The 57,310-nt window shown below is 33.1% G+C and overlaps 1 protein-coding gene and 1 long non-coding RNA gene across 2 annotated transcripts; both read right to left on the bottom strand.

The window, feature by feature from the left end:
* Positions 1-19,412: 19,412 nt before the first annotated feature.
* Positions 19,413-23,706, bottom strand: LOC122526637. The gene is made up of 5 exons (XM_043650165.1): positions 23,580-23,706; positions 22,514-23,197; positions 22,157-22,402; positions 20,457-22,066; positions 19,413-20,177 (listed from the first exon to the last, which is right to left on the bottom strand). Exons 1-5 carry the CDS (start codon positions 23,704-23,706, stop codon positions 19,413-19,415), a joined length of 3,432 nt encoding a protein of 1,143 aa, XP_043506100.1.
* A 5,938-nt stretch (positions 23,707-29,644) lies between these two features.
* Positions 29,645-29,841, bottom strand: LOC122526636. The gene is made up of 2 exons (XR_006306130.1): positions 29,788-29,841; positions 29,645-29,711 (listed from the first exon to the last, which is right to left on the bottom strand). It is a non-coding gene; the product is annotated as an uncharacterized LOC122526636 (long non-coding RNA).
* Positions 29,842-57,310: the final 27,469 nt, after the last annotated feature.

Raw genomic sequence — 57,310 nt, 5'->3', positions numbered from 1 at the left:
ACTATAGCGATGCCCGCCCCCACGTCCTCAATGGTCGCTGGCCCAGTAAATCGCGGAGCCCGACGCGCATGATTGAGGTTGACCTGGACACGCTATACATAATGTTTTAGTTAGATGTAATATCTGAACTGCATGAAGGGGCAGGATTTTCCGGCTCAACCTCCATGCAATTGTCACTATTCACACTATTTACGAATTTTTGTTACATACACTCAACCGGCTCCGAGCCCGCACTACCCGGCATCGTCAACACTCAGCGGCGCAACCCGTCTACCATTTGCTTCAAAATCAAATCTTTCCCCCTGGATGGGAGGCACTAATGGGCACCCCCAAGAGCCCGCCCTGGTGAGACCTGAGAGCGCCCCGCCTCCACACAGACCGGACACCTTGGCTTCCCCCCGCACTCGCGCGCCACGTTACACGGCTCACCACATTGGAAGCATACACTAATCCTTGCACCGGGTGCCGGACAAGAGGCCGCTACGTGTCCCTCGCTAGACACCTGTGGCACCTTAGGGGCCTGGGCCTCACAGGTAGTCGCGCACCTTTCCCCATTCCTATTAAAATGTTCCTTTCTCCACAGCTGCCTGAGCAAGAGCCGTCGGGGGCCGCAACTTTTGGGCCTCGTAGCGACCGCTACTGCCCAAGCGAATCTCCCCCATTGTAATCAAATTTGGGGTCAACCATAGTTCTACCCTGCACAACAGCCCACACCTGACCGCCGTCAGGGTGGTTGTGGTAAATCCCCACTAATTTGATGGGGCAGGTTCTCTGAGGTCTTGAAATTTTGGTTTCAGGGAGACCCCCCTCATCGCCTCCGCCACTCTGTCCGCTTTTGTATTCGCGTCCTTGCCGCGCACTTCCCAAATAAACGACCCCGTAAGTCCTCTTCTGTATGATAGACCATTAACACCAATGTCTTCTAGTCTAATATTACTCTCAATTTTTTGTAGGGCCTCCACATAGGAAGCCCCTCCCTCACATGTCAGAGAGACAGCCGCGGTCTCCCTGATCCTTCCTGAGGTTTTCTTCTTCTTTTTCTTCTTTCTTTTGTTCATTTTTTGTTGGCCCTCCATGGGGCTACGTCCCTCCGCGCGAGGACAGCCCAGGGGGGGGAACAACCCTCCCGACACCTGATTGCGTGGGCAAGGGCCCCCCAACAGCCATCGTAGCCCTACCCCTCCGCCTGACCTCTATAAACCCGTCCCTGTCCGGGATGGGGCCAGTGGCATCGGTGTCACCGACGAGGAGGCAGCTCGTGGTTGGGCCGCGACCCGGGCGTAAGAGCCCCCTCCACTCTTCATTTCACTAAGTTCCTTCTGTATTGCTATATGGATTTGGTCAACTCGGTAAGTATTCTATTTGTCGACCCGCCGTTCAAATCCTCTTCTCTTCTTGCCGCGGCTAGTCTATCTTCCCCAGCGGATCGGGTCTGACTTGCCCCGACTGCCCTAGTTGGGGCATTGGCACTGCTATCCCTTGTCATCGCGTATCTTTCCAGAAGTGCGTCCTTTCTTCTCACCTCTTTCTTGAGGCGCAGGCATTCCTCCTCTACTTGTTTTAATCGGTCATTTGTGGCCTTGGTTTCTGCCCTAAGCTGTTCTATTAGAACTTGAACGTTAGGGCCGCAATTCACCATATTTCTCGCCCGTAGTTCTTTAGCTATTTCTACAATCCCAAGGTTGCAACTTTTCATTCGACCTGATATATCACCTTTGATGTTTCCACAAGTTTTCCGCTTTACTTCAGGCTCCATTGCATGGTCCAGAATCTTCTCAATTAGTCTGCCAGTCTCGATGTTGGAGATCGACGGCTTCTCTGGGAGGACCACATCTGCGTTGGTTAAGTCTATAATCTCTTCTTTTGAGGATGAGGTGTATGCCATTGGCCTCGCCCTTTTACACGTTCTGGCTGTTGAAATGTCAGATTCCATCTCTTCAGAGCACATCGTAGTGCACTTTGGCCCTCAACAGAGCACTCCCCTCTTCCTGAAACATTGGTCAATTCGCGGGCCAGGTCGCCTACCCGCGAACAGCTTCCCGTAATTGTTTCCAGAGTCAGGGCCGGGTCACCTACCCCAGACTCATAGCAGTTGCAGGATGACGACAGAGGGTGGCCTGCTCTAGCACCACCTAACACCGCCGTTGTGTGGATATCCCTTCCACACCGTTTACTTGCTGAACTTGTACTCATCATCATAATCAATAATTTTTTGGATGGCACAAGCCAGCAGAAAGGAAAGAAATTCAAGAAGCAAGAGACGAAGAAAAGAGTAGAAAAAAAGGGGATAGGAAGAATTAAACATAGAAATAGCCACACAGAGAGCAATCACACACCATTCATACCATCCCTTTTAGTCGCCTCTTACGACAAGCAGGGAATACTGTGGGAGTATTCTACTACCCCCAACCCACGGGGGGGACCCTGACGCAACCCTGACGCAACCCTGACGCAACCCTGACGCAATATTCATCTTAGTATGCTAGAGAAGTATAACTTCTTACGTGCGTACATAAGTACACACACTAGATTTTTATGTATATTTTATTTCTAGGTACTAATTGCTATGGAGTCAGGAATTAAACCTCTGAATCTCCATTATTTAGAGCCTCTAGAAAAGGCCCAATGTCTTTAGGATTGACGCGTAAAAGTCATTACAGCACCAACACTTTGGACGGATTGTTACGCTGCTGTAAACACAGTCGCTTTAAACGGTTCCTTTCTCATATTATTCTAAAACGTCATTCAAAAGAGAAACAAAGGATTTCATTTTAATTTCCTTACCAGCATTTAAATATCTGACGAACGAGTGATGGTCATTCGTCTGGTTCAGGCAACAGTGTTTGCAATGGAGATAGGAATCTTGACGGCGGGCAAGAGATTGCCGAAAGGCAATCGTCTTTCATAGTTTAATCTCTTCATGAGTAAGGATGACGGTCTCTTATAAGTAGGAAGTCGGTTGACTAGCTCTTACCTATCCTTCGATCGGAAACACCAACCAATTTTGTCCCAGAATTCACATCTCAGTTAATTCTTATGCCACATGCACACTGCTAGTGTCTCCGTGGAAAGTAAACAGCTGGCCCTTCGAGCCGGCTGATCAGTAGGCGCTTACACCTTCTCATTTTATCAATGAGAGAGTCTCTACTTTGATTTAGGACGCCGATTTACAAAGGTTACCTAAGAACCGGTTAAGTAGGTTTTCAGCTTCTTCAGCGCATTAGAAACAATTTCTGGAAACGTTGGTCGAGCGAGTATTTAGCACCCTTGCAGTGTCGAGAAAAGTGGAGGGATCCTTGCGAGAACATCACAGTAGGTCAGCTTGTGATAGTACGGGACGACTGGTAATCCACCTAAAAATTGCCTTAGGCAGAGTCACAGAGATGCATCCTGGCCCAGATGGTTTGTTAGTAGTCACCGTAAAGACAGCAACCTGTTCACGCCAGCGACAAAGTGCGCGGCTATCCCCCTCAGATTAGCAGATACAGAAACTTATGATACTCAATTAATAACACTTGATTATTGTTCGTCAGTATGACAAAGGCAGGCAGGATGTTCGGTGAAATTAGGGAATTTGACCGATTTGTATTGCGCGCTGAATAAGTTAGATAGCGACAGCGTTGCGACATTAAATTGTTTAGAATCACACCCTAATTGGGATCGGTTACGATTGCCTTAGTTGAGTTATGAGAGCGCGAGGAGGCATTAGAGATACATGTAGGACTGCCTTATCATGCCAGGTACATGCGAGTGCGTCTTGAGGTATGTGGGAGGGGTGATGCGTGCGTGGGGCCTTGGTCTCGAGGGCGCAAGCGGTAGTCCAGATCTGGATAGCGAGGAGGAAGTGTACGATTCTGGAAGAGGAAAGTGACGTCATATTAGCATTATCTAAGTGAGAGTGGCAGTGGTCCGAGTAGTGCGTGTTCGTGCTACCAACGGGTAAGATTCAGGGGTTGCAGCTGCAAAACTACATCTGTGCATTTTACAACCGTTTAGAGGTTGTAGCTGCAAAGCTACAACTGTATATTTACAACCGTTCAAGGGGGCTGCAAAGCTACAACCGTGCCTTTTTCTAGAATAGTGGTGATTCTTTGCAGTGCTCGCCGGTCTACCAACGTAGGATAGAATTGCAGCGTCTCAGGCTACACCCACGTTGAGGTTGTTGGCGACGAGTATAACGCGCACTTGTAGGACTGATAACGTGTTCAGGTAGACTGCGTATCTTGAATAGTTGCAACGAAAACAAAGGTAAGAAAGATCTCTAGCGTAAGGAAGAAAGAGGTCCCTTCGCGACGAAATTAGTGCTTACGTTCTTTCTTTAACTTGTCCGCAGGATACTACTTACTGTATAATTTGTTTAAATAAGGTCACTGCTTGCCCTGGCTTTTCTCTCAACTTCGTGATAGTTTTTATGCCGAAAAAGTGTTCTATACCGCGTAAAATTGTGTTGATTGATTGATCTTTCCTTTTCTATCTCACTCATTCGTACTTTGAATTAACCAAACTCACGACATTAATTTCAAACTGTTAAGTCTTATATTCTACATACAATACATTTGTTTATTTCTTATTTCAAGGTACTAATTGCCATGGAGACCGAAGTTATACCTCCGAATCTTTATTATTCCGAACCTCCAGAAGAAGCCCAATGCCTTCGGGACAGACGCGTAAAAGTAATTACAAAACCAACACCTTGGACGGATGTTACGCTGCTCTAAACCCAGCCGCTTTAAACGGTTCCTTCTCTGACATTATCCTAAAACGTCATTCAAAAAAGAAGCAAAGGAGAAAACTTTCACCTGATAATATACCACGACTTTTTGTAGCTTCTTGTCGAACTCAGGAAATGATATCGTCAATCTGTAATTTGTAAGATATTTATTTACAACCGAACTGATTAGGCCAAATGATCGTGAATTATATTCTATTTGTGTTTAGTTAAATTCGAGAAGAGGAGATGATGAACTGGCTCAATTACCTACTAATATTACTGAGAAACCATTTCCTAATTTTCTGTATTCTGGGTATACAGTAATTCCAGATTTTGAAGCAGCTGATTCAGAGCAATCGATAGAGATTGTTCAAACTCATTTGTCGGCTCAATCTCGGGAGATTTGGTACGTTTTTTCGAGGATGAGATCACAATGGACTGGAATAGGTACTACAAAAATTGTATTTAAATAATTAAAAAATGTTATATCGTATATTTTAAATGTAAAATGTTCTCTTAGGTGAATCACTAATGAAAATACCAATCTCTGCCGAAGCAATAAAAAAATGTGATTTAGTTTTAAGACTTCGAAGTTACGATATTGTACATATTATATGCGATAAAAATCCAACCATATACGATAATATTAAAAACTGCTTTCTGGGAATAGCAGCAATAAAAGTAATAATCTATCTGATATTTTCTATTATGCAGTGTTTATTTTTTTTTTTTTAATGAATAATTTCGGATAATTGTTACATAAATTGGTCTGGTAGATACTCTATATGCTGTTAACGTGAAACCGAATTACCTAATCGGGCATTCTTTTTGTGAGCTGGTTTGTTCTTAGCAGATGGTTGCTTTACTGCTGAGGAAATGATATTAAGCGCTCTTTCTCGTGGTTTCGCTTCAGTAGAAAGTGATTTACACGGAACGATGGCCACAGTAGGTCTGGGTTACAAACAGTTGCAACATTTCTGTCCTGAAGACATTCATGTTGCTTGTCATAATGGACCCGACAGAGCTACAATAAGTGGACCTACCGAGTCCATAAAAGCTTTGAAAAAGAATTGCAGGTAAGGCTTAGAAGATTTCTTGATAGACATTGAAAATATTAAAATTTGAAACTCTAATTATTTTTTCTGTAGAGTAAAGGAATATTTGCTGAAACCGTGCTGACTAGTAATATTGCTTTTTATAGTCGGTAAATTTCTCCAGCTGGTCCAAAGTAATTAGAATATTTAAAAAAAGTCAGTTTTTAACCAAAATATCGCAGTAAACGTTGGATATGCACGTCTATTCTTAAAAATGAGTGGCATTCAATGAAAGCTCACTTATCTTCACCGGAATATCATACGAATTATCTCCTTTCTCCTGTCATATTCGAAGAAATATTAACAATGTTACCAAAAAATGCTATAACGATTGAAATTTCACCCCATGGACTTCTACAGGTATATTTGTTGAAAAATATATTTTAATAAAATTTTTTAAATTAAATAACCTATTATTTTTAATTTATTAGGCAATTCTAAAAAAATCATTGGACAGTGATTGCATTTATTTATCATTAACAAAACGAGGCCATAAGGACAATACAACTTTTATTTTATCCATTAGGAGAGCTTTATAATTTTGGATTTCCAATAACGCCAGGAAAGCTCTATCAGAGAGTTCCTTATCCTGTTTCTAAAGAAACCCCATATATTTCTCCTCTTGTTCGATAAGTACACAGTTCTGATTGGTAAGTACAAAATAGACTTTTCTCAAATGGATGGTATAAACTATTATTGTGTATGTTTGACAGGTACGTGGAAGGTGGTAAATGGCGGGAGACTCAACAAACTGAAGAACTGGTAGATTTAGAATCAGATAAATACAAGTTTTTACGAAATTTTAAAATTGACAGCAATGTTATCATTTCTTCAGCTGTCTATTTAAAGTTGGTTGTGAATATTTACTCGAATTTTATACCGAATAAGGCGGATAATTCTTTTATACTCGAGAACATTATTATTCACAATAAATTACTAGAAGTACCTAGAAATGGCAAAATTCATTTAATTATTATGATATTTGAAGGTATAAATAGCAATCCTATAAATATAATATTTTGAAACAATATTTGAAATAATGTAAATTTTCAGGTTCAGGAAAATTTGAAGTAAAAACTAAAGATGATATTATGATAGCTCCTGGAACTATTCGCTTAGCAGAAACAGAAAAGAAAGATATTCCAGAAATCACTTTACTATAAGAAGAAACGGATATTTTAGACGAAGAAAATATTTACACTAATCTACTTTTAAATGGTTACCAGTATGAAGAATCTTACAATATTATAAGCGGACTTTCTACATCGTGTTCTAATGGAGCACTTAAATGGAGCAGAGACTGGAGATTATTACTAGAAGGATTAGTTCAAGTCCATATTATCAGCAGTAGGAATAAAAATATATTGGTACTGAGTAGGATACAAAAACTCGTCATCGAGATGGAAAAATTAACAGAAAAATGAAAGAAAACAATAGTAAGCATTTGAAACATAATATTAACTTACTCGTGGTTATTAAGATACAATAGAGACGAAAAGTTTTAAAACTCTTTAAATTCTTTACCAAGTAAATAAAAATTGAAATGAATGTGTAAATCTTAAGAGCATTTTTGGACCAAACATAAATAAATAGTAATTTTTTTAATTTATAATCAAGAATAAGAAATTAAAATTAACATTATTTAATAAATTATGCTTTGGTAATACTTTATTTATGACTGTATCTTTAAAAATAATAATCGGCAGCTAATTTTTAACGTTTAAGTACTAACATTTACAATTAGGAAATATTACAATAGACAATTTGTTAAAAGAAAAACGAATAGTATGTAAGAAGGCAATACGTATATTTTTTTCCAAACGACATAAAAATAGTTTTTACACCAAATATGCTCATACATCAAACTTGGTATATTATTAAAAAATATTTTTCTGATCACTTATTTAAATATCGTGTTTATAAATGTTTCGACGAAAAATAAGGTAATGTATTATAGTTTAACAAACTGTATGAACTATACTGTTTTTTTTTTCGTATCCTTACCGATAAAGTTTGAAAAACGGCAAACCTAATTGCTTGCACCGGAATTACAATGAGTGGAATCAAATTTAAAGTAATAATATTTAAAAACAGGAATTCGAAAATTGTCGCGGATGAACATCGATTTATCCAGAATATCGAAAAAACAAAGATGGATATCGACGACGTAGTACACGCAGTACTAGGATTAATTTCAAAAAATATTGGCATGAACAGTGAAGAAAAGATATTGTTAACGAATGAGTCAAAAAAGAAAAATGAGAATATTTTGGATTTTCTCGAGAATACCATAAAAAGGACGAGGAAAAACTTCAATTTAAAATTAATTGGTAGAGAGTTGCTTTATAAGACAATTCATGAGAATTTTATTTTAACGATTATAAATAACGCGCATTATACCGATGTAAGAAGACTTATTAGTACTCTCGGTAAAGAATCATTTTTATTGACAATCATTGAAACAAAAGAGGAAGATAACGCGAATTCTGTATTGACAAGTGTAGGATTAAACGTCATCCTGAAAATAAAAATTGATCTGTGTCGTACAGATCTTCTTTTACATAAAGAAAGAAATTTAGGAAAAACTGTTGTCGCTAATAACCACGAAAACTGTTTAGATTGGTTAAAAATCTGCTTACAAGACTAAAAATATGACAATGTTATATTTGTGGTTAACACTATTATCGATAATGATAGATTTGAGATACTTCGAGATATAAAAAGAGGACCTGCGTATAAAAAACTTCAAATTTTTGATCTACAAGATGCTAAGGGACCGAAATTCTCACTTCAAAATGAATTCTATGAATCACAAATAAAACTTAATCTTCGTGAAAATGTATTAGCCCCAATCGGGGTATGGGGCACATACAGATGGATGCTATTGCGAGTAAAATCTTCTTTTTCTATGCGTTGGCAAGCGAAAATTAATAAATCAGGCTCATTAGTATGGATGGAAAAATTACCATTGATTAAAGAAAAAATAATAGGATGGTGAAGGTAAAATGTTCTGCATTTGACTTAGGTGCATACGAATATTGGTTAAAAAAATGATGTCAGCCTAGAATCACAGATATCTAGTACAGAATATTCAGGGACAGATGAGAAAGGTCGTAGATTAATGGGACTAGTTGATAATTTCACTATAAGTAATGAAATTTCAGCCGATCCAGATTTTACTTGGATTATTCCAGACAGTTGGAGCTTCGAAGATGCTTCAACAATTCCCCAAGCCTATTTGGCAGCTTTCTGCATTTTGCATTCGGATACTTGGAGGTTTAAACGAATTAAAACTGTATTAGTACATTATGGTGCTAGCGACGTAGGACAGGCTCTCATAAATTTATCCTTATCTTATAATTTGGATGTTTACACTACTTACGAAACCTAAGCAGAAAAACGAGTGATCGAGTCGATGCGACCACGTTTACCACAGTCTAATATTATGAAAGTTAAAGACTATAGTATTAATATAATGAATATTACGAAAGGCAAAGGTTTTGATTTTGTAGTTGCAAACAATTCCATCTTAGACGATATGGAAAGTTGTTTGGACATTGTTAAAAATATAAAACATTTGGTAATGATTTACAATTTTAAAGAGCCTAATTACAATCCATTACCACTATCTAATTTAATACGGTTCATAAGTGTATATAGTTACTGTTTACAAGACCTTATCAAGTTACTACAAAAAAAAGAAAGAATAAGCGGAATTGATGATAAAAGCTCTACAGGCGGGTACAATAAAACCAATTATATCACGAAGAATTATGATTCAGGGAGCAACAGAAGAGAGAAAAATTGAGGCTTGTGAACGTTACGGAAAAGTAATTAAATATATATAAATTTTATGAAATATTACGTTCGATTTGTTGACAATTATGATAAGAATGTATTTTTTTACAGGTTTTGGTCAACTTGCAAGAAGAAAAAATATTCTCTAATTTCATTCCGCAACTTTCCTTTCATAGCGATAAATGCTACCTTATTATCGACGGTTTTAATATCTTTGGCAAAGTACTGATCGAATGGATGATCGAACAAGGAGTTAGAAAATTAATCATTGTTTCTAATATGTCAATAGAAGGTCACGAAAACTCGGTCCTTAAATGGCAAGAAAATGGCGCAACGGTCATTGTCCGACATGAAGTGGACTTAAGCAAAGCCGCAAGCTTTGACAAATTACTGCAAGAAGCTTTGACAATAGGTGAACTCGATGGTATATTCGATCTACAGAGAACGAAAATAAATTCGTGAAGTTCTTCGTCAAAGTATTTCAAAGTTACTGAATTACTTGATAAACATAGCAGAAAGCTATGTCCATCACATGTGAAATTCTTTATTTTCTCTTCGCTCAACTTGGTCGAAGATAGCTTAAGAGACCATAATATAGAAAAATTATGCACAAAAAGAAAAGAATCTTTTCTTCATGGATTATTTATTTTATTGTCTAATTTTGTAGAAAATACACTAACTGAGACTGAATTCAAAAATTTATATTACACAAAAATGTCATTGTTATTAAAACGACTAAATGCTATACTGTGCTAAGACTCTTCACTAATCGCTGTTCGCCATATAATAGCAGATAATTCCGTAAATGGCAAAGAGAAAAATATTCTCGCTGAGGAAACCGACAAGGAGGTAATTTTAAATTATTTTTATTTCATTAATCTCATTATCAAATTTTTATTCTGATTAGCTTACGATAGTATTAATATTATAATAACTTTAATTAATACTATTACTAATATTATTTTTATTTTTATTATGCGTAAGTTTTATATGTCATTAATCATGATTGTGTTTAAAATTATTTAGCAACGCATTGATGAAGGAGATCAACAAGAAGAGAAAATACGCCAGTTCGAAAAATATCTTTATAATTACGATTAAAAAATCACGTAAAATTTTATAGAAATTTTGTAAGCTGCGTTAAGTATATTTTTCCTACGTTTAATCAGTCTCTTCCTTGTTTCTTATTTTATATATATATTTTGAAATTTAATTTTTAGAAGGATACTAAAAGGATTTACTTACTGTTAATTGAACGTTATAGGAGTACTCTCAAGATTAAACGAAAAAAATTAAATTGTTTTTCGACGTTCATTGCTCTTTTTGCCCCTTTCTTGACTTAAATTTTTCACTTTTTTCACGAAATACATTTTCCACTGACTTATACGTATATACTCAAACAATGTTTAAATCCAAACAGATTATTAGAATTAATTACTCTCGAAATGCAGAAGAGAAAATTCAGTCACGCAACATAATACTAAGAAAGATGCCTCTAAACATTAAATCTACAATTATTGATAAGTTTGATTATTTTCATACTTTTACATTCTTACTTTTAAGGTCGTTTTTTTTTATCTGCTACGCTCAATATTCTATTCATCAAATAGGAAAGGTTTATTAATAAAACTAAATGACTAGATCAAAAACATCTTCCAGACCTGCTTAACACTGTCGCCTAAGAGTATAGAAATGGTTAACATAAACTAAACATCCTCGAAATCATGTTTTTCCTATTGCTTTCTAAAAATATAAATTGTTAAACAAAGGATCAGTTCTCTCATAAACAAATGCAGACTCTGAAAATTCTTAGACTTAATTTTCATCTTAACTAAACTTTCGAAAAATGTTGTCAACCTCTTTGTTAAATTTTGAAACAAACGACCATTGTATACGTAATGTATCTGTTTAAAGAAAAATATAGTTTACATACTCTAAAAACTTATTCATTATGCAAAAAAGTAACTGGTCTAGGAAAAAGAAGTTAGAATAAGTCTAGAAGAAAGATCAAGAAACAAAGCGAGTAACTTCAAATTTTCTGTTGAATTCTGTACTTCAGTTTTTGTCTTATGTTTGTTAATAAAATAGTTAATAAGTAAATATGCTGCAATTTGTATAATTAATAAAGATGTCATGAAGATTGATCGTTACCGGGAAAAAATAAATTGGAAAATAAAGAATCCTAGAATGTATATTATAATAAAATTAGTTATTACCTGTGACTAGTATTGTTTTCTTATTCTAATAAATTTTCTACTTTAAATACCCTTTTACAATCTTCGTTCTCCCTATTTTAAGTCCTATACCTCACTAACATATAATTATTTATTTCACTCAATTGAAAAGGCATAAGAGTCTAAACAAAAACTAATCTCGTACTATTTATTACGCAACAGGAAGTAACAATACTTTTTGAAGTTATACTTCTTTCGATGCGTTTAGAAAAAATTAATAAAGAGAAGAAAAGAGAAGTACTTCACGTACTTATACTCTCTCATTTCTTTCACGCCATAGCAACATAAAACATTTCTTATAACTTTACCTAACCGAAAAACAACTTTACTTATACTCGAAATACTAACTAATATATTTAACAAAAATTGTTCTTGAACATTCATTTCATAACGTTTTTTGCTTTCATATTTATTCTAATCCAACATATATAATAAATCGATCGATTGAAAATATGATTCTTTACTTTTTCTTGTAAAATAAATAAATAAATATAATTAGTAGCTTATCTTCTCATACTTCCAATCCTTTTATATATATATTTCTTCTTCTTCTTCTTCTTTCTTTAGTTTAGGCAAATTGCCTGTTTCGTAAAAGACGTTTTTCTGCCTATTGCACTGTTAAATTGTCGCACCATCGTTTTCGTGGGCGTCCCGTGCTTCTGCGGCCTACAGGTGACTTATCCCGTGCAATTCTGACAATTCTTCCGTTGTCCATTCTGTTAATATGTTCGTTCCATTCTTTTTTTCTTTTTAGTATCCATTCGTTGATGTTTTCCACTTTGCATGTTCTTCTTATATCTTCACTTCTCTCTCGATCCAGTAGTGTTTTCCCAGCTATTCTGCGAAGAATTCTCATTTCGGTTGTCTCTAGTAACTGTTTCGTTTTCGCCGTGTCTGGTCGAGTTTCTGCGGTATGTGACATAATAGGTCTTACCATTGCCTTGTAGATTCTTGCTTTGGTCTCTATGTCAATGTTTTTGTTTCGCCATATTGTGTCATTCAAACAACCCGCTATTCTGGATGCCTTCATTGTCTGTTCTCTTACCTCTGCTTCAACATCACCATATCCTGAGATTTCTATTCCTAGGTACTTAAATCTCATTTCCTGCTGAATAACCTTCCCTTCAATTTCCAGTTTGCATCTTAACGGCGTCTTTGATGTTGTCATGCATTTAGTTTTCTGGGCCGATATTTTCATGTTGAATGATTTGGCTATGCAGTTAAATCGGTGTAGTAGACGTTGTAGATCATCCTCATTTTCGGCCACTAATACAGCGTCATCAGCATAGCATAGGATGGTTATTTCTTCGCTGCCCATTTTATATCCTTTTAGCGATCTTACGTTTCTTATTATTTCGTCCATAATGATGTTAAAAAGCAGGGGACTTAGGGAATCCCCTTGTCGGATACCGCGACCTGCATCAATCGGTTCAGTCAAGGCGCCATTTATCTTTGCTTGGATCTTATTGTTTCTATAGATGTCCTCTATGGTCTTGATAAGATTGTTCGGAATTTGCCGGTTATAGAGGAGGTGTATAACATCCTTTACTGCACTCGGTCGAATGCCTTTTCCAAATCAATGAAACACATATATGCTGGTCTGTTGTATTCAATTGATTTTTCTGTTATCTGTCTTATGATGAAAACCGCGTCTGTGCATGATCTACCTGATCTGAATCCCTGCTGTTCGTCTTCTAGATTCGTTAAGCTGTTAATTTTATTCGTTATGACTTTTGTTGTTAGTTTCAATGAAGTATTTAAAAGATTTATTCCCCTGTAATTTGTAGGTAGTTTTTTGTCTCCTTTTTTAAACATAACTATAGTTGTGCTGATTCGCCATTCATCAGGTATTTTGTGTTGGCATAGTATTTTTTGGATTAGGAATGTTAACTGTTGTGTGAGACGTTGGCCACCATATTTAGTAATTCGTTTGGGATGCCATCTTGCCCTGAGCTCTTCCTATTCTTTAGTTTTCGAATAGCTGTTTCTACATCACTGGACTCAATTTGTATGTCGTTTTTAGTTACTATTTCTGGCGTATTTAGTTCCACTTGAGGTTCTTCTGATTTATAGAGTTCTGTTAAGTAACTAATCCAGGTTTCTCTTGTGATCTGATTTGTTTCGATCATTTCGTTGACCTCCTTTCTTTGATTTCTAATAAATCGCCAGATTTGTTTTTGTAGTCCATAGAAGTCACTCTCCATTCTCTTCGAAAAAATCTCCCAATGATGTTGTTTTGTTTGCCTTACTAATGTCGCTGCTTGATTCCGGATTCGTCTATACATTTCGTATGATTCAGGTGTTCGTAATGTCCTATAGTTAAGGTATGCCATTTTCTTTTTTTTGCATATTTCCTTAATCTCTGGGCGGAACCAAGGAGTCTTGATCATTCTAGCCCGGTTTTTTACAGTTCGTGTTCCCAGGGCTTCGTATGCAGCTTCTAAAATGTTGGTTCTTAGTTTCTTCCAGGCTATGTTTATGTTATCTTCTTCTTTTATTGGGTCTTTTTCGATTTTTTCTTTCAACCTGTTCTCGTATAGTTGTTTGGTTGGTAAGTTCCATAGTGACTCGATGTTTATTTTCGATTCTTGAGTTGCTCGTGCAAGATTCCTTTGGGGTTTAAACTTCATTCTTATTTTTGCTAATAGCAGGCTATGATCGCTTCCTACATTCGCGGAGTTTAATGTCCTAACATCTAGTATTTGGTTTGGTTGGACGTATCTGTTAGTAACAATGTAATCAATTGTAGACCTGAAGCCTCTGGTGTTGCTATATGTGAATTTGTAGTGCTCTTTGTTGTTATAAAATGTATTGTTAATCCTTAGCTCGTTAAATGTGCACAATTGTGTCATAAGTTCTCCATTATCATTTAACACATTTTCGTTGAACCTTTGTTTAATTCCAGGTATTATTTCGTTTCCGATGCGGGCGTTAAAATCTCCAAGGATTATTATTTGTTGGTTACTTGGTAATGATCCGACTAAATTTTGTAGTTGGTCGTAGAAGGCTTCTCTTTCTTCCTTCGATTTGTTATCTTCAGGTGCATAAATTGACACTATATTTAACTTTTTGTCATCCGCTTCCATTTTTACAACCAAGATTCGTGAAGATACGTATCTACATTCTTGTATGTTATTTTGATACTTCTTAGACACTGCGATGGCTACCCCTTCTTTTGCCCTGATTTGTTGTTCTACCCCACTATATATCACTAAGTAGTCTTCGTACTGTATTGCCCTTTGCCTTTCTTTTTGGTCTCTTGTAAGGCGCAAATATCGATGTTATTATCCTTCAGTTCTTTCAGGGTCTCTTGATCTTTATTATTGAATGACTTGATGTTCCATGTAGCCAGTCGCATTATGTGTTCTTTCTTCCATTTCTTTGTCCATTTTCTTGCGTGTGTCGTCATCTGTATTTCCGTCCTGTTCCGAGGCCAAAACTCTTTTCTATGAGCAATTTTCTTTTTTTTTACGTTGGGTAGGGAGCTAACCTGATCCAACAACCTTCCTCCTTTTCCCGGGCTTAGGACCGGCAACATGATCGCTGATCTGCGATCATGCAGGCGGAGTTTATATTTATATATATTTATAAAATTAAAAAAATAAATAAATGAATAAAAATAAAATAATAAAAGAAAAATAAATCGGCTTACATTAGCGAATATTATTGATCATCAAGCAGGTAGAGGGGAACAGGTATATTTATAAACTATATTCTATATAAAAAGAAAATTAATAATAATTATAATAATAATTATAACATTATTTAAAATATAAACAAGGAAAACTAAAAAGTTATAAGAAACATTTATAATGATAATAATAATAAGAATATTATTTCTAATAATATTAATAATAATAAAATTTTTTTTTTACCTTTTTTTTTTGAAGTTATTTTATGAAATTATTTTTGAAGTTATTGAGGTTATATTCGTTTTGGTACGCCAAAGAAGTATAACTTCCTACGTGCGTACATAAGTACAAACATCAGTTTTTTTATATTTCATACATTGACTAGTTTCTTAATAAGGTTTAGCTAAATATGCGGCTCTACATTTTTTTTCCAATCGAAGACCGAAGCAAAACCAAGAAAAAGACTCCATTCTAGCATCGGATCTATGCATATAAATTTTATTTTTCAATAGAGTTTACGATATAAAATTTCTTTTAATTAATGTCTTCTTCGTAGAGATTTCATGTGAATTATGATGCGAATTGAATTCAAACACAATTACAAGGAAGTTACATGAACCTGTTAAAAGGTAAAAATAATTATCTTGCTTTGGAAAGAAACAAATAATATAATTCTCTTACAAATTTTCTGGAAAGATATTTATTCAAAGCTTTAGAAAGCTTATTCCTTCCACATAGATTATCAATCATTTTACTGGAAAAGAGAGTTCATTATTTTCAATCGGTAAGAAGAAGTTTTCGATACTAAAATCATCAAAGATTTTAAAAGACACCGTCTTCTTCTTATTCACACTGGGAAGAAATAATGTGCAATAATATTCTATCAAAAAAATTGTAAAATGAGTTTACTTAGTTTTTTTTAAATTTTTGGAGTGAACATCTTTTAACGCGTTGGGGAAAATGTAATAGGGAGGGATTTTGTTCCGAGCGTCTGGGAAAACGACACCATGAAGTTTGTCGGTATTTACGACGCGCAACAAAACGATTTCCAGTTTACGGCATGAAGTTGTCTCCTCTTCTTCTTCCCCTTTTTTTCTCAAGCGGGTCACCAATCCAAATACTAATCGTGCTCAGCGCTGCTCTACTTAAATGATCGAGCGAGAACTAATGCTGTAATAGCCGTTGACGCATAAAGTAATTCGATATATATCCCTTACATTTATTGTGGACTGATATCTATATTTTTATATTTTTAAAGTTATTCTTTTTATTCTTTCTTTATATATAATATATCATCGGTTGAAAATATTTTTCTTTTCTTTTTTGAAGTTATTTAGTTAACTTAATAGAAAAGAATAATTAGTAGCTTTTCTACTGATATTTTAAATCCTCCTCCTTTTTACCTGGTCACGCTATAAATATATATATATTTATATAAAATAAATAACTTTAATAAATAAATAAGAATAAAATATAATAGTAAAAGAAAAATAATCTTCTTCCATTAGAAAATATTATCGATCATCAAGCAGGGAAGAGGAACAGGATTCTTTATCGACTATATTCTATGTAAAAATAAAATTAATAATAATAATACTAATAATGTAATAATAATAACATTAATTAAAAAATAATCTAGGAAATAAAAAGTAAAAAGGAAAATTAATAATGATAATAATAATTATAATATGTTATCATTGTGATAGGTAATCTGTAATTAATTATAAAAATATGGAGAAATTAGCATGAAAGAATGGAAACGTATTGTGCAACATGAATTTTTTTTGATTGTTTTGAAGTTATACTTCTTCTTTAAGACTAAATAACGAGCGTAGCCTGACGAGGATTTCCTTCAGAATTCGTGAGACACTCAACGTAATTGCAATTTATGTACCATTTATAAAGATTATAGATTCTTAGCGTATATTCGAAATACGCGGCTCAATCATTTCGAAAATATTGAAAATAAGGAAATTTTCTTATTGTCTCTCCCCAATTTTTATCGTTGCTAAGTACGCCCTGCAGGCCCTATTAAACAAAGCACTCGTCCAATTCTTTAACTGGACGTCTACGACGACACGTCTTACATAAGCAGCAAAGAATTTACAAAGAAAGCGACGAACAAAGCGATTTAAGCTAGAAGCGAAATAAGAAAAGTATAAGTATTCCTTATACTTCCATAAACGAGGTGAGCCTTTTGTTGAATGTACAAGCGAAGCGAGCAAGAGGTGAGATACGTGTTTAGTTTTTTGTTAAAACCGCAATTCCTTATTATATTTAATTTATCAACCAGAGCTTTTTTGCTACAAGGCTTTTTGACTGACGAGCCAATATAGTATTATACTTTTATTTACTTAACCAAGAGTTTTTCTTTTTCTTATTTGTTGTTTTTTTTATTAATTTTGCGTAATAATTGTATTTTATTTAAATTATATTTCTTATCTTTATTTTATTAAAGTTTTTATTGAAGTTATATTTTATTTTATTTACAAATGTAGAGTATATATTGGCATTCAGGAAAATTGTAGTTATTTCATATTGAATACAATGAAGATGGAGAAGTAAATGTTATGTGGCTTATGTTTTCAGATTCACTAAAGATTGGCTAGAAAATCGTACAGAAAGTTGCTGGACACGTTGCGATTTAAATTAATAAAACAATAGTGCCGATCGGACGTAGATCTCCAACTATTCTCCTTAGCAGCAATACAAAAATGAAGATTAAGCGTTCACATTTATCTATAGTTTAAATTTAATTATTTATTATTAATTATTGAAAATTTATTTATTTTATTTTAATAATTTAAATTATTTTAATTTTGAAGTTATTATTAAACTATAATCTCTTGCAGCTTTTTATTGACCAGAATCAGTATACATTTTAATTTCTGTTTTAGTTTTCAATACGCAAAAACTAATGCAGAGAAATGTAGAGATTATCGTCTTCGTAGGAAAAGGAATCAGGAAAATAAGGAAAATAATGAGGAAAATAAGGAAAACATAATGCACGCTAATGCCAAACGTTGTAGGGTTCTTGGCTGCGAAGAAAAATTATTCAAAAAGGTTATGAATTGCCTGCGAATGAAATTTTATGTACTCCGTCATCTTCTAATTTACTTTGCGAACCATCGGCTAAGCCTTTGATTACCGGTACAAATTTAAATAATTTAAATGACCCAGCAATAACTAATATTATTGCTAATTATTAATTTTTTTGTTTGGTTTTTATTTTTTTAAGTTATTTGAAGTTACTTACATTTATTTTATTTAACTTTTATTTTACATTTATTTCTTTAAGAAATCCAATTGTCTGCGAATGGAACTTTATGTGCACAATCGACTTTGAATTTACTAGTAACTTCTGAACCATTAGCTCAGCCTATGATTAACGGTACAAATTTATACAATTTAAAACTCACAGCAATAACTAATAGTACTGTTAATTATTATATTTGAACTTATACTTCTTTTGGTACGTTTGGGAATTTGGTCTTTATTTTTTACTTTTACTTCTTCAATATGCATCGTTGTCTACTGCAAAAGATTTCTATCACAACTATATTACTGTGCAAGCTGATGTACATATGGAAAATTCTTCTATGCCATGTCATCATCGTATAACATCAAAGAACATTACATTAACTAACATGGAGCAAAGTTCACGATCTCAAGTACGAAATAATAAATATTTAGCTGACGCTTCGATTATACATGTATGTAGGATTCCAATATAAAGATGAATAGAATGTTTTAATGTAAATGCAATTTAATCTGATACAATACAATACAATAATAGATGTTCGCTGCTTAAAGGCTAAACGATGACTGACTTAAATCTTTGCGCTTTAGTCCACTGTTTATTTACATAGCAACGTACCGCTGCACGTCGCTACCCCCAACGGTCCTACCAACCATATCGTATTTTGTTTCATAGTCCCTTTGTCTAATTTCCCTTCCCACACTCGGCCATATCTGCATCTCCTTCGGCCCCCGAAGGGAACTCTTCGAACGGTTTCATGTAATCCGCCGCCGTTGTGGTGATCTTTGGTCCTTCATCCCCACCAACACGAATCACTTCATATCGGTTATTTCTCTTACATCTAGATATCTTATACGGACCTAAGAATTTCTTTTGTATCTTTAACCCCGCACCAAACTGCGTGCGCTTTATCGCTACTAAATCGCCTTCGTTGTAAACACTCGCTTTCTTACATTTACGGTTATAATTACGCCTATTCTCTTCTTGAATTTTTAACAGACTTTCCTTCGTTGCTTCTCTCAGTCTTAAGCGCTCGTCAGAATATTGCAATATCGCCTCTTTCTCTATTAATTCTAAAATAGCTAAATCTTCGCGCTGCTTCATTTTTACGCCAAACATCACCTCGAAAGGTGACGCATCTACACTACGCTGATAAGTGCTATTAATCGCTCTTTGGACCTTATCTACGTGCTTATACCACTTGTCAGGCGCGTCCATCGACATCTTAGTCAGTACCGAGATAATAATTCGATTAATTCTTTCAACCTGACCGTTTCCTCTCGGTATACCGGTGGTAGTTAGAACGTGCTCGACCCTTTCCGTCATACAATACTCTTTAAACTCTGTTGCCGTGAATGCGGTTCCCTTATCTGTAATAATACGTGTCGGATTACCGAATGTTCTCTGCTGTATCCCAAGTTTTTCTAACGTTTCCCGTGCGGTTGTCGTCTTAGTTGGGTATAGCCACACAAACTTAGAAAACCCATCTACCACTACCAAGATATGCTTATAAGCTTTACTCGTCGCTGTCATCGGCCCTAGATAGTCGACATGATAAGTCTCGAGCGGTCTATCCCCCTTCGGTATCGGCTGTAACTGACCTTCCTTTTTCCCCTGCTTACGCTCCGCTAATATACACGGTACACAACAGCTGATGATCTTTTCGATTTTTTCTTTCAGACCCGGTATATAAAATTCTTCTTTTATTTTTTCGGCTACCTTTCGTACAGAGAAATGACCATTTTCGTGAATCTTTCTTATGATATTAGACTGCATGCTCGTAGGCAACACTATCACGTTCTTATCGTTTACACGCTTCATCAAAATATTATTTTCTAAAATATAATCTTCGTATGGCTCTTTTTCTACTACAAGACGTATGACACGTAATCTTTCCTCTTCTTCCTGTTTCTTTCTTATATTTTGTAATAACGTATCTTCGATACACATTACCGGATAACGACTAAGTGCATCTACATGCTTCATTCTTTCTCCTGGACGGTGTTCAACTTCAAAGTCAAATTCTTCCAATGACAACGCCCACCTTGCTACCTTCGGTGCTAACTCCCTTTTCTTAAGCGTCTTTTGGAATGCCTGGCAATCCGTAACTAACTTAAATCTTATTCCTAACAAATAGACTCTAAACTTCTGAACTGCTTTAATTATCGCTAGGACTTCTAATTCATACGAATGGTACTTCCTCTCTGCTTCCGACGTTTTATAACTCATGTAATGAACCGGATGGTAATTATTTTCGTTTTCGTATTTTTGCAATAATACGGCGCCAAACCCGTCTATACTTGCATCAGTATGCAATTCCGTCATTGCTCCGGGGTCATAAATACGGAGCACCGGCTCTTGAGACAAAAAATACTTTAATCGCGAATACGACTCTCTTTCAGCGGTATCAAAGACAAATGCCTTACCTGCCTTTAACAAATCTGATAATGGTCTTGCTATCTTAGCGTAATCCTTAATAAATTTACGAAAATATCCTGTCAGACCTAAGAAACTTTGAATTTGTTTTCTATTCTTCGGTTCCGGAAACCGTTGTACCGCTTTTACTTTCGTGGGTGATGGCCGAATACTCCCATTCCACACCACATGTCCTAAGAACTCAATTTCCTCCCGAAGGAACTTGCATTTCTTCCAATTTATAATTAACCCGTTCTGAGCTGCTACCGTTAACGTTATTTCCAACTTTTTACACGCATCTTCGTAATCGATACCTGGGATAATAAGATCGTCCATGTATGTTAACACTATTTTCTTCCTTACCAAATCGCCAAAAACCTCATCAATAAATCTTAAAAAACTGGCGGGACTGCTACATAACCCAAAAGGTGTTCTAAGAAACTCAAATTGCCCGTCTGGAGTAACAAACGAAGTGAATTTACGGCTATCTTCCTCAATCTTGACATGAAAAAACCCGTTCTTAAGATCAATTGTCGAAAATACCACTCCCTGTGTCAACGCATCGAGACAGTCTTCGATCAATGGCATTGGAAATCGATCTCTTACCACCTTTGCATTTAATTTACGGTAATCAATACAAACTCTGTAAGTTCCGTCCTTCTTAGGTACCACTACTACCGGACTACTATATTCACTTGTACTGGGTTGAATTATTCCCTCGTCCAACCATTCGTCTAATTGTTGCGTAACTATTTTTTTCTCTTTCGGAGCTAATCTCCTCGGCTTAGAACAAACTGGAATATTATCCGTCAACTTTATTTTTGTCTCTGTTCGCGCGTCTGGTTTAGTATTTGGCTTATAATTTTGTATTAATTCTTTTATGCGCACCTTGTACGGTTCTTTTACGTCTATTTCATCCGTATCTACATATTTTATTTCCATTATCGCCTTTATATCTTCTACTTCTTTATTTGCATTCATATCGTCTGTATCCGTCCGTCGCTCAACATAACCATAGTCGCTCGATTTTACCGATCCCTCGCTTATCTCCTCGCTGAGTCTTTTGTCTGGTCGTCTTATTTCTACTCGCCCTTTATTTATACGAACGTCTAACTCTTTCAGCAACTCTCTTCCTAAAAGAACTTCGTATCTCATATCTGACTGACTTACTACAAATACATCCGTTTTATATCTACCGTCTTCGATATCGATATTTACTTCACATCTCCCTATTGGCTTTGTTATCGCATTACCAAACCCTGCAATCGTCGAGTGGTTTCATATAATCTTGGTCCCTAATTTATTATATAGCTCTGAATTTATAATGCTTACTTCGCTGCCCGTATCTAATAACGCATATGCTAACAAACCATTAATCCTGATCGCAACTCTATCCGTAGTAGATTGAACACAATTGATACTTGCTTTATTTTCCGACGGCTGCTGTGATTTATTACAATGACTCGCTATGTGACCGAAATTATTACATTTAAAACATTTGAGACCTTTTTCTTTGTCTGGACAGAAACGATAACTATGTGCTTCCGAACCGCACCCGTAACAATGGCCTTTCTTTATCGCCGGAGATCTACCGATACGTGTCGACGCTACGTTTCCTTGATTATCTTTTCTAAATCGCGTTCCTTGTACGTTACTTTCTTTAAGTTTATCAAATATTTGAATATTATTTTTAAATTCTGTGAGCGTTCGGGATCCGTACAATACTGCCTTATCGCGACGTTCGCCTAACAAACCATCCGCTATGTACTGTATAAGGGCGTCTTCTTCGATGTTACCTTGATTCGCGATTTCTTGCATACTATAAATGTACAAACGACTACTTTCGCCTGGTTGTTGTCTACGCTTGGACAACTGCTTATGAATCGTGGCTGAATTTACCTTTACCTGAAATTCCCTAATCAAACTACGCTTTAAGCTGTCCCATGATTTAATTTCTCTTTCGAACGATATAAATTGTCTTGCCGCTCCTTTTAACATACGTTTCCCGTAGATAAACTTCTGCAAATCGTTCCATCCCAACAATACGCTGGTATCTTCAAAATCGTGGATCCAATGATCTATCAGTAGCTTATCCTCTCCGTTGAAATATGATAGGCTTTCTTCCACATCCTTTATGGAAAACGAAGCGAGTTGTTGCGTAGCAACGCTAACCGCTCCTCCTTCCCCGCGTTGTCCACCACTCTGTGATTCTTCTTCTCGTTTGCCTTCGTCTCTTCTTCTTCTTCTTCTTCTTCTTCACTTTCTTCGTCTTCGCTTTCTTCATCTTTCATCGCATCTTTCAAGCGATTTCTTAACGCCTGCTTATTTCCGACTGTGGATAACCTTAACTTCTTCGCCGCTTCTTTTAACTCCCTTAATTTCATGGAGTCAATCTGCTCATAGGTGTAATGACGGCTTCTTCCTCGACTGCTTTACCTTGACGCTTTCGTTCTTCAACTCGTCTTCTTAGTGACGTGTTTTGAACGGCCTTTTCGTTCAATTCCTCACGTCCAACTTCCTGCTCATCCGCACTTGTTTCGAGTGTTACCTTCAATTGAGCCATCGTTCAAACAGCTACTTTTCTTAATCTTAATGTTTCTTTATCGTCCTCCTATATCACCGTTACACCAACACTACCGATTACTTCACAACTTTACTTTAGTATTCACGCGTGGTCAACTTTCCTCGCGCAACACTCTTAATCAACTTAGAATCGGATTCACACTGCTGGTAATTGTAACGCAACTTTCGACTTGATACAACTTTATGCAACTTCACACGACTTTATACGACTTTATACGACTTTATACGACTTTATACGACTTTTTATTGCACACATGAAATCTATTCTCTTTTAATCCCGGCTGAGCCCCCAAATGTAGGATTCCATATAAAGATGAATAGAATGTTTTAATGTAAATGCAATTTAATCTGATACAATACAATACAATAATAGATGTTCGCTGCTTAAAGGCTAAACGATGACTGACTTAAATCTTTGCGCTTTAGTCCACTGTTTATTTACATAGCAACGTACCGCTGCACGTCGCTACCCCCCAACGGTCCTACCAACCATATCGTATTTTGTTTCATAGCCCCTTTGTCTAATTTCCCTTCCCACATGTATGGTTTAATCAAGACATTGTACTGGATGAAGAACGCAATTCGTTAACCAAGACAAAATCATGAATCAGGAATTACCTCAATCAGACGAATCTATTTATTCTAACTTTTCAGACAAGATAGTAATTGGTCATTCCACTGACGAGCAAATTGATATGGATTTTGATCCTTCTTTACTATATAGCAATTATCATCAATTTAAACGAGCTCATAAGGAATTTAAAATAAAATTCTTGGGCAATTCATTTGAACATCCATGTTCAGTATGTGACAGATTGTGGTTTAAAAAGGATTTAAAAGAGCCATCTAATGAACATAAGGTTATTCTAATAGAATTTATAACTAATGTACCTATGGGAAATACTAAGCGTTGTAATACATGCATACAAGCTTTGAACATGAAGAATAATCCTCTAATATCAACATATAACGGCTTCAATTATCCAGATGTACCTCAGCATCTACCACCTTTAGATTTAATTTCTGAAAGATTAATTTCGCCCCGTATTCCTTTTATACAGATCAGACGTCTGAGATATGTGAATGGTCAATACGGCATTAATGTCAAGTATTTAACCTGCCTGTTTCAGTTAATACAATGGTCAAATCTCTTCAAAGAAATATCGATAACGATTATTGTATAAATGTACATATTAAACGTAAGAAAATTGACCGATCTAGTTACTTACATGGCATTTTTAACAAGCGTACAGTTAAAGCTTGGCTAAAATTTTTAATACCGTCTCCATTGTATAGAATGTACGATATTAAAATTGATGCTTCATATTTTAATGATAGTCAAATTCACGACAAAGTTGGACAAAATGATGTCAGCGAACACATTCCTGTAGAAGAGAGTCTTACAGCGCACCAACCGACATTAATGTGGGATGAAGAACATATTTACGTATTGCACTTGGCGAAGAAAATTTACCTCAAAGTTTATTATTTGATGAATTTTTTTATTTCTTATTTCTTATTTAATTTTTTATTTATTTTTTTTTTTATTTTAATAAAACCCTTTTTCTTCTTCATGTATAAATAAATAAGATGATACTTTATTTTTGCAGTTATTTTTGAGGTAGTTGATGCTATATTCATTTTGGTACGCCAAAGAAGTATAACTTCTTACTTGCGTACATAAGTACACACTCTAGTTTTGTTTTCTAAAATAATTCCTATTTAACTATAATCTTTTGCAGCTTTTCGAAAAGTATCAGTATATATTTAAATTCTTTTTTCAGTTTTAAGATTTCTAAAACTAATGCAGAGAAGTGTAATCTTTATTACTAGGGTTATAGAAATGTATCTAAAAGAAAGTATCTATCACAAACAAACGCAGATCGATGTAAGGCTTATAGGTTGCAAAACAAATGTTTTGTTACGCAGAAGAAGTATAACTTCTTACGTGTGTACATAAGTACACACTCTAGTTTTTTTTTGATGTACAAGAAAAATAGTTTGTTAACTCTTCATTCGCTAAAATCTCTTTCTATATTAAGATACATATATTTTTTGAAGCGGTCATTTTACTGCTCATGGTAGGATTAGGTATACATTAAATGTCGGTAGGTTTAGTTTTAAATGCCTAATTTTATAGAAAATACACTCACTGTGACTGAAATCAAAAATTTATATTACACAAAAATGTCATTGCTTTTAAAACGACCAAATGCAGTAATTTGCATCACTTCTTAAGTAATCGCTTTATATCTAATTTACACGTCTCTGGTAATCAGCGGTGAACTTTCTGTTTGGCCGGAGCTGGTCTTTGGGGAACGGCATTAAATTTTTCGTGTGGCCGGCATCGGTCGGTAGGACCGACAGTATTAAAGTTAAAAGATAAATATCGCTTGAATTAAATGTAGTAAAATATAGTTTTGATGAGACTTATTGAAACATTCTAAACGAAAATGTAGCTGGGATTTACACATGTAACAAACTGTAAGAACTTTTTTGTTAAGTTTTTTGCTATTTTTGGCCCAAATAATTTTACATTTTGATCATAACAGCGAGAACAGTATTTCGGAGCTTTATGAACGTCTTTTTTCTTTTTCTGTAATTAATGAAAAATTGTTTTTTCCTGAATATAATTTGTTCATCTACTTGCCGTGTCAGTGCTTCCACCAATTGTCTCCGAAATATCGTTACTTACATTTTTTGTCTTGTTACTTCTTGAAAGAGGAACAGAGAATTTATAACAGCAGTGTTCAAACATAACTAAAAGACTAACTTTATATACATTTGAGAATTTTTCTCAAGGGACTGCTATACGCACTTATTTGATCTGACAATTAAAAATAGACGTCTCTGCTTTATTACATTTAACCACAAATTTTGGCTTAGAGCAAAATTCGCTTTTTATTTTTTCATTTCTTATTTGACTAGTTTTGTGGACAGAACCAAAACATTCTCTTGTCCTTCCGTTTCAACACAGTAAAACCCTGATTATTTTCTCTAGCGAAAACTTCTCCACGTTTCAAATTTTTTTTATCACTTACCTTGAGTTTTTTCTTACGATGTTTTCGAATTGTTCCAATCAAATGTGTGTTTTTGTCTATTAGGATATTTGCCAAATCAACACTGGTATACTAGTTGTCAGTACATAATGTGTGGCCTCTATGAAATCAGTTTTTTAATAAAGACATTACATCATTTGACGGGGTTTTATTTTCCTTGTCGATAGTTGTTTTGTTGTACATATGACTGTTATAAGTATATCCATAATCACAGCATAATCCTAATATTTTTATACCCTGTTTGTATTTTTTAAGTTTTAAATATTGTTTGAATGTTATGAGCCCGCGGAATAGGATTAGCTACTCGTCAATGCATAGTACTTCAGATTGATCGTAATATTTTTGAAAATTTGTACTCAATTCGTCTATGATGAATTGAATTTTTGATAAATGATTAGTTGCGACAACTGCTGCATTGTTAGCGAAATGCAACATTCTCATAAGAATTTTGAATCTGTTTCTTCTCATTACTGTTCGCGGGAATGTTTGTGAAAATAATGAATCTTGAGACCAACATAGACGCAAGGATGGAAGCTTTACCATACCCATTAATATTTGCAGCCCAAATAAACGCTTTAGCTTATTTTTGTTAGTTGGTGTCCATTTATCTGTACGTTTAGAAGTAATTCTGCATTGAGTATCATAGAGATTTTTTTAACTGTGATATGTTGAAATATTTCGTCTGTAACGAAGAGTGCTTAAAACTTTTCTGCTTTCTTACAAATTCGAACTTTCTCATTAATTGTTTTGGCGCTGGAAGTATGCGTAGAAGGCACAATATTTAGCTGATTCCCTTTTGGATCAAACCATTCATTTCCGTTACAGATTTTATTAGCACCTATGCCACTTCTACTTCTTTTCTCAAGTTTCGCTTCCTGGCCTACTGAAGTATCATCTTCTGACGATGATAGCCGTAATATTTAGCGACGTTTGAATGATAAAAAACTTCGCTTGTATCATTGTTTTCTCTTTCGAACATTTTCAGTTTTATAGGCAATACATATTTTGAAGAGCAAACTAAATTTTGTACTCTCAAACGATCTGTACATTTGTGTGATTTTCTTCCAACTGAAAGCTTCTTGGAGGTACGTATGCATTGACTTTTTAATTGTCTTACTTAAAGATAAGAAGCGAAACTATTCCTTACGGGAAAAGCACGACTTTAAAAGCGACTTCAAAAGCGTGCTGTAGCCTAATATCGCGACTAAAGCCATTGTCGCGCACAGGCAGGGCCCGTTTGACGGTAGCCGACTAAGTTACCCGTACACGTACCCAGTTCGTTAAATTGCATGTTTAGAAATCGTGGATCATCTTGTATTATCGCGACATTGAAGGAGCGCCCGCTCGCTGCCGGTGGAACGAAAAGATCAGCAATAACGGCGCCGCGTTCAAAGTGTTAACCATAATTGCATTTAAAATTATTTAGAATCAGTTTGTTAGAGTATGTCCACAAGAAGAGAAAGAACGTCAGTTCGAACAAAATCTTTACAACTATAATTATGAATTGCATAAAATTATGTAGAAATTATTTAAGTGGCTTTAAGTATACGCTTTTTACGTTTAATCAGTAATCTTTTTGTTTTCGATTTATATATGAATGTTTTGTAATATGTTTAAAAAAAGGATATTTATAATATTTGTTTACAATTTATTTGAAATTCTACGATGTAGAAATGTAGAAATTAGAATAATGTAGAAATTAAAGGAAATGAATTATATTTTTTTTAGCATTCAATGCTCATGTCGCCTTTTTTGTATCTTAAGTTATATGATATATCCACAAAACACATTTGACGCTCATGTATACATATATACACGATTCTTCGATTAAAATAAAGAATTTTCTGCAATTGAATTATTTCAGTATGCAAAAGTAAAAATGCACGAGACATAATGCCGTGCATAATATATTAAAAACTCACTATGTTATAAATCCGTTGTTCTTAATTTGTGTTCCACGGAAAACTAGAGCTTAGTAAAGATACTTTTGGGTTTTCGTAAAATAATCAAATTTGTAAACAATAACGCACAAGAGAAATCAATCAAAATGAAATTCTTTACCTTATAACCAACTAAAGAAAACAATAAAAACAACTCAGGGCGCAATATTTTAATAAAACTTTCTTTTCACAGGTGACAATCTATATTCGACAAATATAATCATTTACAAAAGATGTGTTTTAAAAGGATTTGTGAATAAAAGTTTTATAAAAGACAACAAACAGAAAAGACTAAATAGAATTATTATAGTTAAATTTAAATAATCTATTTGTGTTTACTATCTTCAGGTAATTGCGTAAGAAAAATTGCGACCATAGCTTTATGACAATTAAAATAAGACTCTTATGTTCTTAACTTAATTTTATTTATAAATCGAGAGAATAAAGCATCTTTCGTCGTTCAAGAGCTATTAAGACTCTTGCTACTATGAGTGGTATCTGATTTTCCTGCATAACAAAAATTTTACAACCATCACAACTTTATAATATACAAATAATGAACGTTGCAGGAAATCGATAATATTGTCAACTTTCCGATTCAAAATGATTTAAACGTAAACAATAACTATTATCAGTCAATTTCTCGTTTAGCATTTAGTACCTGTATCTCTTCCCTGCTTGATGATAGATATTATTTTCTAATGTAAGAAGATAATTTTTTATATTATTATATTTTTATTCTCATTTATTTATTGAAGTTTTCAAATTTTATATAAATATATATATTTATAGCGTGACCAGGTAAAAAGGAGGAAGATTAAAAATATGAGAAGATAAGCTACTAATTATTCTTTCTTATTAAGTTAACAAAATAACTTCAAAAAAGAAAGGAAAAATATTTTCAATCGATCGATATATTATATATATATATATAATATGTTTGTAATCCTTAATTTGTTGAGAGTAAGAACCACAATTAGATTCGTCTAAAATAAGAGTAATTTATTCAAACGTAACAGATTAGATTAATAATTTTATAATATTTAAACGTGATTAACTGACCTAAAATAAGAGAATCAACGATTAAAAGTTCATGCTCCCGTTTCTCTATTAATTGATGACAATCTTAAAACGTTTTTAATTAAATTTAATTTACAAGACTTTTCTACTAAACTTCTAAAACGCTCTTGCCAGATTTAAAGACTGTCACTCCTGCAAGATTTAAACACAAACTGTCACTCCTGTTAGATTTAAAAACAAACTTTTAAAAAAATAAATTATATTATCCTTCTTCTACAATAGCGTTCAATAATTGTTTTAAATGATTAACATGTTCTTCGAACGTCTTTGAGAAAATCAGTATATCGTCTATGTAATTCACGACAAAATTTGATAGGTTATGTTTTCTAATTATATTTACCAAGATTCTCTGGAAAATTGCTGGAGATGTTTTTAATCCAAACGGTAAAACCGTCCATTGGTAATGACCTTCTTGTGTCACAAAACCAGTTTTTTCTCTATCTCGAACTATCAATGGTATGGACCAGAAGGCTAAATTATATCGAGTGTTGTGAAGAGCTTGCAATCTACAGTCTTTACCATTAGATCTTCAATTAGGGGAAACGGTTGAAATTGAGGAACTATCACTTTATTCAGATCTCTAAAATCAACGCACAGTCTACTTTTTCTCTTTTCCTCTCTTTTATAAGCTAGTGTGACTGGCGCTGCAAAAGGTCTGTAACATTCTTCAATAAGTTGACGTTTAAATAAATGAGTTACTTTGTCTTCAAATTCCGCTCTGTCCTAATGAACATTTGTATGGTCTCTTTAAACAATACTTGTTTGTTTGCAGGTCTATAAATGCTTCGTAATTTTTGACATTTCCAATGTCATATTTGTCTTTTGCAAATATGCTTTTATAGTTCTCTAATAGCTTTATAATTGTACATCTTTGATCAGTATCTAAATGATACTAATTAAATAAATAATAAAACTTAAATTAATAATAAAACTTAAATAATAATAAAACTTAATAATAATAAAACTTCTAAATGAATATCTATATTAAATTGTTCTATATTAATACCTTCATTAAAATTTACTTGAAATTTGGTGAATGCATTTTCCAATTCTATTTTTCCTTTCTCCTGTATCTTAATTTTATTATTGTTTTTAATTTTTATCTCTTTTGGTATTAGCAAAATCTTCTGATACTTTTTTTTTTTTTTTCTATTTTTTGTTTTATTTCTTTTTGTAATTAGGTATTTAAGTTTCTATCATGAGTCAATCCAAATCTATCTATAGTGTCTAGTCCTAATATCATATCGTTATTGAAATTTTCATTATTATAAACAAATGCATTGATTTTATCTTCTTTGTTTAGTATATTTGCATTTAATGTTATTAAGCAATCAGTTTTTCCCCTACCGCTAATTGTTTTTATTGTGCTACTAAAGTTATCTTTTGTCTAATTTTTTATTTTTACTAATTTGGAATTTATTAGTGTTATGTTTGAACTATGATCATAAATACATGTGAATTCAATTGTGTTATTTAGTAACACCTTAATTTCCATCAGCGGGGGAATATTTAGTTTTTTGGATCTTCGTAAGTGTCGATTTGTAATATGGAATTGTTTATTTTATCTTCAGTCCTTTCTTCTTTAAATCAAAACAAATTTTCAGGATGATATCTGTTTTTCTTACCTTTACTTTCGCAAATTTTACAAGGCTGTTTCAAAGTCAGTTTCGTTTCAGTTTTTATAACTTTTGGTCTATTTTTATTTATTTTTTTCAAATTTTTCCCACTAGAGTTTTCATATTTCTTTAGTTCACTAAATAAATCAAGTGAATTATTAGTTTCTTGTCTGTCAGTTTTGTTTCTTAAAAATGTTTGTAGTCCGTCAGCAATCAAATCCACTAACGTTCTATTATCCATATTTTTATTTATTTCTAGTAGTAAGTGTTCTTTTTTTAATGCATACTCTAGGATTGAACCTGTGAGATACTTGTAATTTAAAGCATAAGTAACAGATGACCAACCTCTATCTACGAATGTTTGTAAAAATTTTTTTTTCCATTTTGTCCACTCAGAGTTTAATGAATGTCTAATTAACATTGAGTGGAACCAATCCTTTATAGTATCATATAAAAATAATCTTAAAATTTCAATTTTTTCAGCATCATTTTTCATGTCTAATCTGTTGCATTCACTTTCATATATTTGTAACCATTGGTTCGCATTCATTTTCTTTCTTTCAAATTTATCCGGCACAAATTTTCCATATAATTCATTCAAATTTTTCTTTTTATTCTCCTGTGTAGGCTCTTTTTTGCAAAACTTTGCAAGAAATTTCATTAAGTTTTCGTCTATCTGTGTTTCAGGAATTTTTTTTGTGCTTTGTTCTATGCTAGTAACATCTTCTAGCAAAAAATCATTGTATATCATATTTCCACTTTCATCATTATAGAGTTTTAAAATTTCATCGTCTAATGTTATCCAAACATTTCTTGCTTGGCCACGTTTTTCTAGTGATTTCTTAACTCTTTTAAATTCGTTTAGTTTCGATAATTCTGGGTGTTGTTTGTAAGACTGGTAACATTGTGACATCAAGAATTTATTTCCATCTACATCTGTTATTGTTTTGATTATAATAACATTAGATTTTTGATCTGTATCAGCCGCCAGTTCAAATACAAACTGTAGCTTTACCATGTCTCCTTTGTTTTCCACAAACGTACTAATTGTTGATTTATAATATGTTTGTAATCCTTAATTTGTTGAGAGTAACCACAATTAGAGATAACCACAATAAGAGTAATTTATTTAAACATAATAGATTAGATTAATAATTTTACAATATTTACACGTGATCAACTGACCTAAAATAAGAAAATCAACAATTAAAAGTTCATGCTCCTGTTTCTCTATTAATTGATGCCAATCTTAATACGTTTTTAATTAAATTTAATTTACATGACTTTTCTACTAAACTTCTAAAACGCTCTTGCCAGATTTAAATACTATCACTCCTGCAAGATTTAAACACCAACTGTCACTCCTGCTAGATTTAAAAACCAACTGTCTCTCTATTCCTATTTCTCTAATGTTTTTGTTTATCCGATGTTTAACGCCACATCCAAACAGCTAATCACTTAATATACCGGAACATGTATGCAAAGCTTACATATATATATAAGAAAGAATAAAAAGAATAAAAAAATATAAAAATATAGATATCAGTCCACATTAAATGTAAGAGAGATATATCTATTTACTTTATGCGTCAACGGCCATTGCGCGGTTACAGCATTAGTTCTCGCTCGATCATTTAAGTAAAGCAGCGCTAAGTACGATTAGTATTTTGATGTGGATGACCCACTTGAGAAAAAAAGGGGAAGAAGAAGAGAAGACAACTTCATGCCATATACTTGAAATCGCTTTGCCGCGAGTCGTAAATACCGACAAACTTCATGGTGTCGTTTCTCCAGACGCTCGGAACAAAATCACTCCTTATTATATTTTCCCCAACGCGCCAAAAGAAGTATAACTTTAAAAATTAGTCTGAACTAAATAACTGAATAAAAATATAATAATTACAAAAAATAATCGGCTTACATTAGCGAATACTATCGATCATCAAGCCGAGTGGGGGTAACAGGTTTCCATATCAACTATATTCTTTGTAAAAAAAAATTTATATTAATAATAATAATAATAATATATAATAATAATAATATTAAATAAAAAATAAGCAAGGAAAATTAAAAAGGTATAGAAAAAATTAAAAATGATAATGATAATATTAATAATTTGATTAAATAAAAATAATGATAAATATTTTAAATTTTTAATTAATAGTAATGATAAAATTTTTTTTAAGTTATTTTTTTCATTGAAGTTACTTACCAAAGAAGTATTACTTCCTACGTGTGTAAACAAGTACACACCAGTTCTTTTTATTTTTTATTTTTTTATTATTGTTATATTTTATTATTATTATTATTATTATTATATTATTATTATTATTTTTTTTTTTTTTTTTATTATTATTTTGTTGTTTTTTTTTATTTTTACATCGAATATATTTTTTAAAGAAACCTGTTACCCCCTCCCTGCTTAATAATCGATAATATTTGCTATGTAAGTTGATTATTTTTCTTTTATTATTATATTTTTATTCTTTTATTTATTTAATTTTATAATATATATATGTGTATATATATGTAGAGGAATCGTTTTTTTAACCCTACATATAATCTGAAATTACTCTTTACTCTGATTTTGGTGCTCTACTCTTGCAACTTTTACTCTACTCTTTTAGTTCATACTCTACTCATTTAACTCTGACTTTACTTTTTTAGCTCTTACTCTACTCTTTTAACTCTTATACTCGTCGATACTCATTCACACACTCGTTAATCTTACTAGTCAATACTCTTTACTCTTAATACGCTCCTAGACTCCTTACACTCATTAAACCCGTTAATACTCTTTTCTCTTAATACGCTCGTAGACTTTTTACACTCGTCAAACTCGGTAATACTCTTTACTCTTAATAAGCTCGTAGACTCTTTCTCCTCTGTACATTCTCTCACCTTATATCCATTTTTCCTTTTGTCTTCCCCGCATCCACGCTAAGCACATCCATACACACATACTCTTATTCCCTAACTGAAAAACAACTTTTTACTTATACTAGATCATTCTCGAACATTCACATTTCAACGTTTCTCGCTTCTATATTTATCCTACTATAATAAAGGAAGACATTTCTTATACTTCTGCCTAATTAAAAAACAGTTTTACTTATACTCGATTATTCTCAAATATTCATATTTCAACGTTTCTTTCTTCTATATTTATTCTGCAATAATTAGGGAAATTATTTCTCATGCCTTTATTTTGCTGAACAAAAATTTTACTTATACTCGATTACTCTTGAATATTCATATTTCAACGTATTTTGCTTCTATATTTTTTCCGATCTCACATATATATATATAACGTGACCATGTTAAAATTGGGAGAATTAAAAGGATGAGAAGATAAGCTACTAATTATTATTACTTAATTAATTAACAAAACTGAAGTATAACTTCAAAAAAATGAAAGAAAACATATTTTTAATCGATCGATATATTATATATATAATATATCATATATATAATATATATTTTAATATTACATATTTAATGATCTTTTGTCTTTTACTAATTAACTAAGATGTAATTGCGTTTCTCTATAACTACAAAAGATTTATTTAAAATACTTAAACAGTTACATTATAATTTAACAAATAATTTACTAACGTATACAACAAAAGAAAAAACATTTAAAGAATTTACTTTTATTTTCTTCTATCTTTCGGAGCGAATTGTAATGTCTCTCTCCCGAGAGAGAAGAGAGAGAGAGAGAGAGAGAGAGAGAGAGAGTATCTACCTTCTTATATAGTTACATTTCAGGTGCCCGTCACGACCTCTGTTAAGCTTGTCGGTGATTCGGCAAATATCTTCTTTATCTTCTTCATTCTTCAGTTTAGGCAAGTTTCTATTTCGTAACGACGTTTTTCTGCCTATTGCACTGTTAAATTGTCGCACTATCGTTTTCGTGGGCGCCTTGTGCTTCTGCGGCCAACCGGTGACTTATTCCGTGCAATTTTAACAATTCTTCCGTTGTCCATTCTGTTAATGTGTTCGTACCATTCTTTTTTTTTAGAATCCATTCGTTAATGTTCTCCACTTTGCATGTTCTTCTTATATCTTCACTTCTCTCTCGGTCCAGTAATGTTTTTCCAACTATTCTGCGAAGAACTCTCATTTCGGTTTTCTCTAGTAACTGTTTCGTTTTCGCTGTATCTGGTCGAGTTTCTGCGGTATATAATATAATATGTTTTACCGTTGCCTTGTAGATTCTTGCTTTGGTCTCTATGTCCATGTTTTTGTTTCGCCATATTGTGTCATTCAAACAACCCGCTATTCTGGATGCCTTCATTGTCTGTTCTCTTACCTCTGCTTCAACATCACCATACCCTGAGATTTCTATTCCTAGGTACTTAAATCTCATTTCCTGCTGAATAACCTTCCCTTCAATTTCCAGTTTGCATCTTAACGGTGTCTTTGATGTTGTCATGCATTTAGTTTTCTGGGCCGATATTTTCATATTGAATGATTTGGCTATGCAGTTAAATCGGTGTAGTAGACGTTGTAGATCATCCTCGTTTTCGGCCACTAATACAGCGTCATCAGCATAGCATAGGATGGTTATTTCTTCGCTGCCTATTTTATATCCTTTTAGCAGTCTTACGTTTCTTATTATTTCGTCCATAATGATGTTAAAAAGCAGGGGACTTTGGGAATCCCCTTGTCGGATACCACGACCTGCATCAATCGGTTCAGTCAAGGCGCCATTTATCTTTGCTTGGATCTTATTGTTTCTATAGATGTCCTCTATGGTCTTGATAAGATTATTCGGAATTTGCCGGTTATAGAGGAGGTGTATAACATCCTTTAACTGCACTCGGTCGAATGCCTTTTCCAAATCAATGAAACACATATATGCTGGTCTGTTGTATTCAATTGATTTTTCTGTTATCTGTCTTATGATGAAAACCGCGTCTGTGCACGATCTGCCTGATCTGAATCCCTGTTGTTCGTCTTCTAGATTCGTTAAGCTGTTAATTTTATTCGGTATAACCTTTGTTGTTAGTTTTAATGAAGTGTTTAAAAGATTTATTCCCCTGTAATTTGTAGGTTGTTTTTTGTCTCCTCTTTTTAACATAACTATAGTTGTGCTGGTTCGCCATTTTTCAGGTATTTTGTGTTGGCATAGTATCTTTTTGATTAGGAGTGTTAACTATTGTGTGAGACGTTGTCCACCCTATTTTAATAATTGGTTTGGAATGCCATCTTGCCCTGAGCTCTTCCTATTCTTTAGTCTTCGAATATCCGATTCTACATCACTTGACTCAATTCGTATGTCGTTTTTAGTTACTATTTCTGGCGTATTTATTTCCGCTTGAGGTTCTTCTGATTTATAGAGTTCTGTTAAGTAGTTAATCAAGGTTTCTCTTGTGATCTGATTTGTTTCGATCATTTCGTTGACCTCCTTTCTTTGATTTCTAATAAATCGCCAGATTTCTTTTTGGAGTCCATAGAAGTAACTCTCCATTCTCTTTGAAAAAATCTCCCAATAGTGTTGTTTTGTTTGCCTTACTAATGTCGCTGTTTGATTCCGGACTCGTCTATACATTTCGTATTATTCAGGTTTTCGTAATGTTCTATAGTTAAGGTATGCTATTTTCTTTTTTTTGCATATATCCTTAATCTCTGGTCGGAACCAAGGAGTTTTGATCATTTTAGCTCGGTTTTTTACATTTCGTGTTCCCAGGGCTTCATATGCAGCTTCTAAAATGTTAGTTTTTAGTTTCTTTCAGGCTGTATTTATATTATCCTCTTCTTTTATTTGGTTTATTTCGAGTTTATCCTTCAACCTGTTCTCATATAGTTGTTTAGTTGGTAAGTTTCAAAGTGACTCGATGTTTATTTTCGATTCTTGATTTGCTCGGGCAAGATTGCTTTGGGGTTTAAACTTCATTCTTATTTTTGCTAGTAGCAGGCTATGATCGCTTCCTAAATTCGCGGAATTTAACGTCCTGATATCTAGTATTTGGTGTGGTTGGACGTATCTGTTGGTAACAATATAATCAATTGTGGACCTGAAGCCTCTGATGTTGCTGTATGTAAATTTATAGTGTTCCTTATGATTGTAAAATGTATTATTAATTCTTAGCTCGTTAAATGTGCATAACTGTGTCATTAGTTCTCCATTATCATTTAGCACGTTTTCGTTAAACCTTTGCTTTATTCCAGGTATTATTTCATTTCCGATGCGGGCGTTAAAATCTCCAAGGATTATCATTTTCTGATTACTTGGTAATGATCCGACTAAATTTTGTTGTTGGTCGTGAAAGGCTTTTCTTTCTTCTTTTGTTTTATTATCTTCGGGTGCATAGATTGATACTGTATTTAATTTTTGATTTTCCGCTTCCATTTTTACCACTAATATTCGTAAAGATATGTAATCACATTCTTGTAAGTTGTTTTTATATTTCTTGGATACTGCGATGGCTATCCCTTCCTTTCCCCTGATTTGTTTCTCGACTCCACTATAGATCAATAAGTAGTATCGTATTGTATTTGTCCTTTGCTTTTCTTTTTGGTTTCTTGTAAGTCGCATACATCAATGCTATTATCTTTCAGTTCTTTCAGGGTTTCTTGATCTTTATTATTAAATGACTTGATGTTCCAGGTAGCCAGACGCATTATGTGTTCTTTTTTTTTCTAATTCTTTGTCCTTTTTTTGCTTGGGTCGTCATCTGTGAATTCGTCCTATTCCGAGGCAATATTTCGTTTCTATGAGAAAAATTTTATTTTTACGTTGGGTAGGTAGCTAGCCTGATCAAACAACCTTCCTAATTTCCCGGGATTAGGACCGGCAACATGATCACTGATCTCGATTATGCAGGCGGAGTTTCGGCAAATATAAATTAAAGAAAAGAACTTCGATATCTGTAAAGTGATTTTCTTTACAAATATATATATTTATATGTAACAAAATATTATTATCTATATTTTGTCACCTTTACTGATGATCTAAACCGGCTTCTGTCTTACAGTTAAGACGCGCAGGTGTATTAGACTTTAAAAGATTTGGTAACGCTAATAACGGGACAAAAGATATAGAAAAGTTTCGAAGTTTCAGAAGCAGAGACGATTAAAGTTCGAATTGCGAAGCCAGTAATAAGAAAATAAAACAAGAGTGAATGTTAGCTGTAAATGTTTTTTTTCTTATTTAAAGGTAATGTAACTAATGTACATAGTGTAGTTTTAAGTTTAATTTGTATTTATACAATGTAAAGTAATGCAGATAATGTAGTTAAGTGTAAATATTAATAAAATAATAAAAAAAAAAACCATTATTTGCAGAGGCATAAAGCAGATATATTCCCTAAAATATAAAGCCTTTTAAGAACAGTATAAAATTTACATATATATATATATAAGAATGAATAAAATATTATCAAAATATAGATATCAGTCCACATTGTCCACAATGTAAGGGAGATATATCGAATTACTTTATGCGTCAACGGCCATAGCGCTGTGAGAGCATTAGTTCCCGCTTGATCATTTAAGCTAAGCAACACTGAGTACGATTAGTACTTGGATGGGTGACCTGCTTGAGAAAAAGAAAGAGGAAGAAAAGAAAGACAACTTCATGCTGTAAATTTGAAATTACTTTGCCGTGTATCAAAAATACCAACGAACTTCGTGGTGTCGATTTTTTCCATGCGCTCGGAAAATAATCGCTCCAATCACATTTTCCCAAACGCGCTAAAGGAAGTATAACTTCAATAAATAATAATAATATAATAATAAATTAGAAATTCAGCAGATTCTATCTATAAACAGTAGCTACCCTTAAAAATTTTAACAGATTTTTGGTCATTATAATTTTATATATGTAAAGAAATATTCTTTAATTGATTTACCGCGTTAGTCGAAATCGTTGGTACGTACCTTACATACAGGTCAGCTGATGTAAAAGAGAGGGGGAATATAAAAGATAAGAGTTGCGAGAGCAGTCGCGAGCGTTTACTTGAGCAGTAGGAACGATACGGTTTATAACGAACACTAAATGTCGTTTCTTCTCGTTACAGGTAAGAAATGTAAATATTTGTCACATAAGTTTGAAAATAAAAGTTTAAATCTTCTCGTTACAGAAACACAATTTTGTTTTTAACTGTACTCGACCTACACTATAAATAGTCTTATATATATATATATATATATAAGACAATTTCTTTGTCTTAATAAATAAGGAAACTACGTTACAAATAATAAGTACAGCGGTTAAAGCTTGTAATAACTTAATACACAACGTGTACAGTTTACTTTATTGTCCTTACGAATCAAACATAATTCCAATAATCATCGACAAGCGCTATGAATCTTCCATATATATCCTCGTGGTTTACCCTTCGTATAACGTAGTTACGACCCTGAAGCGCTACGACCGCGCAACTCTAGCTTGGCCTGATTTTTGAGCAGCTCCCTCTAACGTGTGGCACTATTAGTCCAGTCAACGGGACTGGAAAACTAGGCAGTTTTCCTCGATCTCAGGAAAGAAGGTGAAAACTTGATATAAGGGTAAATAGAGGACGCTGAATCGAATGGTGCTAATTTTTTTGATCTGAGTGGTGCCGTTTTTGAGAAAAAGGGTAAAAAAGGATAAAAATTGGTAAAAAATGGCTTTATCTTAGAATATAGGCATTTAATCGAAAAACGTTTCCAACAAAAGTTGTAGAGAATTAAAATATACATAAAAAATGTTCTATGAGTTATCTTCGTATTTTCAAAAATAAGCGAATAAAATTGGATTGAAGATGGGAAAATAATTGTAAGAGTGGGGAAGCAAGTCCCACCTCTCAGTCGGCTTTTACACGCGAGCGGGCTAGTGTGCGTGCGAGCGTCCGTGTGCACTAATACACAAACGAAGGATCTTCGGCAATCTTCGGGACTCTCGGTCTTCAATGAAAGTGCGAGTGAGAGAACAAACCAATATTTCTCTCTTTTTATTTATCATGCGATAACGAGTATTATTGTCCTTGGCCATCGATTGTTGAGCATTCTGATATTTCTCTTTTTATATTTTTTCTTTCGGTAGCAAGAATTTTATGTCTTGGCCATCGAGCGTCGAGCGTTTTGCATACGAGTGCGAGTGAGAAAGAAAACCGATATTTCTCTCTTTCTATTTTTTCTTTCGGTAGCGAGAATTTTTCGTTTTGGCCATCGTGCGTCGAGCGTTTTGTATATCTATATATATCGGCGTATAAGCGCGGCATTTTTAAATCGAATCTTGATGCTTATGGCACGCCGTTTCTTTATTTATTGTCAAAAATAATGAACCTTGAGTAAAAAAAAAAATAATTCATTTTAGCAGAAACTATTATTATTTAGTTGAGAGTAAAAATAATGAATTAATTTTGTGCCTCTCCATTAAATTAATTAGAATAATTATTTGATATTAATTTTTTGCCTCACAAAAATTTAATTGTATATCAAATTGAATACGTATTCTCTTTAAGACGAAATTTAAAATTTAAATATTTTTCCTATTAAATTATGTATTTTATAAAATTTTAAATTACTGACTTTTTGTCTCGTAAAAATTTATTAGTTTATCAAATTAAATACATATTTGAAAAAGAAGAATTTTATATCCACACATAAAATTAATTCAAGATATATATGAAAGGATATTCTAAAAACGTGGAAAAAGTGGGTTTTTTGTCTATACATAATTTTAATTCATTTTTATTATGTTATAAGAAAACAGTAATCCATTCTGATTCATCTTCGAAGTCTTAAGAATTCTACGAAAAAAATTGAACAATTACCAAGTGGTGCGTTAGCGTAAGTAGTAACGTCTTCGCTTCTCGCGCTGGGTATTAACGTTCGATTCTTCGTGGGGGAATTATTTTTTTTACAAGTTTTTCTATCCTTAACAAGGAGACGGTCAGTGAGTCCCACCTCAGATTTTTTTTAAATTTTGCACTAACGATATAAAATTTATTAAGAAATCAACATTATTACGCGAGTAATAAAGTCACTAATTATAAATTAAATAATATCCAATAAATAACAAAAATTAATTTTTAACGTGCCGAAACGAGACATTTTTTAGGATGATATTTACAGGATGAATTTGTAATTTAAGTAATAAATCTTCCTTTATTTGTGCAAGATGTAAAAAAATTTATTGCTTTTAATTTTTTTGTAATAATTTTAATTTTTTTCTATGTATAATTAGAAATTAGGAAATGTAAAAATAATTTATATAACCTAAGGATAGAAAAACTTGTAAAAAAAATAATTCCCCCACGAAGAATCGAACGTTAATACCCAGCGCGAGAAGCGAAGACGTTACTACTTACGCTAACGCACCACTTGGTAATTGTTCAATTTTTTTCGTACAATTCTTAAGACTTCGAAGATGAATCAGAATGCATTACTGTTTTCTTATAACATAATAAAAATGAATTAAAATTATGTATAGACAAAAAACCCACGTTTTCCACGTTTTTAGAATATCCTTTCATATATATCTTGAATTAATTTTATGTGTGGATATAAAATTCTTCTTTTTCAAATATGTATTTAATTTGATAAACTAATAAATTTTTACGAGACAAAAAGTCAGTAATTTAAAATTTTATAAAATACATAATTTAATAGGAAAAATATTTAAATTTTAAATTTCGTCTTAAAGAGAATACGTATTCAATTTGATATACAATTAAATTTTTGTGAGGCAAAAAATTAATATCAAATAATTATTCTAATTAATTTTATGGAGAGGCACAAAATTAATTCATTATTTTTACTCTCAACTAAATAATAATAGTTTCTGTTAAAATGAATTATTTTTTTTTTTACTCAAGGTTCATTATTTTTGACAATAAATAAAGAAACGGCGTGCCATAAGCATCAAGATTCGATTTAAAAATGCCGCGCTTATACGCCGATATATATAGATATACAAAACGCTCGACGCACGATGGCCAAAACGAAAAATTCTCGCTACCGAAAGAAAAAATAGAAAGAGAGAAATATCGGTTTTCTTTCTCACTCGCACTCGTATGCAAAACGCTCGACGCTCGATGGCCAAGACATAAAATTCTTGCTACCGAAAGAAAAAATATAAAAAGAGAAATATCAGAATGCTCAACAATCGATGGCCAAGGACAATAATACTCGTTATCGCATGATAAATAAAAAGAGAGAAATATTGGTTTGTTCTCTCACTCGCACTTTCATTGAAGACCGAGAGTCCCGAAGATTGCCGAAGATCCTTCGTTTGTGTATTAGTGCACACGGACGCTCGCACGCACACTAGCCCGCTCGCGTGTAAAAGCCGACTGAGAGGTGGGACTTGCTTCCCCACTCTTACAATTATTTTCCCATCTTCAATCCAATTTTATTCGCTTATTTTTGAAAATACGAAGATAACTCATAGAACATTTTTTATGTATATTTTAATTCTCGACAACTTTTGTTTGAAACGTTTTTCGATTAAATGCCTAGATTCTAAGATAAAGCCATTTTTTACCAATTTTTATCCTTTTTTACCCTTTTTCTCAAAAACGGCACCACTCAGATCAAAAAAATTAGCACCATTCGATTCAGCGTCCTCTATTTACCCTTATATCAAGTTTTCACCTTCTTTCCTGAGATTTCCGGAAAAACGGCCCCCGTTGACTGGACTATATAGTTTGGGCTTATCCTAAACTTACATCCCACTATCCCCGACATATGTTACTGGAGTCAGGAGTCTGAAAATAATGAATTCTTTTACTGGCATGACTTTATTTTGATTATGGATTTTTTCAGCATTTAAAAATGCTATTTTTTTTTCCAAATTTTCTAAATTGTTTTCATTAAGTTTCGAGGGGATAAAGGATTTATCAATTCCGTTTAAAAGATAATTTGATTCGAATTTGTTTGTGCTGTGTATTGTGTTATTGTTGTTTTCTAGACACTGTTCCGCTATGACTGTCTACGGCCTGTCTTTATTTTCAAAAATTTTATACTTCATCGAATTTACTAATGTTTGATTTGTCCGTTCATTTTGCTCTTTTGAAAAGTGAAAATCTACCGCGGTGAAAATGTTTGTTATGTTTTCTGCTAATCAGTTAGGAGTAACTTTATTTTTCCCTTTTTCTAAACTTTCTTTATCAGATTTATGTAATCTTTTGCAGTCTGCGTTTTTGAGGTCACTGTAAAGGCGTCCTTCGTGAAATGGTCTGCGACTAAATATAGGTATTTTTGTGGTTACCTGTTTCCGCTAAACCCTCCTATTGTATTCACGCATATTATTTGAAATGGATCTGATACTGGACCTAATTGTGAGAAGGTTTGAGTAAAATTACCGAACCTTGATTTATTTCTTATACATGTGTCGCACGTTCGACAAATAAGTTTTATATGCTTATGCATATTTTTACAATAGTATTTTAGCGTTACAGTCAGAAATAACTGCTTTACTCCAATATGACTTTTATCGTGAACATTTTTTATCATTTTAATACCTAAATTTTCAGAAACTTATATTTTTTCTTTGTTATTTAGAATTTTATAACAAATGTTATTTTTTTTACTATTTTATCTTCTTTTTTTATGTTTAATTTTTTTTGGTCGCTAACCAATTCTTCTATTGATAAAAAATTTGTTATTTCTATAGCTGTTTCACTGCTTGTGCTCTCATCTAATACTGGGTTTCTAGACATGCTATCTGCTTCTGCATTATTTTTGCCCGGGTTATACTTGATTTCGAAATCAAAATTTGAAATGTAGTGTAGTAACTCTAATAGTTCAGGATCCTTACTCTTTTTTACATTAAAATTTTCAAGCAGTTTGTGGTCTGTAAAAATCGTGAATTTATTTCGTATTAGTTTATATTGCCAATATAAGATACTGTCTTTTATCGCTAGGGTTTCCATTAAAATTTTTTCTTTTTTTTGTAACTGCATACATCTTTACAATTTGTCCGTAGACATTTGGTAAATTGTTATATAATTAAAAAAGATAGCACGTCGACGTTTTCTCCAATAAGAAAGCGTCGCTATTATCGTTTATTTCATTTAGTTATAGTTTTTACTAGGTCTCCTGGGTAGATTCTTTTGCGCCTTCTAGGGATATGTTTCTTATAGTTTTCATTGGCTAGAGGGTTTATGTGCATATCAATTCTTCTTTTGTATCTGCAGGTTGACTTGGTTATTTCTTCTTGTATCGTAGGAATATTTAAGTCTTTCCTAATATCTTCATTACGGACGTACCATTGAGTATCCACGATTGTGCGAAGGGTTATGAATTGTTGAGCTTCTAGCTTGGAAATGTTGCTTATCGCAGCTATACCGCATAGCGGTTATCTATATTTCCAGATTGGTTTTATAATTGTTTTTTAAATTCTTAGTTTATTCTCTATACTAAGTTTCGATTTTTTGCATGTTAGCTAAGCAATTTGTCTCCTTTTAAACGAATTTGTTCGATTTTGGCATTTATATGCTTTTTCCATGTTAGTTTGGAATTTAGGTGTAGTCCTAAATAGTTGACCGTCGATACTTTTGGAATTTTTGTATTATATAATTGTAGTTTTGGCATTTTGTTTTTCCTCAGTTTAAACGTAATGTGTTTACATTTAGTGGAGTTTACTTTGATTATTTTATTATGTTACCATTCTTCGAGGAATTTGATTTGGTTTTGTAACAATTAAACTGCTCGTTGTGGATATTTGTTTTCGGTAAACATTGCCGTGTCGTCTGCAAATGTTAAGACAGTACAGTTAGCGTTTATTGGTATGTCTGTCGTATAGAGAATGCTTAACTGGTATGTTAAAATTGGTATGTTTCCGTATGCTATGCTTAACATTTTTAGTTACTTTGTTTAGTAATCTTTTAATACTCTTTGTTTTATTTTTCTGTCACCTTGCTTTAACTTGCCTTTTTACTAATATTTTATGCAAAATTCTGCTAGGATATGACGGTATTTTTCTGGGTAAAACATTTTAGGATGTAGATGCCCACGCTGCTTCTTGTATAGCACCTTTTAGGTTGTTTACTGCATTTTTTATTTGTAATGTAATCTTTAGCGGAATGTTAGAGTTTAATTTGGATTTTAAAGTTTCTTTAAAGATCATCTAATTTGTGTTCCCATTGCACAGCGTTGGTAATTTTTTATACAGGATCGGTTTGTTTTAGTAAGTTATTATTATAGGTGAATGGTCTGAACTGCGATCAAGTTATGATTTAGTTTTGAAGTGAATAATGCTTAGGCCTTTTCGGACGCCGAAGTCTATTAAGTGGAGAGTTTTATTAGAAGCTAATGGAGAGTATGTTGGTTCACCTGTCGTGAGGATGTCTAGGTTTGCGTTTGTTATGTAGGAGTTTAAATTTTACCTCTTGGTGAAGTTGTTTTTCATACCCAATTTGGATGTTTAGCTTTAAAGTTGCAAGCTGCTATAAATTTATTACCTATTTCCTTGAAAAGGTTGTTCCATTGGTCGATTGTAATTTTAAATTTTTGCGGTGCATAGACAGTCGATAGTCTAATTGAATTACCCTGTGTTTTTAAAGTTATTGTGGTTGCTTAAAGTTAATCGTTGTCTGTTTTACTGTGTAGATGATGTTATATCTCGCTCTTAATAATTAAGGTAGTTGAAAAATGCGCTTTACCTGAAGAATGTTCTGTTTCCTACATGGTGTAGAATGGAATATTTATTTAATTTTCGCCTTTGATATGAGTTTCAGATACGAGTGGAATGTCTATATAATGCGTGTATATGAGTGCTTTGGTTTCTTGTATTCGTTGTTTTAATCCGTTGCTGTTCCAAATCGCTATTTTTATTTGTGAATCCATCACTTGTTATTAAGAAGCGTTTTTGTTAATAGTTTTAGCATTGTTGTAATTTGTTGCGTTTGTTTTTTCAAAAGTGAATTTTGCTCTATTATCTTTGTGGTTATGATTTCTGTATTTTTAATTAGATTGTTTTAGTAGTTCTTTAAAGTCCGATTTCTTCTCAGTGTTTAAGTATTTTGTATTTGTATGTGCTCGCTTAGCTACTCCGGCGTAGCTTCTTCTTGATTCGCTGAGTTAAACTATTAGTGTATTATCCTAGTCGGCATTTAAGTTTTTTATATTGTAGTATGTTTCTTCGTAAGGATCGTCTAGAAAACGTTTACCAATAATTATTTCTCAGCGTTGGATACAGTTTTTGTTGTAGTTATTTTCTCGTCTGACATCCTTTGTAATTTGCTGGGTGGTTACCGTTGCAGTTTACACATATGACATTTTCTATTTTGCCCTCTTGAGAACAGAGTGCTATTAAGTTATTTTTTGCCCATTTTACACATGCAAGATTTCTGTTAAAGTAATTTTTTGTGTGCCCATAGGCTTGGCATCTTGTGCATAGAGGTATTTCTCTTTTAGTTTTCGGTAGTTCTACTTTAATTATTGTATTAGGCAGGGTAATCTCGTATATATTTTTGTTATTATCCTGATGAGCTGGTTCGATAAGATATAAAGGTAGCGGCTGTTTGGTATAGAATTTTATTTCATTATTTATAGATCAAACCTTGTGGCCAATTTTCTTTAATTCATTTGTTATTTTAACTATGTTGGACTTTTGATGAAGTCCTCGAATTACGATTTTATAGCTCTTCACGTTTTTTTCTTGATACGTGTGATATCCCGCATTTTTAGTTTTTGGTGCATTTATTACCTTTCTGAAAGTATCTGGTGTGGTAGTTTGTACTTTCACTTAGTTGTCCTTAAGTTGTTTTATTATATAATTTTTTTTATAAGCTGTTTCATCCAGTAACTCGAGCAGAGTGTCGATGATTCTTGCGTCGATGTATATTGGAGATGGCTTTACTGCTTTTTTATTTTCCACAGTGCATTTTACTGTTAAGAAATATGACGAATATATATATGTAAAGAAAACAACGTCACACATGTCGAAGTACTTTTCTATAATTTATATTTGCCGCAAGACTGGCAATCTTATCATAGGTCCTGACGGGCACCTGAGATGTAGCTATATAAGTTGGTAGATAACTTCAGGAAGAGTGAGATTAAAATTCGCTCAGAAAGATAGAAGATAATAAAAGTAATGACTCTAAATGATGTTTCTTTTGTTATTATAGAGAAACGCAATTACGTCTTTGTTTATTAGTAAAAGACAAAAGATCATTATATATGTATATTTCAGTAAATAAGTACTATGTAAAAAATAGGGTAAGAAGCGACGTTATTTACTTAGTGGTTCAGTAGACTGTTGACTAGAATCGAAAACCTATGACCCGTGGGTCATACATTGACCTACGCAGAACCCTGAATTAAATTACGTATTGAGTTTGGTTAACTTAAAATTTTTAAAGAAATAAGATTTTCCTTATGTCTTTTCACTCAATTACTGATCTACAAATATAACGCTAGAAGCGAATTTTATCCGAATTTGACCCCCGCATCCGAAAAGATTCGCTTTTTCTGCTTTAGACATTAAAATTCTATTTTATTTTACTTAGTCGATAAACTAAATATTTAACTAAATATGTACGGTTAGATATAATATGGTAGGTAATTGTATGCTGCTCGCATGCTTTTTAAATTAATATGTCCTTTGTTACGCATTTTATTTTTTTTATAATAAAACTGAAATTAAAAAAAACTTGATTTGCTAAAAGATGATCTGATAGACCGCAAGCAAAAAAGACACCTAGATTTTCTTTTTTTTGCAACAATCAAAAAATCGTTAATAAAATTATGAAAAAAAAAACAATTGCTAATCATGGAAAAATAACTATAACTTGCTCGCACTTACGCTTTTTATATTATAATACACTTTGTTACGCATTCAATTTTTATGCTAAAACTGAATTTAAAAATAACTTTTATTGCTAAAAGATGATCTGATAGACTGTAAGTATAAAAAAAACTTAATGATACATTTTTTTCAGAACAATCAACAAAACGTAAAAACGACAGTAAAAAAAAAAATTGCTTATCATCGAAATATATATATAATTTGCCTGCACTAACGCTTCTTATATTATTATGCAATTTGTTACACATTCAATTTTTATAATACAACTAAAATTTAAAAAAACTTTTATTGCTTAAAGATTATCTAATAGACCGCAAGCATAAAAAAAACTTACATTTGTACACTCTTTTTAACACATTCAATACAGCGCTAAAACTTTATAATTTTAAAACCAATGGCTGAGTATAAAAAGGTAGTTGTTTTCTGCTAGCACTAACGCCTTTTATATTAATATTTACTTTTTTACGCATTAACTTTTTTTATATTACAATGGAATTTAAAAAAACTTTCATTGCTCAAAAATGATCTGATCGACAGCAAGCTTCAATACCACTTAGATTTGTATTCTCTGTTCAACACATTCAATAAAGCGACAAAACTTTTTAATTTAAATAACAATTGCTGGGTATTAAAAAAAATTTCTATTCTGCTAGCTCTAACGCCTTTATATTATTTTGAAATTTCTTACGGATTCACTTTTTTATAATGCAACTAAATTTAAAAAAAAATTTCATTCCTAAAAAATGATCTGATAGACAGCAAGCTTCAATATCACTTAGATTTGTAAAATCTTTTAAATACATTTAACACGGCGCGCACACTTTTCAATTTAAAAAACAATTGCATTGTATAAAATGGTAGTTGTTTTCTGCTTGCACTCACGTCTTTAATATTATTATGCAGTTTGTTACGCATTATCTTTTTTTATAATACAACTTATATTTAAAAAAACTTTTATTGCTAAAAGATAATATGATAGAAAGCAATCATAAATAGCACTTAGATTTCTACAGACTTTTCAACACATTCAGTACACCACTTACAATTTTTAATTAAAACAACAATAACAGGGTATAAAAAGATATTTTTATTCTGCTCGCGCTAACGCCTTTATATTATTATGAAATTTCTTACGGATTCACTTTTTTTATAATACAACTAAATTTAAAAAAAAATTTCATTGCTAAAAATTAATCTTATAGACAGCAAGCTTCATTATCACTTTGATTTGTAAACTCTTTTAAATACATTTAACACGCCGCTCACAATTTTCAATTTAAAAAACTATTGCTTTGTATAAAATGGTAGTTGTATTTTGCTTGCACTTACGTCTTTAATATTATTATGCAGTTTGTTACGCAATCACTTTTTTTATAGTACAATCTATATTAAAAAAAACTTTTATTTCTAAAAGATGATCTGATAGACCGCAATAATAAATAGCACTTAGTATATTACACTCTTTTTACAGATTAAATACACCGCTAACAATTTTGAATTAAAACAACAATAACTGGGTATAAAAAGGTAGTCGTATTCTGCTCACACTAACGCTTTTTATATTAATATAAGACTATTTATGGTGTAGGTCGAATTAAGTTAAAAACAAAATTGTGTTTCTGTAACGAGAAGATTTGAACTTTTATTTTGAAACTTATGTGAATAATATTTACATATCTTACCTGAAACGAGAAGAAACGAAATTTAGTGTTCGTTATAAACCGTATAGTCCCTACTGCTCAAGTAAACGCTTGTGACTGATCTCGCAACTCCTATCTATTCCCCCTCTCTTATACAACAGCTGACTTATATATTAATTGTATGTACCGAGACGATTTTGATTACCGCGGTAAATTAATTAAAGAGTATTTCTTTACATCTTCCATCCCGAAGGAGAAAATATTTACATTTTCTTATGAATAATGTACACATAATATAATTATCTTATAACTAAATCAGCAATTAACAAAAACCCTCTTTTTTTATGAATTTCATGTTATTGCTGGAATCAATCTTGATACATGGAATAAATTTGATATTTGTCTTTTCCGTCCCATGTAAATTTCAAATATTGAGTTCGAAAGTTTTTTTAAAATTTCATAGGGTCCACTTCTCAATTCATCTAGGTTTTTCTATTTAACTTGTTCCCATTCTCCACGTATACCAAATCGCCTGCGGACAACATCAACTGTTTTCTATTTTTATCATAGACCTGTTTATTATACTTACGGGATTTTTTTGAGTTTTCCAACGCTATTATTTTATCTTTTGCCCAATCTTCCTTAGTGATTTTTATTTTTAATTCTTTAGGCAGTGTTGTGGAGTTTTTTCCATACATCAGGTATGAGGGAGCAAATCCTGTGATACTATGTTTCGTGTTGTTGTAATTTTTCACACATTCTTGTGCTACCGTTGTCCAAGCTAAGTTCTTCTTGTTTTCATTCATTTTGCATCTGATCCTGTTGACGAGTTTCTGATTCAATCTCTCGTTCAAACCATTTGAGAACGGGGAATCAACACTTGTAAAAATGATGGATATATTTTTTTCTTCTATGTATTCTCGGAACTCTTTTGAATCTATCCTGGGATATTGATCAGCTAAAATGCTTCCAATTTACTCCGGTTCTGCGACCATATCTACCAATTTAATAAAATTGGGTGAACTCTGGGATTAGGACGTTCGTATGTAGGCATATCGTGTGAAATGGTCGATTAAGAGGTGTAGGTACCTCTTTGTCGAGCGTGATCCACCAAACCCTCCTATGGTGTCTATTGACATAATCTGATATGGTTATGTTGCCGGGATTAATTGTGACATTAAGCTGTATTTTTGTTGTCCTCTTGTTTTATTTTTGATCCATGTCAGACAATCTCTAAAAATTTTTTTTATATTTTCTGTCAAATTTTCGGCTGTATAATATGGACTGATATTTTGATGCATCTGTCTTATGCCTATATGACCTAAATTCTCATGGATATCTTTAAAAATCGCTAAGCTGTATTCTTCTGACAAGATAATTTTCTCATGTTATTCATTATTTTATAATAAATGTTATTTTCAGCTATCATTTTATCTTTTCTTGTTTGTATTTTATTATTCTTCTTTTCGTCTTCGACAATATTTTCAAATTTTATCATATTTACAGTTTTTAGTTGTTCTCTAAAATCTTTGTCTGAGTTCAGTACTGGATTCCTACTAAGACAATCCGCCTCTTGGTTATATTTTCCTGGAGAGTATTCAATTTAAATATCGTACTGAGATAAATAGTTTGTTAAATCTCCCAAGTCCTCATCCGTTCGAGATTTAATATTTAGATTTTCTAATGGCTTGTGATCTGAAATTACCTTGAATTTTCTGCCCAGTATTAGGTGCTGCTAATACTGTAAGCATCCATTTATTGCTAAGCATTCTAAGATCGTTTCTTTTTTCTTTTTCTGTGCTGTATTTAATTTTTTTGAAAAATATCCAACGGGTTTTTCCTCTCCATTTTCTTGAATTTGTTTCAATATTGCCCCAAGTCCTAGAAAGCTGGCATCTGTATGGATCCGTATTGGCAGTTTTGGGTCAAAAATTGTAAAAACTGGCTGTAAGCATAGTATTCATATCATCTCACCGAAAGATTTCTGGCATTCTTCGGTCCATTTTAACTCTTGGTCTTTCCGCAATAAATTGTGTAGCGGGTCTAACTTTATAGCTATGTTTGGTACATACCTATGATAAACATTTATTTTGCCTAGAAACTGTCTTACATTCTTTTTTGTAGTTGGCATTGGAAATCTTTTTATCGCAATTAGATTGTCGTTTAGAGGTTTGACCGAATTGTTTTGTATAATATGACCCAAGTATTTCACCGAGTCTCTTGCAAAAGCGCATTTCGAGAATCTCAATCTTAATCCCTCCTTCTTTATGGCTTGAAACAGCTGCCTCACGTGATTCATATGTTCGTTGAATGATTTGGAAAATATTAGTAAGTCGTCAATATAACAGACGGTGAACTCTGCAAGATTGTTTTTTCTGATTATGTTACTCATTATCCTTATAAATATCCTGGTGAGGTCTTAAGTCCAAATGGTAAACAAGTCCACTGGAAGTTTCCTACTTCTGTAACGAATGCTGTTTATATCTGTCTGACACTCGTAAAGGGACGGACCAGAATGCTGAGTTTATGTCTAGCGTCGAAAATATTTACAGTTTTTGTTTTAATCACAAGGTCTTCAATCAAAGGGAATGGTTGCGATTGTGGAACAACGATTTTGTTTAAGTCCCTGAAGTCAATGCATAATCTCGATTTCCTGTTTTCTTCTTTTTTGAATGCTAGAGTAACTGGTGCGGCGAACGGGCTGTATGATTCCTCTATCCATCTTTTATCTAATAATTTTGCTACTTGTGATTAAATTTCCTTCTTGTCTTCTACTGTGCGTCGATATGGTCTCTTATTGCAATATTTCTCTGTGTGTAAAGCGATTTGTGCTTCATAGTTTTTCACCTTTCCTATATCGAATTTATCTTTTGCAAAAATTGAAGTATTTTAATTTATTAGTTCTTTTATTATAAGTCTTTCTTTATTGTTAAGATTATTTATATCAATCTTAAAGTCTTCTTCTTTGACATTCTCGTTGAAATTAACCAACATTATCTCTTCTACGCTTTTATTCATTAAGTTTTTATCAATCATACTATTACTTTTTTTTTCTTCGCTAATCTTTTGGTTTTTTATTTCCTCCACTTGACTGACTGTTAAGTTTTCATCTTGCATCAAACGGAATTCTTTGATGCAATCGATTCCGATAAGAAATTTATTGTCGAACTTTTCTTCGTCTACTATGTAAACATTCTTTTTTTTTCTATATTAAAAATTTTTTTACTTAAATTGATAAAACCACTAGCTCTTCTTACGCCATTGATCGTTTTAATCTCGTATTTTTTGGATTCATTGGGTTTTTCATTTTTGATTTTTAACAACTTTGAACAGATTAACGAAACATTCGCACCAGCGTCATAAATTCCATCAATCTCCATTTTATTGTCCAATAATACCTTTACTTTTATCAATGGCAGCAATACTAGTTTTTTGGCTCTTCATTTTGTAGTTTAACTTCCAGTTGTGAATTATTGACTAATTTTATTGGATTCTTTTCTTCCCCTTTATCCGTTTTTGTTCTGAACCAGCAAACGCTTTCGGGGTATCTATTCTTTTTTTCCATTAACTCGCATACTTTACAGGGAATTTTCTTTTCTACTTTATTTTTGTAAGTTGGGGTGGATTTTTTTTTCACTGAAGTCTCTTTTTCTATCAAGTATTCCAGACTTTTGATCCTTTTAACAGATCTTTCCTTCCTTTGATTTCGTTTCGGTCGATTCTATCCGTGATGTAGTCTGGCAGACTAGTGGTGATCAATAATATCATCATTTCAGCATTCATATTTTATCTACTTCCAGAAGTATTTTTTTTTTTTTTAATTCATAGTCCAGTAATGAGCAACTTATATGTTTAAAATTTATAGCATATTTTGCTGTTGACCATCCCTTATCTGAGTAAGTATCAACGAAATCTTCTTTCCAGTCTGCCCAACTCGAATTTATGGAATTTTTCATTAACATCGAACTGTACCAGTCAACGCAAGAACCTTTTAAGAAAAATCTCAGAATTTCTATTTTTTCCTCATCTCGTTGCACATCCAGGCGTTCGCATTCTCTTTCGAATAGATCTATCCATTAGGTAACATTGCTTTTTTTGTTGGTGAATTTTTCTAAAATTAACCTTTCTGAAGATGACCTGATGTCCTTTTTTGTTCAGTCGTTGTTTGGGGTACCACTACTTAAAGTTTGTTTCATATCTTCTTTTGATAGGCCGTTTGAATTATTGCCCTTCGGTTCTTCCCATCTTTCTTCTAATAACATATCCCCGAGCTGGATATTACCCCTTTATCAATGTATGTAGCCCGCAATTCAGAGTTCAATATAATCCACGCGTTTCTATTCTGATTCCTTTTTAAGTTTATGTTTTTATCTTTCCTAAATTTATCGGTCCTCATTAATTCCGTGTGTAAGTTTACATTCTGCAATTCTTCTGGCAGGTCAAAAGTTTCGCCGTCTTGTGTTTTAATGGAAGTCACTAATAGCGCGTTCGACTTCTTGTCTGTGGCTGCTTTCATGATAAATTCGAAACGTAATTTCTCCATTTTTCTTCAGTTTCTCTTTTTGAATTTTAATGGACAAAAATGTCGTTTTATAAGACTATTTATGGTGTAGGTCGAATACAGTTAAAAACAAAATTGTGTTTCTGTAACGAGAAGAAACGGCATTTAGTGTTCGTTATAAACCGTATCGTCCCTACTGCTCAAGTAAACGCTCGCGACTGATCTCGCAACACTTATCTTTTCCACTATCTTTTACAACAGCTGACTTGTATGTCAGTTGTATGTACCGACGATTTTGACTAACGCGGTAAATTAATTAAATAATATTTCTTTACATGTATATATATTAGAGTGTTTCATTATTAGGCAATTTTTTTTTCATCTCTAATACCAGAAAATCTCATACTTAATGGAAAATAAAAAATATGCCGCTATGTAAAAGGTTTTAAGTCGAATAGCGGCTTAGCTTATTCAAAAATTCGATTTGCTATTTAAATAACACAAAAAAAACATTTTTCTTTGTTTTAATTGAATTTTTCACCGTCAAAGAAATTTTTTTCGAAAAATCCTTATAGCTTTTGAAGGAAATTAAAATGCAGAGATCGATAAAAATAGGAAACAGTGCTAACCTCAATAAAATCTCGAACTAACAATCTATAAATTTTTGCGGGAAAATATGATTTCCGTACATGGATGTTACTATTTCAAGTAGTTACAATTAATTAATAATAATAATAATAATTTGATTGCTTGAATAAAACGAGACAATAGTTAAATTAAAAATGTTCATGCTCTAAAATGTATAATATAATTAAATTATTTATATAAATTTAATAAACTGGTAATTAAATAGAATTTAATCTCTATTTTTAAAAATGTTCATGTTTGACGCGCTATAACTCCGAAATAACTGGTTGTACTGTTTCGACCAAGAGGAACATTTTTGTAGAGAATTTAATTTCCTTCAAAAGCTATGAGAAGGATTTTTCGAAAAAAATTTTTTTGAAAGTGAAAAATTCAAATAAAACAAAGAATAATTTTTTTCTTTGTTATTTAAATGGCAAATCGAAATTTGAATGAGCTAAGCCGATATTCGACTTAAAACCTTTTACCCAGCAGCAGTATTTTTTATTTTCCATAAAGTATGAGATTTTCTGGTATAACAGATGAAAAAGACATATTGCCTATAAATGAAACACCCTAATATATATATAAGACAATTTCTTTGTCTTGGTAATGATGGTAACTACGGTTGAATAATTAGTACAACGGTTGATGCTAAGTTGAAACTGAATCAACAATATGTACAGCTTCCTTTTATTATGATTAAAACAAATATAACTTTAATCAATACACATAGGTTATAACAAAAATATCTCTACGAGTTTACTTCTCGTCTTCCGTAGTTACGACTCTCAAGTGCCACGGCCAGGCAACTTGAGCTTGGTCTGAGTGTCAAGCGGCTCCCTCTAGCGAGTCGCCTTACAGTTTGGATTTATCCCAAACTTACATATCTTCTTCTTCTTCTTTCTTTAGTTTAGGCAAATTGCCTGTTTCGTAACGACGTTTTTCTGCCTATTGCACTGTTAAATTGTCGCACCATCGTTTTCGTGGGCGTCCCGTGCTTCTGCGGCCTACAGGTGACTTATCCCGTGCAATTCTGACAATTCTTCCGTTGTCCATTCTGTTATATGTTCGTTCCATTCTTTTTTTCTTTATAGTATCCATTCGTTGATGTTTTCCACTTTGCATGTTCTTCTTATATCTTCACTTCTCTCTCGATCCAGTAGTGTTTTTCCAGCTATTCTGCGAAGAACTCTCATTTCGGTTGTCTCTAGTAACTGTTTCGTTTTCCGCCGTGTCTGGTCGAGTTTCTGCGGTATGGACATAATAGGTCTTACCATTGCCTTGTAGATTCTTGGTTTGGTCTCTATGTCAATGTTTTTGTTTCGCCATATTGTGTCATTCAAACAACCCGCTATTATGGATGCCTTCATTGTCTGTTCTCTTACCTCTGCTTCAACATCACCATATCCTGAGATTTCTATTCCTAGGTACTTAAATCTCATTTCCTGCTGAATAACCTTCCCTTCAATTTCCAGTTTGCATCTTAACGGCGTCTTTGATGTTGTCATGCATTTAGTTTTCTGGGTCGATATTTTCATGTTGAATGATTTGGCTATGCAGTTAAATCGGTAGTAGACGTTGTAGATCATCCTCATTTCGGCCACTAATACAGCGTCATCAGCATAGCATAGGATGGTTATTTCTTCGCTGCCCATTTTATATCCTTTTAGCAGTCTTACGTTTCTTATTATTTCGTCCATAATGATGTTAAAAAGCAGGGGACTTAGGGAATCCCCTTGTCGGATACCACGACCTGCATCAATCGGTTCAGTCAAGGCGCCATTTATCTTTGCTCGGATCTTATTGTTTCTATAGATGTCCTCTATGGTCTTGATAAGATTGTTCGGAATTTGCCGGTTATAGAGGAGGTGTATAACATCCTTTAACTGCACTCGGTCGAATGCCTTTTCCAAATCAATGAAACACATATATGCTGGTCTGTTGTATTCAATTGATTTTTCTGTTATCTGTCTTATGATGAAAACCGCGTCTGTGCACGATCTGCCTGATCTGAATCCCTGCTGTTCGTCTTCTAGATTCGTTAAGCTGTTAATTTTATTCGTTATATCTTTGTCGTTAGTTTTAATGAAGTGTTTAAAAGATTGATTCCCCTGTAGTTTGTAGGCACTTTTTGTCTCCTTTTTTAAACATAACTACAGTGTACTAGTTCGTCGTCAGGTATTTTGTGTTGGCATAGTCTTTTTTGGATTAGGAATGTATTTGTTGTGTGAGACGTTGACCACCATATTTTTTGCTCGTTTTGGATGCCTCTGCCCCTGGCTCTTCCTATTCTTTAGTCTTCGAAAGCTGTTTCTACATCGCTGGACTCAACTTTGTATGTCGCTTCTGGTTATTATTCTGGCCGTATTTAGTT

This window comes from Polistes fuscatus, unplaced genomic scaffold (assembly GCF_010416935.1).
Source record: "Polistes fuscatus isolate 324 unplaced genomic scaffold, CU_Pfus_HIC Scaffold110, whole genome shotgun sequence".
Taxonomy (NCBI): Eukaryota; Metazoa; Arthropoda; class Insecta; order Hymenoptera; family Vespidae; genus Polistes; species Polistes fuscatus.
This window is presented reverse-complemented; position numbering and strand designations above follow the sequence as displayed.

Coding starts and splice junctions, on each gene's coding strand:
- LOC122526637 (XM_043650165.1), bottom strand. CDS start 23,706: ATGGCTCAATTGAAGGTAACACTCGAAACAAGTGCGGATGAGCAGGAA. Junction 23,198..23,579: donor TGAAGAACGAAAGCGTCAAG/GTAAAGCAGTCG, acceptor ACGATTTTGAAG/ATACCAGCGTATTGTTGGGA. Junction 20,178..20,456: donor ACGAAAATGGTCATTTCTCT/GTACGAAAGGTA, acceptor TACCCAACTAAG/ACGACAACCGCACGGGAAAC.